Raw genomic sequence first — 71180 nt, 5'->3', positions numbered from 1 at the left:
CAGAGGTGTTCCAGTAAACAGATGGGAGTACTAAGAGAATAATACAGTGCTCCTGAACAAAAATGCTTCTAGAACTGTCAGAGGGCAGCAAGATTGCTTCCTCCAGGCTTGTAAACCCTCAGTCTGACAGTGCTGAGCCAAGGGTGGTGAGGAGGGTTATGCGATGGGCTTGGGAAGTGAGCCAGAATGCGGTGGCTGACTCAGGAATAAGGCAAGGCTCTCCAGTTTGGAAGTAACTGAAATCTAAGAAACAGCTATGAAAGCACAAAACTTGTGGGAATGCATAACCAGTGTTAATATTTGCACTCAGGTTTTTTTAGTGTTTCCTAGGGAATCAGTTTCTGTGTTAGTTGACACATACTTGTTTTAACTCAAGTCTTTATATTAAAAGATACTGTGTTTAGGTACATGAATATCATCAAATCTTTATTGTTCTTCGTAACAGCCCTTCTAGGAGTACAATTTTAGGGAGTAGTTTACCTCATTTTTTTAGCTTTTGAGTGTAGGCTATCCAAAGAGGAAGTGCAGGCTTTTTGCAACAGTAAAAGGATTGTTGAGGTTTTAATGTCATGTTAAATGTTGTGAGGAATATGCTCATCTGTCTTAGCTCTGCTGTATTATAAAACATAGAGTATGATGCGTGCAGCTGAAATAAACATACCACAGCAGGATAGAGATGAGAGAGAACCTGGGAGTGAAGATAATGAATTCCTCACTCCAGAAGATACTATGCACTGAGCTTCTCTGTGAAAGTAACAAAATTTTCTCTGCTGTCTCAGGTTATTTAAATGTACCTGAGAGACTGGCTATATAGATTTTATACGCTGGTTACAGTAAAGAGTATATAATAGAATGTAGCTGACTGAGTTTTTGTGAATTACTGAAGCTGTGGTCATGAAGATAGTTCTTAGTGTCCAGTAAACGTTTCCTGTCTTTGATAAATAAAGCTTAAGACTTCTGTACTCCATGTTTATTTGCTACAGAACATCTTAATTAAATGCAAAATACTTTGTTAAAGTTAACTCCAGTGCTCTGTTTTGGAGTGAGAGATTCATTTTAGTATGCCATCTACCCATTGTGTCTTAGGACTAAATGGTGTACATCAAGCTTGCTCTAAGAAAGCACTTTGGGAGAAGCAGGAAACTATGAAGAATAGAGAGCATGTGTGTATCTTCAAAACCATAACCTTGTGACACGGTGCTGGCTTCAGAACTCTAGTTGATTTCTAAGGCAGCTAAAGCAAAGAAAGTTGGGGGGGGGAGTTACATTTCAATTTATCCATGTGTTTAACTCCTGTTTCCACTGTTACTAGCTTCTTATATTTCAATTTACAGTGGTTTTGGATTGCATTTGCAACTGTGATTAGGGAAATAAAATAAACCCCTAACTTTTAGGGGGGTTTATTTAGGAATTCATTTATGAAAGTGTCCCTTCCTCTCGTTGCATGAACGCACACTGAGTATTGGAGTGTTATTCACCTTTTGTCATAAAGTAGGGGAATGATAAAGGTAGGAGTTCAAACAGAAGGCTCAGCCACATCACCGCACATTTCTGTTGGATGTCCTACAAGAGTCTGGTTTTGCTTGTCAGTGGCCTTCTTGCTAACTTTCACTTGATATGAAAGAATTAGTGATTGTAGAGGCAAAGTTATTATGTTCTTTTATATCAGCATCCCCATGGCATAAGTTCCTGCTTAAATTTCAATGCACATTTAATGAAAACTGTTTCGTCATTCCCTGCTATCTAGGGGAAAAAAAAAACAAAACAACAAACCCAAACCCTCAGTCAGGCAGAAGCAACTGTTCCAAACCTGTTTGTTGTTTATACATACAACTGCTAGTTCATGTGGTAGACAAATGAGCAACCTAACATAAACCAAACACCAAAACCTAGTATTCTGGGTTATTGCGGTGGTGAAAAGTCATGTTATAAATGCAGTTGAGTTCTCTGTACAAGAGAAAACAAAGGAGGTTTTACTTTGTAGCTTCTTAAAAAAATAAAAAGTCATCTGCAAGCACAGATAGAATAGGCAGAAAATACGCAGTCTTTTGTATCACAACGTTTTGCTACTGTTCAGCTAGCTTGGAAGAGATTTCTTCCAGAACACAAGTTTGCAGAAGTCTTTCCTGGTTGATGGTTCATACTATCTATTATTTTTTTATGCTGTTACGTTTCAGTTCTCTTTTGACTCTTATTTCTTAAAAATGCTTGAAAAATTAGAATGGATAGATGCAGTCTGATTGCAGTTGTCAAATGATCTCTGCTGTGAGATCGTTAACTATAAATGGTTGTGAGGATGGAGCCTGATTTATGAGTAACAGCAGACAGACCGCAGACTGGACCTGCTACCTTCCAGGTTGCTGAGCTGTGGCACGTCTGCGGTGGGTTGGTGGTAAGTTGGCTCAAAAACGTGTGGTGCAAGACAAGAACGTGGAAGTGCTGCTGTGGTGTGGCATGAAATCCTCTGACAAAATGGGTGTTGAAGGGGGAGAAGGAACTTGCTTGAAATGGTGAAGCTGTAGGGGGGGGGAAGAAGGAGAGGAATAGATTTACTGTTCAAGAGTGCTTGGTTTTGCTCCAAGACCTGAGCAGATTTACTTTCGATGGGGAAGGCGTTTCCTGCTTCGAAACGTGACATCTTCAGGAGCCTATATTTAAAGGCAAATGGAACAAGGTAATTTAAGGTTGTGTTTGAAAAAGCAGCAATTTCTTAGAGGAACTAGTATTACTTGGATTTTATTAAAAAAAAAAAAAAGACACCCAAACGCCACCCCAAAGCTACTCAGCGTAGATTAGCATAATTCAGTTATTTTAAAATGTCATTTCATTACAGTTTGTACCAGAGAATGCCATGAAATAGCCTTCCTTTACCTGCCCTGGTTGTTCAGGGCAAACTTGAAGTGGCTTCACTACTCAGCAGTGTGTAGATCACCTGCTTTTGTCATGGTTGCTTGAGCTCACCAGTGGTATTTAATATCCTTGTTAGGCCGTGGTTGAACTTTGAGCACTGTTCTCAATATTTGATAACAGATTGCTGATTATCACAAGACAGTAATCAAGAAGCAGTTGTAGTGATTCATGCTCCGGTGTAATTAAGTTACTGCAGTGCAAATGATCATCCTGAGAAGTGCCTCGAAGTTGCTTCCACTTGATCTATTTATTTCTGTGAAAAGAAGAGCTCGTGCATCACTGGATTAATGCTACAGGCACATAGTCCAGCAAACCTGTAGTAGAGTGATATTTGCAATTAATGATCTTCCAAAATAGCCTTTAAGAGGGCATTTTCAAGAGTCATAAGTTCATTCTATAACTAGAATATTAGTTAGCCTATATTGATTAGCTATAGTTTCTCCATAGCGTAACCAAATGACTATCTGGTGTGGTCAAATAATAGTGATATAAAACTGTGGCAGATCCCTTGATTAAATTTCTCTGGCAGCCATTGAAATTATTTTGAGTGTGAACACATTTGTGGAATTACTTGTCTGCTCCTGTGACAGTGTGCTGGGATATATGCCAAAAAAATTAGTCTCTTTTTTGCAGCTTCCTAAGCCAGAATACTATGCAAACCGTTTTGGCTTTTGCTACAATGAAAATGTGAAGTCAAAGGGAGTCTGCTGTACCTGAACTTGAATCACATAGTACTTGTAGGCTCAGACAGGAAGGAGGTAGAGGAGGAAGAAGACGTCGCATAGTTTAAAGAATCAGTGTCTGTTGTGCTCAGTAAAACAGTGAAGAATTTTAGACCTATGTTTATGTGAAATCAAGGGAAGTAGAGTGAGAAACTGGCACAGGGACTATTGCTGTGTGGCAGGGTTTCCTGAGAATCTTAAAATAATTCTGATTTTTCTCATTTGACAGTTGTTATGGTTAACACCAAAAATCCTTAATGTAGTGCCTTGCTCTCAGCATAGTGTTGGCATTTAGGCTGAAAATCTTAGGCTGTAATTTCTGTGGTATCTTGGCTGACGTGCTGGAGTGGTACTTGCTGAAGCACAATTTGAAATTCAGTGTTTTATTCTGACACTGTAAGTTACTTGCAATAATATTTACTGACCAAACTTCTTATGTTGAGTTTTTTTTAACATAAAGGTCCTGCAACATAAACTCTTATTCAAGATATGCAATCTACATGTGGGGTTTTTACTTGATTGAGGATTTTTGTTTTTCCTTTCTAACCACAAAATTAGATTTTTAGATTCAGACTGGATTAAATAACCACTTATTTCTGAAAACGTAGATGCCTGTCTTATGGAAGAGTATAATGATGCTATAGAAAAACCTATCTGTGTTTCTTAACAAGCGATCTAAATTTCTCTGGATCATACAGTTCAGAGATAAAGCATTTTGAAAAGGAAACAAGTAGTATGTTGGATAAATGGGTTGCAAACAGGAAGAAACAGACTTGAATAACCTATGAAGATCTTATTATAACTGAGCACATGTATGTTCTAGTAAAAATACTCCAGAAGTCACTGTTTCCTCCAAATGTGGCATGATTTTTGTCGTTCCTGGTGTATGCTGGATTTTCTTTGTGTCTCGAAAACGAATTATTTCATTGGTGTTTCCCTTAAGCAGGGAGGGCACAGTTTCAATCTCGGTCTCCTTGCAAGAACGCACGAGCTAGTCACCTTGTTTTCCTGGCCTGTTATCTTTATATACTGTGTTGTAAGGAAGAACTTAACCACCAGTAGCTGCTTTAGTTTATTAGCATTATGAAATGGGGTTTGTGTAGTCATACTGCTCTGCCTAGATAGTTACTGTGACTGTTTTTGAAAACTGATTTGTTGCTGTTGCTATATCCATGCTGTTCTCATGTGCTTTCCAGTTTAGGTAAGGGATATCGGGACAGCAAATGCCATAAAATTTCAGAGCTGAAAATATAAGGTGTGGTTAACTTCACTGATTCAGTAAGCCTGAAAAAAGAACTGGCCTCATTAATGAATATGTATTTAGCACCTTTGAGGATTGGCACAGATGCCGTAACTTTGGCTGTGAACATGGCAGGGCTTCAGCTATGTGACACGTCTGTATCCCTGAAGCAGCATTCCAGTAGTGCTTTCAACTGAGTATGGAGAGAGTAAAAATAGCAATGGTAAACTTTCCATCTGTATTGCTCAAAGCTGAAGTCCAGGGCGGGGCGGGGGGTGGAATCAGTACCTTATGCTCATAATTAAAGATGTTTTATGATAATACATAGTTTGTACATAGTGCTGTCAGCCAGAAAGCATTAAGTACTTTACAGAGGCAATTGATACCATCATCTGTGTTGTATGAGGAAACTGAGGAGGGACATGGCCTAAGCCACAACTGTGCAGCTAAGCAGACTGAACTGGGAACAATTGTGTCCCATCCTCCTTCGATATACTCACCACAGTGATATTCCCCATCTCTCCTGTCCCACTGACCTGTTGGTGTGACTGAGGTCTCTTGTTACTCTGTGCAGGAGTAAGTAGAAGAGTCTGGGATATGGATTGTTAATAGCCAGCTTCTGTGCACGTAGTTCATGCCGACATAAGGAGACCAGAATTGCTGGTAAACCTAATTTGTATAAATTGATCCAGTAACACAGGGAGGAAAAACCCCATTGTGTTACTGTTAACTTTGGAGTGTGTTGGTGCCTTAGCTAGACCTGGCTTGAGTTGGCAAGTTGGAGGTGCAGATAGCTGTACTGCTTGTGGAGATAGCTGGGGGTTTTTTTCTGCACACATAAAAAATGTAATCTGTAATCCGGATAATCTGCTCATGGGTTATTAAGAGTAGACTAGGCTGGAGAACTTTGCCACCTGATTGTTTCTGGGTAGGGGGTAGTAGAAATGCTTGCATCGTTTTAAATGGCACTAGCTTTGCACTTCTCAGTAATTGACTTCCCTTGGGGGAAAAAAGCATGCCTGCCTTTTTCTCTTTTATTTTTTTTCCCCCATGTCAAATCAGTGTTTTACATATGCCTACAGTAGCTATTGGAATTGCTTCCTACTTTGCTTTTGCTGAAGGCTGGTTTCCACACTGCAGTGTTGCCCTGCTCGTTTTGAACTCTGATGGGCTCCCCAGGAGAAGTGCAGGAGCATGCCCATAAATTTAACTTGGGTCTCCTGCTCTGTCGGATGGAGCTCCGTTTCCACAGAGACCAAAGCTCGTGTGTTTCAAGGAAGATATTTTTAGGAGCTGCTGTTTAGCTGGTGGAAGGACTTTCTTCCTTAATAGGAGAGCAGATTGTATCTGGAGAGGTTAGATAGATGGGCTGAGATGAACAGCATGAGGTTCAACAAGAACAAGTGCCGGGTCTTACACTTCAGCCACAACAACCCCATGCAGCGCTACAGGCTGGGGGAAGAGTAGCTAGCGAGCGGCCCGGTGGAAAGAGACCTGGGGGTGCTGATCGACAGCAGGCTAAACATGAGCCAGCAGTGTGCCCAGGTGGCCAAGGCAGCCAACGGCACCCTGGCCTCCATTGGGAATAGTGTAGCCAGCCAGTCTAGGGAAGTGATCGTCCCTCTGTACTCAGCACTGGTGAGGCTGCACCTTGAATACTGTGTCCAGTTCTGGGTCCCGCACTTCAAGAAAGATGTTGAGGTGTTGGAGCGAGTCCAGAGGAGGGCAACCAAGCTGGTGAAGGCTCTGGAGGGTCTGACCTACAAGGAACGGCTGAGGGAGCTGGGGTTGTTTAGCCTGGAGAAGAGGAGGCTCCGAGGTGACCTTATTGCAGTCTACAACTACCTGAAGGGAGGTTGTAGTGGCGTGGGAGTCGGCCTCTTCTCCCAGGCAACTAGCGCTAGGACAAGAGGACACAGCCTCAAGCTTCGCCAGGGGAGGTTGAGGTTGGACATTAGGAAGCATTTCTTCTCAGAAAGGGTCATTAGACATTGGAACGGGCTGCCCAGGGAGGTGGTGGAGTCACCACCTCTGGATGTGTTTAAGAAAAGACTGGACATGGCACTTAGTGCCATGGTCTAGTTGACATGGTGGTGTCAGGGCAATGGTTGGACTCAATGATCCCAGAGGTCTCTTCCAACCTGATTGATTCTGTGATTCTGTAACAGGATTCCTCTTTTCTCAGAATGTCTCTTGCTTTTTTCTATCACATTCTTTCCTTTTTTCTGTGTCACTTAGTTTCCCTTTCATGCTGCTTTCTTATCCATGTCTGCTCTTTCTCTCTTCTGTTTCACTTTCTGTATCGCTATTCCTGTTGCACAAAAATTTAATACCACAAGGGAGTTTGCAGAGAGTGGGGAAGGGGCTCAGCCTTTGCTTAAATCATACTGTATTTTAAAGATAAAATCCCTGGGGCATTTTGTACTTCACTTGAAAGGTGCTTGCTGAGTCACCAGCTGGGCAGCGTTTGTGAAGACGCGGAGTGTCAGGAGCCAAGCCCTGGCTTTCGGCTCCAAGAACCTCGCATGCGTCAATTATTCATGGCCCTTGCTTATGAGTTGTCATATGTCCTTTGGCCTTGCAGTGAATAAATTTTACATGTAGCTGTTTCTGCTGATGTTTGCGGTAAGCTTGAAGTCTCACCTTCTGATTGATGGCCTAATGGTAAAGGGCTTAAAAAGATAAATCTGTCACAGTAACTCTTCTGTCTTGGAAAGTTGGACTGTCCCTAACTAAAACAGTCTCAGAGGTTCTTTTAGTTGTTGGTCAGTAGGAATACAAAGTAGGAAAGACATTTGACCTAATGACAGGCTACAAGTGCACTAACTCAGTGTCCTAATACCCTTTTATGATTTTCTTTTTTTGTCAAAATTGTTACGTTGCCTTTCTGCGGAGCTAGATACTGAATAGTTGTAACACTTATTTAGCAATGAAGGGCTACTTTAAATGTAGAGATCTCTGTGTTTTTTTTTTAACAATGCTATGGGCTGTATCTGACTTTAACTGGCATACTATGAAACTGAAATTTTTTTTCTAGGGTATCTGTTACCACAGCAGCAAGGTGCTCCGCTTACAATATGAGCTGTTTTCAGAAACAAAATAACATCAAAAGATGTGAATCCAAAGCAGATCAATGTTGAAGAAACTTGCTGTACTAAGGCAACTGTATGTGTTGAAGGAATTCTCTTGCTACCCTGTGCTGTCCTGTTATCCTGTGATTCTCATTCAAACATCTGTTTCCATATTCTGCTTAGATTGTAAACCTTTTAGAAAGGGCACTTTACATTTATCATAATACTGGAATTCAGGATGGCATTGCAAAACCTACCAGCATTAGTATCATTCCATCCCTACTTAAGTGCCACGGAGAGGATCTTGTTCCAGTCCAGTTTTCCTGCATTCCCTGATGTTGATGCATTTCTGCCTGTCTTTAATACGATGCCACAGCTGGTAGATCAGCAGATTGGATGCACGTGCAGCCCTCCCCACCCAAAAGCCAGAATGAAGTCCATGAGGACAAGACTTTGCTCCAAGATCCTGTTAACACGCATACCAGAATCGACTAGGCTTTACTGTGTGCTGGACTATTTCTAACAGTAAGGGAGAAAAAAATCTCCTCAAAGAGCTTCACAACATCTCTTTAAAAACATCAGGCCATGGCTGTGGTGCTAGACCACCAACGTGAGCTGCTGCTTGGTTACCAAGAGGATAAAATTTTCCTCTAGGGAGATATTTTTATACAGTTGCTTATTCATATCATAGTAGATGCCAAAAGCACCCTTATGCTCAGCAGTATAGAAATATTAAGAAAATTCCAGTGTCACAGAGGCTGCAATCCAGTCTAGTTTTACTTCATTGTAAAACCAGGCAACTCTGACAGCCTGTAGTTGGATGATTAGTACTGGATTATTCTTCTATTGTAGTTTTAATTATTAATTGATTATTCTTCCATTGTAATTTTCTCTTTTGCACATACCCAATCATTTAGCTGCTTGAAAGTCAAGTACTATCCAGGCCTGTCATATACCTCGCTATCAGCTTGGCAAGGAAGTTGAAGCCTTCCAGGTGTACATTGGGTATAGCTTAAACTATAGGGTTTTATTTTCATTGTCATAGCAGCGACAGCAGGACTGTAAATAGTGTAGACTGGCAAAAAGACATGTTCTGCACAAATTATTTTCTACTAGAAATGTGTTCTCTTCTGCACTCGGTTGTTCTTTGTACAGCTTGCAATAGGAAGTGGAATTATACATAGAAATCTTCTGGGTAATTATTTTATAATTAACTGAATAACAGCTTTGATTTGCAGCTTTCTTAACAAGTTGTGGTGGCCAAATGCTATTGTACTCTTCGCTTCTTCCTAGTCACCGTTGTCTCCTCCTGTGCCCATTCCAAATTCCTATATTTTTTGTAAACTTTAAACTGAATTAGTATCATCCTCGACTTTTTTGCAGCTGTGAAACGGCATACAAGCTAGGACAGTTTTATAGACTGGATGGGAATACTGAGGAGCCATCCAGGACTCCCTATGAACCATGAATTTTATGGAATGGTGGTGTATCTTTATAGTTCCAAAATAAGCTTAACATATTTTAAACTGGAAAAGAAAAATCAGGAATGATTTACACTGATCAGAAATTGAAAAAATTAACTGTCCTCTCAAATTTTTATCCTCTGGTGTCTTCAGCTACACTAACAAGGCAATTCGGTCTTTTTGTTCCAGTTGCGTGGAAAGAAAGGTGGGCAGAGGAGTAACTAACTTGTTTAATAGTGGAAAGGTTGTCAGCCTCCGAAATGTCTAATTGAAATTCCTGAGAGTGACTCTGGGTAGGGGGAACGTCTAATTTGTAATTTGCTGTGCTGTGACGTGAATGATAAGAGGTGTTCATGAAGATGGTGAAGATCAACAAACAAACTGACATTCCTTCTTTGAGGATAGCTCTCTTCAGCCTGTGTAATATTTTGATTATTTACTTCATTGGACTGCTTTAAAGTTTGGACTTGTAAAATCATGTCTCCTAGGAGTAGATTTTAAAGAGCTACAATGGGTAGGAGGGATGCTTTGGTTTTTATCCCCCTCTCCTTTTGTTTGTTTTGGTTTGTTTGTTTTTTACTCTTGTGATGTGAAATGTGTTATGTGGGTGGTTTCTTTTTTTTTTTTCTAAAGGGATGTTTCTTTTTTCTCTACAGGTATGGTGTTAGTCCTGAGAACATTATTCTGTATGGTCAGAGTATTGGTACTGTCCCTACAGTAGACCTGGCATCTCGGTACGAGTGTGCAGCAGTAATCCTTCATTCTCCCTTGATGTCTGGATTACGGGTAGCTTTTCCTGACACTAGGAAAACCTATTGCTTTGATGCTTTCCCAAGGTACGTATAAACACTGCAAAGAGGGTTGTTCTATACTCAACATGCTCTTTAGGTGTTTAAAAGAGGGACTAGTTGTGTAACTTACGAGGGAACTTGGAAATGCACACCTTCTAAATCCAAGCAGAGATTCACCATGTAAGAAGCAGGCTGATGTCAGTCTCAGACTGACATGACTCAGTGAATACTGTCTTAGTGTTTACAACAACTGAAATGTCTTAGTGTTTACAACTAATTTTTCACCTGTTTTTTGTGTTATGGGTTGTTAATATCAGAATTTTTGTGTTGTCAAGCTTGGAGTAGTAGCTTAACAACTGATAATACACTATTAAGTCCTTCAGGCTAATGACTAACTAGTAATTGTATACTCATGACATATCAGTCAACTTTGATTTAGAAGGTAATATGATACCATGAAATGGATGTGCTCTTTTCAAGCTGCGTGTTAAAATATTGCTATAGTTTTACAAGATCAGCAGAGAAGAAGGTATAAATAATTACTGCTTTTAAAGGGAGAAAACAAGAGAGGGTCAGAGGCTAGAGTGTTAGACTGGTGTGGTTCGCTTTTCAGCTTGGTTCTGCATTGCATGTATAATCTCAAGGGAATGCATTTAGTGTTTCTTAGCCTTTGGTCCCTGTAAGTAAAAGCACTTCTGCATCTTTGGTATGCTGTCCATATAAAATCAATAAAGATCCAGAGACTTGCATTTGTTCCTCCCTGATGGAGATCGTTTAAGATCCTAATGTCTGCGACCAAAATAAAGTAAGTTACTGTCCCTCTCTTGGAAGATTTTGAGCTTGTTTTAAGAAACTCTAGAATATTTTACATGCAGAAAGCTATATACAACTGGCTTCAAGATAAAACAGTTGCCTTTATAGCCTAGTGTTTCATTTGGAAAGCAATTCCAACAGACCCAAATTAGAGTGTCCAAATATCTGGGAATAGTAGAGGTCCTGGGAATGGCAGATGTTCTAGGAACCCTTCAAAACTTCCCATTTGACCCAGTTTAAATTATGGAAGAATATGGAAGAGGAAGGCAGTCTCTTTATAGCAGTGTATGCAGACCTGGGGGAGGGTGAGGGAAGGCACAGATAAATAGCTGAGTGGTCCATGGAAGGGAGATGACAAAGCAGAGACTCACTAAAGTCTTGTGCAGAGCTTGGCTTTGCTTCAGAAGGTCATGTTTGCAATAAGTGCAGTAGGGGATATTCATAGCATTTGTTATGATTGTTATATTTTGGTTACAACAGATTAAAATTAGAAGGTGGGGGAGGCTATAGATATAAATCTGTACGCCAAAACAGCTAGAAGTCATAGTGACCAAGTGACTAAGTAATAGTGGCTCTCACAGTATCTGTGTTTGGTCCCCATGTTTAGAATTCTTCCAAATAGGTTATTAATTAAATGATTAATTAAATTGTTGAAGGTGCAGTCAGAATTTGAAACACACATACTCCAACTCATTCATCATCCTCAAACCTGAAATCCAATATTTACAAATGCTTCTGTGAGAGGGGAAAAAACAAAGCCTTAAAAATAGCTCTGATTACAAAAGTAACAGCGATTACCTGATATCGGCCAAATCAAATAACAGTTTAAAAAAGAAAAAAGTGGGAGGGGGGAACAGTGACAACAGATGTCCCGTAGCACTTGAGCATTTTGTTCTTACCCTACTGAGCTGTTCATTGCTGTCGGTCTGACTTCACTTACACTGTGAGCAGTGAAAATAAACAGCAGTGCACTTCTGTGAATGTGTGCAGCTCAACTGTCTGTCTTCACAGCGGGAAACAGAATAGTTCTGTGTGCACCTACAGTGAATTGCTATTATGTGCATTTTATGTTGGGACTCTGTGAGAATTTGGCCCCTGTAGATTTTTCTAGCTGCAGAGCGGTATGGCTAAGAATACTAAGTAAGTCTCATGTGCAGTTTAAATACTGCCTTATGAGTTGCTGAGTTGGCAATGGGACACTTTCCAGTTTTCTGCAAAATACAAATATCTAGCTTAATGCTCTGTGAATATATGTGAAAAAAATAGTTTCATTATCTGAATACTGAAGTGAAAGGGGTTTCCTGGTTTCCTACGATAAATGAGACCTTAGTGTATAACCCCTAAAATTATGCATAAACATCTCTGTAGCTGTATGTAGCTGACATGTCTGTCACATCGTGGAACTCAGGGACAGACCCTTCATGGGCTGCAGAGTTCAGTTTATATTGCATGTTGATTATAAAGTATTTACATTTGGCTATGATATTAATTTGGGCATGAAAATTAGGGAAAAAAAAAAATCTATTATTCTGATGTCTCTTGGGATATTTTTCTATATTCAGCATGATTGCACACAACTCAAGTTCCAAACAGAAAAAGTGAAATAGGCTGCATTTTAATTTTAAATAACACTTTTCCTCTTTAAATGACATGAAGCCTGGTTTTGGTTTTTTTTGAGAAGTATTGAGACAGAGACAGAAATGTGTTTACACTCAGGTGTTTACTGGAATACCAATGATATTTCTCTAGAATACTAAATGCTGAGACTTACATGTGTGAGGTTTAGTGCTTCAGTCTGCATCTTAATTTTTAATTAACTTTATATTTTCATAAAGCTTATTTAAACCTGTTTTTAAGTCAGTATATGTTGGCATCTGTATTTTTAAATCATTTTGAGCAGTCTTGATCACTTTGTAAAATCTCTAGCCTTACCAAAATTGCATGCTTTCTTGTTCTTCAGGAGCAGGAAAATCCAAACACCTTTTATTAGATAGATAAAGAAATAGACTTGTCCTTCTGTCAATTTGAATATTACTAATTTTTCCACCCACTTCATCCCATGATATCCTGAGCCAATTCCTGTTTGTTGATGTAAGTAGAGCTGATAGGAAGCTGAGAGTTCATTAGCACTTGGTGTCTGTATACTGATTTGGAGTTGTTGGTAACTACCAACATGAAATGGCTGTCTGGAAATAAAAGCTGCTGCCTGCATGCAGACAGTCAGAGCAAGCTGCCGTTTACCACTTTGGAGTTCGTGTGCTACCAGTATGCTTCATAATTGGGGTTTTCTGGCCTGAACTCCTAGGTGTGAAGGTGCCGTTGTCACTCTTCAACCTGCTTTTCCTGCGAGAGGTAGTCACTAGCTATATGGGTCTGCTAAGTGTAGCTAGAACAAAAGGAAAATTTTACTTTAAGGCCACTTTGCAGAAGTGTTTGGTTGCGTGACATAAAATCCTGTGTGTTTCTTCTGGCTTGTGGTTAAATATCCTTCTGTAACGCTCTTCTCCCACAGTTTTGTTTCCTGCCATTTGAACACAGACAATCAGTACAAAGAAGAGTGTTTTTCTGTAGCTGAATCTGCTTTAATTTGAGGGTTTAAAGGCAGGTTCAAAACTCCTGAGCTGAGGCTTTTTTTTTTTTTTTTTTTGCATGAACCTTATGACTGGAATGTAGTTAATTAGTTCCTAATCTGTTAAATTGGAAGGTGATAATGTGTAATGTGAAGAGTCCACACTGGCAGCACGTCCCATGGAATCTTACTTGCCTCTCAATGGTTTTTGTGATAGATGTACTCACTGTTTTGAGGGGGGGTTTTGTGCCAAACTTTATTTGCATGCTGCCCATTCAAGCTTCTTGTTAGAACTGGTGGGATGATGGTGATGGCAGTGCAGACTCCTGTTTACACGTGCGTTTTGGGAGTGAGCCTTGTTCCCTATCACTTGGGCACAATTCCCATGTTTTGCAGCCATTTAAAAACACGCAATGCTAAGTGGATCATGTATGGATAGTTGAGCTTGCTTTCTTTAGTGGTATGAAAGTTAAAGCCCCAAACTGAGCTATGTTTTTCTTTTCCATCCCCCAGCATTGACAAGATATCTAAAGTAACCTCTCCTGTGTTGGTAATCCATGGTACCGAAGATGAGGTAATTGATTTCTCCCACGGCCTGGCTATGTACGAGCGATGTCCACGAGCGGTGGAGCCCCTCTGGGTGGAAGGGGCTGGGCATAATGACATAGAGCTTTATGCACAGTACTTAGAGAGACTAAAACAGTTCATATCTCATGAACTTCCCAACTCCTGAAGAAGCCTACCTGATTTTACCTCAGTTACTGTGAACGGAAGAAATTACCTGGTTTTGCACATGCTTTAACTGGATAGCTGTAATAGCTTTATACTATGAAGAAATATCCTGTCTTCAGGGTGTTCTAATCAAACATCTGATGAAATTTGTCTTTTATATCTGGAAATTATTCTACTAATGCACACAAATATGGTCAACTACTGTAATTCCAACAATTTTTAGCTTCGTTGCCCTGAAGGAAGTGGGGATACTAGCTGCGTACGGGGACACTTTTTACCTAGTGCTGTATTAATCGAAGATCAGTTTTCTCTGTCTCACTTCAGATCGTTTATAATTCTGTCCTACAAAGACTTTTTTTTCCCAGTGTTCTCAGTGTGGAGAACGCAACTGTTATGAGCTACAGCTTGTTCTGAATCGGTCATGGGTTCAGTCGAAGGGAGTACTTTCTCTGTAAAGTTTCTAGCTGTGGTATTGTAACTGGAAAGTTATTGTGATGAAGTTCCCCCTCCTCCCTTTTAGTGTTCTTTTGTTGACTTACTGATCTTCCCAAGTAAATTATTTAAATACACTTTCTCCTGAAAATAAACAAAGTACTATATGGGGCTAAACTCTGTAACGACCTCTCCATTACCTGTATAGACATAACTGGAATATTCTTAAAGAAACTAGGGACAAAATTGCTTTTGTTTAAAAATAAATGTGTAAATTTACTACTAGAAAACTCATTTTAATATTCAGATGGTCTGAAGAATAGCCATAACAGACATTTCCTTCTGTAAAGCATTCCTGTAGACTTTTTAAAAGTACTGTACATATTTGAATTTACATTGTGCATAGATTCTTAATTGGTAGTTTTAATTTAAGTCTAGTTATAATAAACTGCAAAATTCTGGTTTGTATATGATTGAATACATTTTGTTAAAATATGTTTTTATCCCTATATTATTTTGCTATTAAAGTTTTATAAAGTTTCCAGGATGAAAAAAAATTTACACATTTATGTTTTGATGAATTTATGTAACTAAATTTTCATTGAGCTGATCTTTTTAGTTTAGAAGTAATTTGATTCTTTGACACTGGAATCGCACAGATTATGCATCAGAAATGCAAGACACTTAAAAATTGTTACACTACTAGCATAGGTCTAATTTTTCCAAATTTAAAGGCCTTAAATGTACTGTAAGCCTCAGATTGTTGTACAAATTGATCACGATTGATTGCAGTTTGTGTCCTGTTGCTAGAATGCAACACAGTGATTGTAATGGAATAAAGGATGCATGGATTAGAGCTTGCTGAATTTTTGAATCTTATTTGGTGCATAATTTTCATACACAAGGAAATTGTAAAGTACAGATTACTTGATAGAGTAACTTGAATTTCATTATTTAATTCCTTCCTTTCAAGGCAAACTCTCCTAAAGTACAAAGCCGCATTTCCGTGAAGCTTGGTATGTAAATCCAGTGTAAAAGAGACTGCTTTTAAATGGTGTTCAGCTGGTTTTAATAACGAACAATGATTCATTGCCTAGAAGAAATGTTTGAAGATGGTTGTCATGAGTCCTTATAACAGGCCTGCAGTTGATTTTCAGCACTGCAAGCGTGTCTGTTGTCTCTGATTATTCACTTGGCGCTATTACTGTAAAAGGAGAACAACTGGTATTGTCACTTACCACGGGGGGAAATGGGGACACCTGTCCTGCCCCACATCATCTGGATCCTCAGAATTTGGATCTGTGCATCTCTGTTGTCCAGTTGTTTTAAACGCCCCAGGCAAAGGGCCCGCAGCTGTTCTCTTGGTGACTATTCCAGCCCAAATTGGCGGGTTTTGCCTAATCATCACCTCAAGCTTGCTGCTTCCCTTCTGTATGTTAAATAAATGTTCAGATACATGTCTCTCTCTTTTTTCTTATTTTTTTTTTATTTTGCACCTTCATAAATCCACACTGGCTTTTCTCCCGTTTCTACATGTGTTCTTCCTGAGACTGTAGCCCTGCTGAAACAAAGCTGATGTCTATGGTATAGGTATTCAACATAACCTTTGGAAGTGTAAGCCTGTCCATGTAGTGACTTGAGGAATTTTTACTTAATGAGGCAATGGGTTTTGATCCCCACATTGAAATTTGTGTTGCTCTGAAAACTTCAGCCTACAACATTTTTTCTCCTCATGACCCCTTGTAGCTACCCTTTTACTTCAACAAACTGGTACTTTTAACCTTTTCCCTATAATTTTTTTAATTGCTACTTTTCTAACTTTTGCACATGCAGCCCGAGTTCGGTGTTCTGGCTGAACATTAATTTCCACTTGTACTGTCTTTTATTTGTCCAAATTCCAACCTAGCTAATTCTCAGAGGTGCCTTGCTGTTTCTCTGGTTTCTGGGTTGTTTGTTTTGCTTTGCAAAAATTTGACACAAATATTTTGCTCGTAAGTAAAATGTTAATTAATGACCTATTGGTGATCGACTGGTATGGATCTTCTTCCCTGTCTCTTAATTCAACAATTTGTTTACCTGTTTGGTCCCTTAAATAATTTTCCTTGCACCCCTATTCCCATCCAGTAGTTCTTTACTGAATTCTGAAATTTTTATAATTTTCTGACGTATCCTTTAGACAAAAAATAAAATAAATAGTAGCAGTGAACTTCTTTATATGGTAAACTTGTATCAAAGCATCACTGTTTCAGGCATTTCAAATCACTGCTGCTGGTCAACATTAGAATTACTAGTTGAAAAAATCCCTGGCCAGTTCATGAAACTACTTATAAGACAGAGGATTTCAGGTCCCAATTTCTTCAAAGAAAAAAAGTTAGAATAGTTTTGTTGTTGTTTTTTTTTTTTTAAATGGTGGAAAAGGGGATGAGGTGAGGTTATGAAAGAGAAACTTTGGATGGGGCTAAAAAATAGTCTGTTCCAGCAAACTGGTAACATTCCCTCATTTAAATATATAATATGGGCCTGTGCAAGAACTCGTTATGCATATTTTAGAGCTACCAGGGTGTTGGTGTAAAAATGGCTGGCTGTGCCTGGATAAATTATGTAACGGGTCTTCCAAGGGTATAAATGATCACTAACATTTTTTTCTTGACGTGGATGCTCTATCCGTCTTCCCTGTGTGACTGACCATCTTTGTTCATACAGTACAGCTGTGTATGATGGAACAGCGTTTTTTTCAGGAAGGTAAGATGTGGCACATCTGGTTTTCTGTTAATAGTTGTCTAATGTTTGTACTTTGAAAAATCCAGAGGAAAATATTTGTTACGACTTTAAGGTAGCATTTTCCAAGGAGTTTGATATGCTGATATGCATCCTTTTTTTAAATTTATGTGTTACAAATTTAACTTGTTTTCACACAGAGACCTGTTACCCTTGTTGCCTCTGCTGCACTTTTCTTCCCTGTTCTTCCATGTTATTCATGTAATTTGTGGCAACTCTGCTCTGGGTGCTGACTCTTTAGCTTTCTAAATGCCCAAACCTGTATTTACACTTAGTATTGTACACATCTTTTATAAACTCTGCATCATATTTGCTTTTTCTAAGTGATGCTAAACATAGAAGTAGAGAACCAATGCACTTTCTTCCTCTGGTTATTCATTCAGCCGTAGACCTTGATTGTTCTCATTTGGAAAATGTTTTCTTCCCTAGGTCTGTTCTCGTGAATGTAAATTAATGATCTCATTTAAGTCCATTTAACTTGTTTCTCTGTATTCTTCTTTGTGGAATTCACCAGCCATTTTAGCTCTGAAATTTCTTGTGTTGCAAGCACAGTTGTGTTGTACTTCTAGCACTGGATAAGGGGAGGGTGGCTCTGTGGTGGTGGCCACTCCACTATTGGGAATGAGCTCAAGCATAGAAACTACCAGCTTAGTATTTATTGCTTTCAAAGTCCAGCAGCGATTCTTAGATTGGTGCGAATTTCAAAGAGAGAGGTTGTATTTCAGCTGTACAATATTTGGGTCTCATAACTTTGTTTCAGCAGTAAAAAGAACAAGCTGGTCCTTACAGCAGGAGGGTGAGCACCACTCCTTTGACACTTTGCCTCTGGCAACATCTGTTTTTGTAGCTGTGTTCCTGCAGTAACCAAGCTGATTTTGCAGAAAGCATTGGAGTAACATGCCCGAAAACCCAAACAAAAAGGAGAAAAACCCTGCACCTTCCGCATCTTAATTGTAAATTGTCTTCTGGTTCCTGTGGAGGTAAACATGCTTGGTTCTGGATTTCCTTATGACCCAGCGGTGTAGTAGGCTGTGAGCAGACAGTGCGTTGATTTCTAAAGTAAAACTCGGGGTCCTGCAGGTTTGCCGGGGAGCAGGCAAGTGCCCTGTGCTTGTAGCTTTACCTGGGAGCTGCTGAACGCAAAGGGGTGCCCGCTTTTCTGCTCTGCGTGGGACGTGCCTGAAGTTTTTCCATCCGGCAGAGCCCGGAGCATCTCCGCTCCCCCCCGTGCCACGGGGCAGCGCTGGGAAGTGCCGGCGGGCGGCAGCTCTCGACAGAACCAGCCCTTGTGTCCGGCCGGGGGGAATCCCTCCTGCCGCAGCCCGGGCAGCCTCCCAGCCGCCTGGGCTCCGCGCCGAGGGGCAGCCGGGCTTGCAGCGGGGCCGGGCTGCGCTCCGCCGGGCACGGCCGGGCCGGCAGCCGAGGGAGCACCGCCGGGGATGCCGCTCCGCCGGGCGCGGCCAGGTGAGGAGCCGCCGCAAGCGGGGGTGCGGCCGGGGGGAGCCGGGCGAGGGCGGTCTGCGGGGCCAACGCCCGTGTCTGTGTTGCAGGTGCCCCCCCCGGGTGGGGTCCCCCCAGGAGCCCCCCCGCCGCCCGGCTGCTGCTGCTGGTGCTGGCGGCGGGCGCCCGGCCCGGGGCGCAGGCGACGAGCGTCAAGAGCGAGGAGCGACACGGCGACGGCGTCCCCGCGGTGCCCGGCGGTGGGTGGGCAGCGCTGGCGCGGAGGAGGAAGAGGAGGAGGAGGAGGAGGAAGGCGATGCTGCAGCCTCGGCCGCTGCTGTTTATGCCCCAGCGTGGGCTGACGCGGCTCCGGCGGGGCTGGGGCTGGGGCCCGGGGCGGCCAGCGAGGGCTGCGCGGGCGGGGGCTGTCCCGGGGGAGGAGGAGGAGGAGCGTGGCTGCGAGGGCTGACCCTGACTTTTATCTGGTTAAAAAAAAAATGGAAGGGAAACACGCCTCTGGTTTCCAGTTTAACTTCAAGACACACAGATGATCCGAGGGCTGGAGCACCTCTGCTATGGGGACAGGCTGAGAGAGTTGGGGCTCTTCAGCCTGGAGAAGAGAAGGCTCCGGGGAGACCTTCTAGCACCTTCCAGTGCCTGAAAGGGGCTACAGGAAAGTGGGAGAGGGGCTTTTTACAAGGGCATGTAGTGATAGGACAAGGGGTAATGGTTTTAAACTGGAAGAGGGGAGATTTAGATTAGATATTAGGAAGAAATTCTTTCCTGTGAGGGTGGTGAGACACAGGCCCAGGTTGCCCAGAGAAGCTGTGGCTGCCCGCTCCCTGGCAGTGTTCAAGGCCAGGTTGGATGGGGCTTGGAGCAACCTGGTCTAGAGGAAGGTGTCCCTGCCCATGGCAGGGGGGTTGGAACTAGATGATCTTTAAGGTCCCTTCCAACCAAAACCATTCTGTGATAAATGGAATGATTTGACTGTGGCTTTGGGGTGACTGCATGCAATGGCCCTCAATTTGTTTTCTCCTTTAGTTCCTGAGGCCTTTTTTAGATTAAGGGCTGCCTTTGAAGACCAGATGTTGATCCAAAGTTTTGTTTATTCTAAATAATGTTTTACACAGCAGTTTATTCTAGAAAGATTTAACGTTGCTTACATTTCAAGTCACTCTGCTGCAGCGGAGCCATCAGGTGCACTTCGGGACGCTTTGGGTCTGCCCTAAGCCCTTGCCATTCTGCTCAGACCAGCACCAGTCGGATGGCAGTGGTGTGTGCAGTCCTCCTCTGCATGGACCATCCACCCCCCAACACATTGAGGGGGTAACATGGACCCCATATTATTGGGGTCCTCCTAGAGCTGGGTCCTCCCTTCTCTTTCCTTGTTCCTGCCGGGGATCTCGCACAAGTGGTTTGCTCCCCTCCGCATCAGCCCATCAGTAAACTAGTGGAAGAGCTTGTTGGTCTCTCAGGGGTCTTACGAACAGGGTTCTTGCAATGGCTGTGGATTGCTCTGAATGAAAGATGCAGTAAAGATGCAAAATGCTGCTTCTGTTATGACATATTCCTGAGTTATCCGCTGTCATCTAGTCCTAGCAGTCATATTTTGCAGTTTCGAAGTAATACTGGGTTATATTTCAGGGATTAATTATAGCCATAAGTGTGCATTTTGATATGTAAAATTCCAACATAATAGTAGAATACTTACCTAATACAATTGCAATACACAAGCAATCCCCTGGACCGTAAGTCACGACTACTTGAAGCTGATAACCTTAATCTTTAAAGCAAATTAAAAAAAATACCTGAAGCTTCTCAAACATGCTGGACTGGGATTCACCTCTAGGAAATAGAACAACATTCTTAAAAATCTTGTCCTCTGCTTAGAAATGAAAGAGAAGGCTGCAGGCACATTCCAGGGCTCCCAGGACGTGACCTCCAGCCTTTAGCAGTATGCCGTTATGCGAAAACATTAACTATTTCAAACACTGTTGGCAAGATGCAATTAAGTTTTGGGTTCCTTGTCCTTTTTAATTATTAGAGCTTTCTTGTGTGTTTGCAGCCCTGCTTATCATGAAGTCCCAGCCTGCTTATGTTGCCTTTAATTGTTTTATTGATCAATGCTCAGGGTGTAAATTAAACCTTCAGGCTCAGCCTAAATGAAGGAGAAGCAAATTTAAGCTCCAGAGAGCCCGGATTCTCCCCTACTGGTCCCTTCTTGTCTGCAGGATGAAGTTACTGTGGCCTTTGAGGAGCTGCAGCTTAACCCTGGTACACCAGGCTAATGGCCTTAATCAGCAGGAGGAGACCAGAGATATCACCCAGAAAGTAAAACAGCCTTTTTAAATTCCAACCTATATCTGCTGGAAACCTAGAGGCTGTGCTGCGCCCTGGGGCTGGACCCAACATGTGAACAGCCCAGCAGGAGTGGAGAATTTCCCCTTTTTAGTCATGTATGAAAAAGGCATTTATAGTCCTTCACAGGAATCATTATTTGTCTTAAAGTTTTTCAGAAAATTTATCTGGAATAGTACATACTCTTTTGGTGATTGGGTTTTTTTTTTAGAAATCTGTGTACTCTGGAGTGTATGTACGTATAACAATATAGTTTTCCTGAGCATTACAGAAAACATCAGCTTAAATAAACTACAAATAATCATTATTACATTACCTAAAAACCTATCTATTGCAAATCTATTGATTTGGCCTGTTGAAACATTCAGTAAGTTTGTCAGAGTAGTGTACAAATCTGCACTGTATCCAGGGCTACAGCAGAACATTGATAAGTGTAGATATACATATGTATATATTTTTTAAAGAAACAAACCCACTGGGATTTTTGCCTGTTTATGTTTAATAAGTTTTACTGTATTTACAATTATTTCAGAACGTAGCCTGAATCCCAACAGCTCTTTGTGGGATATGGATTATGAAGGACTCTTGCACAGTAAGAAAACCCTTCCTGGGACCGTGGGCTTGTACAAACCCTCCAGCCTGTTCAGGAGCAGCTCTCTCCTGAGTCACCCGGGAAGGAGAAGTTTGCTAAGTCAGAACCTGGGACAGAAACCACAAGAAAGGCAGTTGTCCTGTGACATGCTCCTTAAACTTTCCAGATATATTTTAATGGATACCTTTGGACCTGGCTTGGCTTGGGATCTCTTTCGGTTTTATAACTGTGATCGAGAAGTCAACTTGCCCAAAATTCATGTCAGTCCTCTCAAGGTGGCCCAGCACAAGGTGAAGCTGTTCTTGCTACGCAGGGTGCTTCAGCTCCTCAGGAATATGGGAGTGTTGTCCGAAGCTCAGCAGTCCAAGGCCTTCCTTCTGCTCAAGAAGCAAATGCTTGAACTGAGGAAGACGCTGTTAAAGCCCGAAGTGGAACAAACTAGTAAGTATACAAGGAGGAGATGGGGCTTTGGTATCTCAAATGCTTTCTGATGCTGGCTGAGCAAAGGCGTGGGGCTGGGCTCTGTGCTGCCAGGCTCTGTGCTGCCAGGGTGGGGGGTGGACATCACTGGGTGCAATCTGGTACATGGTGGTCCTGTGTCGTGCTGGGAGCGTTCAGGCTGAGCTAGAGCCAGGGCTCAGAGGGCTCAGCCCTAAGCAGGAGGTCTGTGATGAGGTGGGGAGGAAGCAGTTGCTGTCTGCAGAAGAGAAGATGCTAGGTGAAGGCTGGTACGGTGTGCAGAGGGCAGTTGCCGCAGATGGGCCATTATAAGGAGACAGTCTGTGGGAGCCAATGCAGGCAGTAAAAGCCACGTTATGGTAACACAGTGCCTGGCTCCATGGGGCTGCCAGGCCCACGGGGGGCCCTGAGTGCAGCTCTAATGCGAGCATTAGCCGTGTGTCACTCATGGCTCCCCAGGGCTGATGAGCTCCACTCGCACGCTCCGAGCTGGGGGTTGCCTGTGGAAATGGAGCTGCACTCTGCTGAAAACGTGAGATGGATCTGAGTGGAGAATTAACAGGGTCTGCGGCTGGGAAGAGCAGAAAATTATTATTATTATTATTAATAATAATAATAAATATAATCTTATTTGTTAATTAGTGTAACGTAGGCTAACGGCCCGCGCCCAGGGCTTCCCGGGGCGGAGGGGGGAGCAGGGGCGGGCAGCGGCTGTGCAAGGGCGCCGCCTGCCGGCCGCCCGCGGCGCCACAGGGGCAGCGCGCACCCCGCCGGTCGCTGCCCGTTGTCCCCGCAGGGGACAGGACCCCGGGGGAGTCCGGACACGGAGGTGTGGGGCAGCCCGGTGTGAGCTGGCGCTGGCCCTGCTGCGGGAGCGCCGGGCCCCGCAGAGCCGGAGTCATCCCGTGATGCCGCCGGTTCCCTGCTCCGTGGGAACAGGGTGTTGCTCAGGGGACGCCGACTCCGCTTCTCCTTCCCTCCTCTCAGTAGTAAGAAGGAAACAGGAAAGCGTCCAGCGAGGGAGCGTGCCCGGAAAAATCGCTTACAGAGGAGGCACCGTCCTCTCTGCGTTCATCCGCGTGCGAGATCTGGCGCTGGGCTGAGGGGTTTGGGCTCTGGGAGCCGATGAACCCACCGCTGGCTCATTCAGAGCAGCTTTGTTTCCTGCCGTTGCCTTAAAATGAAACCTCGCCAGTCACCGGTATTTGTTGTTGCCTGTTACGGTCGTGTTTGTAGGCAACGCGTTACAGTTGTTGCATCACGCCGAGACATAAGAGGGTCGAGGTTGCCTCATACCTGGTAGCCCATTACAGAAAATGACCCATCTTTGTTAGAACGCTAAATTTTAGTTTATAACCAACAATAACACTCAAAAGAGGATTTGGTTGCTTTTCTTTTTTTGGCGAGGAAGAGTTACACCAGCCGTATGTTTGAGGCAGTGAACGTTAGTCATGATTTCCTACTTGCAGGCGTGAGGATGTTTGAGAATGTTCTTGCCCTGAGGATGCGTCCTGTAACCGAGCGCTGGAGTGTAAGCTTCAAACCGGTGCTGCTGTGAAGCAGAAACCAGCTCGAAAAATGAAATTTGGGAAAGAGTGAAAGGAAAAGAGTTTATCTTCCGAGCACCATGCTACAGATAACAATAGGCGCATCTTTGTTTTTCTTAAAATGAGATGGGAATCCTTAGAAAAACAGGATGGTATGTCCAGGCCCATTTACTCTGAAATTTTCTTTCTCAGGCCACTGAAAACTGAATGTTGTGGGGAAATGGCACTGAAATCATGCACCTGAAAGTAGTTGTTTCAGAAAAAGAATCACACCATTGTATTTATGTGGATTTTGTGGCTACAGAGAGAAAATAGCTTTGAAGCATTTAAACAGTGCTCGCACCTTAAAAATATTGGGTTCTTGTTCAGGAAAAGTCCCATGTAAACCGGAGTGACTTTGGATTTGCTGATCGTTTCGTAAGGCCCACACAAAGCTTAGCGTGAACCAAAGCTTATGCTACATCTATTTCCACTATTGCGATGTTGGATTAATCGTTGTTGCCTTTTATTTAGATTGCAAGTCTATGAAATCCTTTGCACAGAGTAGATATTTTAAACAAAGATCTATGAGATTTCTAGGGCCCTGACAGGTGTAAATTAAAGGTTCAAGTCCTCTTCTACCTCAAAGTTTGCACTTCTAGAACTGCTGAATTCAGAGAATTTAGTTAGTGTGTTTTAAGGCAAAATACTCCTATTTGTCTTGTCTTGCCTGAAACTTCCACTGGTAGATAAATGTTTCTCCAGAACATTTGAGCCCAGCCTCCTATACCTCTGATAACAGCTCCGCTTTCCCATGACCTGCATTCATATGTGTCATATTCAGATAAGACAGAAGCACAACGCTGACTAATGCTGCTTTTTTGGAAGGAAAATGACAAAAGCAATGTGAGACAGGAATAGAAGTGGCAGCACTGAATGATGGATGAACAGCCAGTAGCAAAGGTGGCAGCTCTAACGTTTCCCTGTATTTATGGAGCATTGAAATGAGGGAGTGTGATCTGGATTTGTTTCTCTAGGCTGGATGCTTCAGATTCAGCAATACTCTGGGTCCCAGGACAGGGTGTAAGAGAGTGGATGGGTTTTGTTTAGCTCAAGTTGAGTGTTGCTCCTGTTCCAGAGCTGTTGTCTGGAGCGTTGGGCATGGCCATGCCCCTCGCCCACCCCCCTGCTTCCAGTCTGTTCCCATATTTTGTCTGACAGCACTTGCTCCTTATTAACATGACTATAGCCTCTTTGTGCCCTCTGTCAGAAGAAATCCTGCACCAGAATAAATTTCTGGGGTGACAGATTGGAGCAGTTTGACCAGATGACGGCACACAAATGTCTCTGAGATCGGCAGCACCTGTGGCTTTGCAGCCCTTTGGGGGGGGGGCCACCACTTTGGCCCTGGGCAGCAGCAGTGGTTGGCACTGTTGCCTGCCTGCTTCTGGCTTGTCCTCTCTGGATGTTGGGCTCTGGAGCGGGGATGAGGGATTAGGTGTAGACTCTGGGAGGGAGAAGGCAGTGGCTGCACAGTTCCCTTTTTTGTGTGACCCCAGGAAGCTCAGGTATGCTATATTTTAGGGCCTATAAAATATGTGATATTCTGGTTCACAGAAAACAAACGAGTGTGTGGTGGTCCTTTGCAGGCAGTGCCACATCCACTGAGACTGGAGTCCAGGCGGGAACCTGCAAAAGCAAGGAACGCAGTCCCAGGCCATGGGGGTTAAAAGCACCTTGAGGCTGTGTCTTGTCAGAGCACCTTCTAAGGCTTTTCCTCTCTTTCACCACAGGCTCTGACTACAGGTTGATTTGGTCAGGTGATGGGAGGTGAAGTGGCAGATACCCCTCTGCTCACCCACTGCCAGGGGAACTTTTGCAGCTGCTGGGTTACAGCGTTCTCCATAGATCTGCCAGATGCAGGAACAGCACAGGGCAAAACACGCCCGCGGGAAGGGGTCAGCTGCCTCCCAAGCAGGACCAAGGCATGCCAAGCCCCGGTGGTAGCATCAGGGTCTGGGGGCTGGGGTGCCTCAGCCCCCTGCCCTCGTTGGGGAGGCAGCTGGCCCCCAGCCGCACACTTTGTGTGGGGCTTTTGAGCCCAGCCGGGTGCTGTGCGAGTCTGCACAGACCACCCCGGGCTGAGACTCGCCCCACTCCCCATGATCCCGGGGAGCCCGGCGGGGAGTCCGCAGTCCGCAGGGGCTCGGAGCCGGGGAAGACCTTTGCGTGCGGGCAGCGGGACTCCCCCCGGTGCCGGGCATCTGGGCGCCGGTCGCAGATATACGTCCAGGCTGGAGGGATCGTCCCCGGCTGGGAGGAGCCAGCAGCTCCGCTGCTGTAAACAGTGCGGGCAGCGCCAGCGGTTGGAAGATGGATATAAATAGGGAGGCGGAGGGGAGGCAGCCGGAGCGGAGGAGCGGGAGCTGCCGGCGCCTGCCTGCCTCTGCCGCCTGCAGCGGGGGTGCCGGGCAGCCCGGGCCGGGAGCTCCCGAGAGGCGGCGTACCAAGTGCGCGGCTCGGCGCTGCCGGGGTAGGTAAGCGGGCTTTGCAGCCCAAGTTTGAAACCCGCCGGTGCTTCTCGTCGATCTGCCGCTGGGGTTTTCTCCTCGCCGGCTTTCCGTTCGTACTGCTGTTGTAGTTGCCTCGCCGTGTCCGGGATTGTGTGGAGCCGGGGCGCGGGGGATTTCTGGTTTCGGTCTTGATACGTTGAGGGGAAAAAAAAAAACCTAAACCGCATCAAAAGCACAATGTGCCTTTGCGCCGGCTCCCTGCAAAGCGGCGGCGAAGGAGCCGGCGCGGCGCACGTGTTGCGGGCGGGGGCAGCCCCGCGGCTGCGGGCAGCAGGTAGCGGCTGCGGGGGCGCCCGGGACGCGCCGACCGCGGGGAGCCCCGGGGAGCCGCGGGTCCTCCTGCCCTTCACGCCGGAGCCGGTCCCGGCCCCGGCGCCCGCCGCGGGGACGCGTCGGGGAGCAGCGAGCGGCGGCAGCGCATCAGGTCGGTACCGCGCCCCCTCCGCGCCCTTCCGCCGCTTCTCCGTGTCCCGCCGCCGCTGCTGCCGCCGTCCGTCTCTTGTAGGGCCCTGCCCGGAGGCCGCCCCGCACCTCGCCCCGTGGCGACCCGGCTCCGACACCCGCCGCGCCGCCGTGGTGGGCCGGGGGGCGGCCCTGCGCCTCGAGAGCTCCGCCGCCTTCCACTCCCTCGTCATCCGCGACGGAGGTAAGCGGGGCCGCCGGCTGCTCCGGGAGCCCGGGCGCTGCGGGGCGGCGGCCCGGCTGTGCCCGCCGGCGGGTGGCACCTCCCGGCCCCGGCGGTGCGCGCCCCCAGCCACGCTCCTCTCTCTCCCCTCGCCCTCCAGGGAGGCTGGTGTTCGCCGACCGCCCCCACGGGCCGCCCATCACCCTGCGGGCCCGGTACATCCTCATCCACGACGGCGGGGAGCTGCACATCGGCTCGGAGCGCTGCCCCTACGGCTCGCGAGCCACCATCTCGCTGTATGGGCGAGCCACCGAGGGGGTGGCCGTGGAGGGCTTCGGGCAGAAGTTCGTGGGCGTGGGTCGCGGTGGCGTCCTGGAACTGCACGGCCGGCGGCCCCGCTCCTGGACCCTCCTGGACAAAACCCTGCACCCCGGCGGGCTCCGCCACGGCCCCTACTCCTCTGAGAAGCGGTGGGGCAGCCGCGGGCTCAACCTCCGCATCCTGGACGGCGGCACGGCGCGGGTGCTGGCGGCGGGGCGCTTCGACACCCACCTGCAGCCCGGCGAGTGCCGGCGGCTGCGCGCCTTCCTGGCCCTCCAGGCCCCCGGCAGGGTGGTGGCGGCCGCCGTGGGGGACTCGGCCGCCCGCAGCCTCACGCTGGAGACGCGGCTGCTGCTGCGGGACCGCCTGGGCAGCAGGTACATCGCCCGCCTGGGCTACAGGTGAGGCGCGGGGCGGGGAGGGGGCGGAGGGGGGCCGGGCCCGCGGCGCCACCATGGACAGCTCCGCGCCGGGGCCGCCGCGCCCGCCAGCGGCTCGCCCCGACGGAGGGGCGCGATCGGAGGGGGGGGGGGCTCGGCCGGGCCCGGCGGGCACCCCGGGCCGGGGGAGGGGGGTAGAGGGAGGGGAGGCATGCCACGCTGCACCCTCGCCTCCTGCCCAAGCTCTTTGGGGGGTGGAGGGCTTGGGGTGTCACTAGTTTGCTCCTTCTCTGTCTCCTTCAGGCAGCCCTGGGCGCTGGTGGGCATCCTCGGAGGGGATCAGCTTTCCACGGCAGAAGATAAGCGGGAGTATCATGGGAATGGAACAACAGGGTTAGCCGTAGCCCAAAGAGATTTCCTCACCTACGATGGCACCCGTTTTACCGTTACTGCTTTCAGTGGATGGATAAAAGGTTTACTCTTCCCTGAAAATTGCTCGTCTTTTGTTGCTTTGCTCTGATTTTTTTCTGGCTCCTGTGTATCCGAACAGTGCAATGATAATAATACCATGGTCTTTTGCTCGCATGGATGGTGACCAAACTAACAGCAGTACTCTCACAAAGTAACGTTTTAGCTGCCTACAGAGAGATGACACTGAGATATTTAATGGCTAGAGCACTTCTATCACACACAGAGTTATCTAGAGAAAAATTAAATTGGTATGCACTTCAGCTAATTGCATGATTCTGTCATCCGCAACTGTAAAAATAATTGATTGCTTCATTTTTCAGGGGTGCCTCATAATGGATTTAAAGTGGAAGTGTCCAAAGGAATAATTCTTCATTTGGTAGATGAGGTTACAAGTTGGTTACCTGGTGACCGGATCGTTGTTGCCAGTACAGATTATTCTATGCATCAGGCCGAAGAATTTAACCTCCTTCCTTGCCCTGAATGTAAAAGTAATCAAGTGAAAATTGATGGTATGAAATATTTTTATCAAGCTACTCATTTGTGGTAAATATTTACATTGTTTTGCCTTTAATGTTCTATGTTTATGTTTACTAGACTTTTTAACTAGTTTTTGTCCCATAAACACATGGGCACTTTTCATATGAAAGCTGAAGGCCCCGATATTGGGACTTTAAAGTTTGACCAGGGGCAGCAGTCCCCTGTAGAAGTCAGGGGAAGTGCTGATCTCCTCTGGGATCAAATCCTAACAACTGGGCACGTCCCTAGACTTGGTGATTGCTTAAACGAAAGGCACGTGCTTGCTTAGAACAATGTGATAACGAAGATGCTCTGCTCACCCTAAATGAAATGGTTTCTGATTTTCACAGGCAGCCCACTTTATCTTCACATTGGAGAAGTCATCGATGGCGTCGATATGAGGGCAGAGGTTGGTCTTCTGACTAGAAATATACTTATTCAAGGAGAAATGGAAGACTCCTGTTATGGACAAAATCAATGCCAGTTTTTCTCCTTTGACACGTTTGGAGGACATATTAAAGTAAGTCATTTTTAGTGCATATCCCTGTAGGTGGTTTCAGATCGTTCCTTTCTGGGTTTATAAATAAGCAATATAACACATGAAATGACCATTGCGTCTGGGGAAAAACATATACTTGCCCATGAGGAAGGGGAAAATTTGTTGGCCTGTTTTGCAAAACTAGCCTTGCCATGAGGCTGTGCTGTTTTCTTCACCGCATATGCAAAAATGTACCCTTCCCGGGGCTAGAGGGGATTCTGAAGAAATTGCGTTTCCTGCAGAGCAAACCTGCTCCCTTCATGACTCAGAGAAGTGCTGGGTCTCACCCGGCTGTGCTTTGCCTCCTCTCGTTGTCCTATGTGATCTTGGTGGCTGTGCAAATTTTTGCTGTTGCAGGGGCTTTGTGTAAAATTACTCCTCTACTACTTGGTGGAAACTGGGGAGCTGTGCAGGTTTCACCTAAAATGACTTGACGGAGATAAAGTTGCTAGGAAATAGAGCCTGGTGGTAACTGCTACCCCTTTCTGTAGCTGGCAGGAGCACCTTGCCCGTAGCCGTGGCACACACAGCTATTGCTAAATACCGCACAAGGTGTTGAGCAGCTGGTGCTTGGCAGCCCCGTGCCCGTAGGTGTGCAGCTGCCAGCACGCTGCTCTGCACGTGCTGCGCTGCTGCGAGTCGGAGCAGGGAGCTGACAGCTCCTTCTGGGATCAGGCCCTGTTCTGCTCTGCAAACAGATTGCCTAACAAGAGGAAAAAAAGAAAGTGTTTTTCTTTTTGCATGTGTTTATATTGTAATGCCTTACTTGCATCTACGTTTGTCTCAACAGATCCTGAGGAATTTTAGCTCTGTTCACATGTCAGGAGTGGAATTAAAAAACATGGGGCAGCAAATCCTGGGCAGTTACCCTGTGCATTTTCACTTGGCTGAGGATGTGGATGAGAGAGGAGGATACGAACACCCAACGTACCTTGATAACCTGTCTATCCACCACTGCTTCTCTAGGTGTGTTGCCATACATGGAACTCATGGCCTGCTGGTAGGAGACATATTTTATTAGTTCCAAGTTCCTTTCTTTGCTTAGGCACTGCTAAACAGTAAGAGCCATTTGTGATGCAAAGAGAAATACAAATATTAAAACAAGGCATTTTTTTCCCCAAGAAATGTCCCGACTTGTCAACTTCATTTGACTGGTGTTCAGGTTAAGACAGTTGCACTTGCAGTGCAGCTCTTTGAAATGAAATTCAGATTCTTAGTATTGCCTAATTAATATCATTACAGGTGTGATCAGATATAGTGAAATCTTTGCCATGGTTATTCTGGATAGTTTGTGGTAATAGGAACTTTCATTTAAAATTAAAGCAATGGACTTCAAATGGACCTGACTAAAACAACTGACCTTTAATTTGCAAAGGAGATAAAAAAGGCAGGGGTTGTTCAAGTCAGGGCAATGTGAAATATATCCAAAAATATTCACATGACAAAAGGAATGAAATACGAGAGGGACAGACCCAAATGGCTGCTTCAGTGCCAGAAAAGCCCTCAGGAACTTGGCTTTGACCTAGATCCTCACAAGGGCATTGTGGAGAGGAACTTAAAAAAACCCACAAAAAAGCCATACATGTCTCAGCTGGCAAAGACAGATTCCTGCTCCAGTCCTGACATGTCCAATTGCTGGGTGCTCTGTGGGACCCCGGATGGTGTTGTGGTGTCTGTGGGCATTTCCTCATTCACCTGATGTGTGCTCAGGCAGAGACACTCCCTGAACTATCCATGACCTCCTGTGTTTTTCCTGACAACTTTTCCTCAACCCTGGACATAAAGCTGTGTAAGACACGACATAAATGCATTCTGGTGGGACCCTTGTGTGAAAGGGTCCCCGCCAAAAGGATGTATGCATGAAAATGTGATGCTGGACTTGTACAACCAGGAGCACTTTTCATGTACCCAGGACTGGATTTATATTGTCCAGATCACTCAAAATTATTGATTGCCTTCTCATGTATGTGATTTGCTCTGGCTGTAGAACCTGCTTTTGTGTACAGCCCTTAGGTGGCAAGAGACTTGCCCGGTATATGTGGATATATTTTAACTCCCTTTCTCTTCCCATTGGCATTAAACCTCTGGAATTCAAGGAACCTGCCAGGGATGAAAAATTAAGCCTTATGTTAATAATGATCCTGAGAAGAATGGTGTATGCTCTTGCTCTTTATCAGAAGTGAGGTTGTCAAGGGTTTATCTGAATACTTGGGATGCAGTAGTTGTGAAATCAAGAATCCAAGCATGAGATCCAGCCCACCCCCGGATCTGACTGCTGAGGGCTTTGAGTTCATGAATCGGTGAATAGATTTTATAGCAAAGGTTAAATATGTGATTCTGTGGAAGAATCATGTGGTTTCAATACAGTCATTGAGATAAAGAGTCATTAAAATGTAATAAAAAGCCTTGCTTTAATATAAATTAAAATAATTTGCAGTTCCAGAGAAGAGGATGTATATCAGAGCAAGGCAGTTAAATAACATAGGTGGGTACACGTTTTAGCGTCAGATTATGAAACTTTAGCCCTTGAGGCAGAATAAAGCAGACAGGTGGTTTTTCCCTCTTCTGTTTTGAGGTTTAGAGGATGTAACTGTAGAAGTACATCGCAGGAGTGCTGTGGTTTGTGTTTTGCTATGTACGGGTCATGCAGTGCCGTCTGTAAGGCCCTTCTCCCATCTGCTGCTCCCCTGTGCCGGGCTCGTGCTGCTTCGCGAGCCGGCGGCAGCGATGCGCACAGCCTGGGTTGCTCACCGTGGCTGGGAAGCGGGCTGCGACATGCCTCTCGCTGCCCTGGCACACGTCAGGCGTGCACAGATGACTGTAAGCTTTCATGTCTAACGTTGCAGTGCAAAAAGGTCACTTATATTGTGTTGCTGAACTATATATAATTCAGTGTTTAGAGGCATCTTAGTCATCTGGTGTTGGACACACCAGCGGGGCTGTAGCCTGCGTTGTGGACGGTGTTTCATGCTGCCACATACAGTAATATCTACTGTCAGTGCCCCAGGTAGGCTCTTGTTTCCAAGCGTCTAGTTTCTGTCTGTGATACGCCAGAATTGATCAGTTATTGGGGTTTTGATCTAATGGCATGTGCCCTTATCTTTCAGTGCAAACGAAAGTGATCTTTAAATTACATTATTTCTGGTTAGGAGAGTAATCAGTATAGTTTTATGTATGTAAGTCTGCAGGGCTGCCATGCATTTCTGAAGCTGTGACAAATCTTATTAATTGAAGCTAAAATCTGGTTTCGGATCCAAGGCTGGTTTTTAATGCAGCTGTCTGAAGGACAGATTAGCCCAACTTCAGAAGAATGAAACTCTACAATTGAAAAGCTGTATAAAACAGCAGGCAGTTTGCTGTTACAGTTTCTTTCCAAAAATAGTCTTCCATGGCCTCCTTAGTGCAGCTTCTGCCCATCATTTGAAAGAGCAGAAGTAGCCAGGCTTACTGTTCTTAGCAGGCTGGCAAGGAGACTTGTATTTTTATCTAAATACATTTCCTATCTGTATTTCCCAGGCTCAGCTGGTAGGGACACGTTCAGTGCCGCTGCATGTAGGTTCTCTGTTACCCTCCTCGTAGCTTACTCCGAGCTACTCCACCTGTGTGCAGGGTCTCAGTGGATTTCCAAAACACTGTCAGTTAGGAGCTGGGTACCTGGTTGTGTTGTGCCTTATTTTTAACTTTCTGTTGAACACCTCATTAGGGCAGAAACAAGAGCAGCAGATGACAAGTTTGAGGGGTGACTGTGGGGAAAGCAATGAAATCCAGTAGAGCTATACCTATGGGGGCTATACTGTTTGTGACTCCAGATGTTATGTATGGTTCCAGCCCATTAAGGGGAAACCACAGGATATGAATCTGAAATGGATTTCGTTCAAGTATCCCTCTGTATACAGAAATAACCAAGTAGGATAACATTAGTTAATCTTGCAGTCTTACATAGACATAACTCTGATGTCAACAGGAATTTTGTATGCCTGAAGAGTGAATAAATACACTGACAGGGATCATTTGAGTACAAAGTTAGGTTTCAATAAGATTTAGTAACAAATAGCTGGCATTTTAACTAGCCTGATTTAGTATTTACATTTAAAAGAAGGATTTCTCAATTTGTCTTCATAAGACTGTACATCAAAGGAGGCTTGTGCTAAGTCCTCTTGGTCAAATTAGGGTTTAATGCAATACCCCTGTGCATGTCAGTTAATCTTAAATAGGCTGAAACAGTAAAATACCATCTCTGCCCAGGCTGATCATTACAGGAATGACATGGCCCTGCACTTTCTGAGAGCAGAGGAGAAAGAACAGAAACTATGTTAATATAAATTACTTCATGTGGTGCATTTTAAAGAATTTCTTATTTTATTTGGGAAGTGTTGCAGTCATGAAAATTTAACCAGGCTAACTTGTTGGTTTCTCATGCAAGACATGCGTATCTTTATACAGTTATTTACTCCATGGCACTGAATCGAATATTCTCTCCTAGAGCTGAGGGCAGTTTTAAATCCAGTATTTTGCAATTTTTCTTTAATTATGCATGTGATCTTCCTCGGAGCAATTTTAATAGCTGTTTTGCTGTATAAGATCAGTCCACAGTTAAGCAAACTGCATGTAGTTTGAGTTAGCTCCGGGACAGAAGCCTGTGGAGGCACTGCTGGGCAGAGGGGTGGCAAAACCACTCTGGGAGTGTTTCGGGAATTTATTGATAAGGAAAGCACATCAGTTATGGTTCCTACTGCTGTTGGCATTGCAATCTATGGCCTCTATACTTTTTTCCAGGTAAAAGACACCATTGGCTATGACACTTTGGGGCACTGTTTCTTCCTCGAAGATGGGACGGAGCAACGCAATACATTCTATCACAACTTGGGCCTCCTCACGAGGTCAGGGACGATCTTGCCTTCGGATCGCAATGAGGCTATGTGCCTCGCCATCCGCAGCCACGTCTATGGGGATTACGTTCCTGTGCCGAGCACCGACTGCATGTAAGTGCTCCGGGAGCTGTAGTGAGGTTTTGCACTTACGTTGTGTTTTATAGCTGTGTTCCAAGGAATGCTGTGGTGAAACTTTTGAAAGGTGTTATTTCATAGACTCATAGAATCGTTTTGGTTGGAAAAGACCTTTAAGATCATCGAGTCCAACCATTACCCTAACACTACCAAGTACACCACTAAACAATATCCCTAAGCACGACATCTACATGTCTTTTAAATACCTCGAGGGATGGTGACTCCACCACTTCCCTGGGCAGCCTGTTCCAATGCTTGACAACCCTTTCAGTGAAGAAATTTTTCCTCATATCCAATCTAGAACTCCCCTCGCACAACTTGAGGCCGTTTCCTCTCGTCCTATCATTTGTTAACTGGGAAAAGAGACTAACATCCACCTCACTACAACCTCCTTTCAGGTAGTTGTAGACAGCAATAAGGTCTCCCCTCAGCCTCCTTTTCTCCAGACTAAACAACCCCAGGTCCCTCAGCTGCTCCTCATAAGACTTGTTCTCCAGACCCTTCACCAGCTTTGCTGCCCTTCATAGGACTCACTCCAGCGATATTAAATGATATTAAATGAAAAATTGTAGCTTTTTCTATCACTTCTCATTTGAAAATAATTTAGCTGCTTGACCCTGTTTTGCTTGTGAAGACATCTGTTAACACCTGCATGAATCCTAAGCAAGGAATATTTGCTGCTTGTTATCCCTGTCACCGTTTCCTGAGAATCGTAAATATATTAGAGCACTTTGCTCATTTCTGAACCCCTTTCAATTCTCTTTAAGTAGGATGTTGAAGGCTCCATGAACTCCGTCTGATAAATGCAAGTCGCTTCAGCGCTGGTATAGGCTGGCAAAAATATCACTTACTACAAAGGGCGTTTTTGCCTTTTTCACCAAGGCTGAATTGGGGCTGGAGCATCTGAAGTAAATTGGTCAATAGTACATGAGTGCATGAATATCTAGAGTACATCAGGAGACTTAGTGAGAATGTAGAGATTAGCATAAACTACAGTGAGCATCATTTAACAATAAACAGTATCCAGATATAGCTGACCAAAGTTAGCTTCTATTTTGGAGACCAATGAGCTGTAACATGGGCACTCAGTGGACCCAGGTATGGGCCTGGCTAGTGTTTGCGAGTAACAATGTAGTTTAGCAAAGGAAATTTGTATTTTCATGTTTTCTGGAAAAGGATGCAGTGGCCAAACCCGACTTATTTTAATTTGCATAAATAAATTATTGTTGAAGTGCTAATGTTGATTGTATGGTTAATACAGATTTATTTTGCACCTATTTAGTGCCTCTGTTAATCCAAAGGATTATGGATTCTTGACTATATAGTAGCTAAGGTGGATAAAATTAACTGAGATTTTCTGCTTAGAATGATCAAATTAATTGGTATGGTCATGAGAAAAGATTTACAGTGTTTTTACATGTGATCTTCATTACTGCAAAAGATGTTATCAAATGAACTAAGAAAACAAATAATAAGATTTTAATAGCTATTATCTGGCGTCTGTTTGTGCCACTATTGATCTTCCCTCCCAAGCAAAAACTCCTTATTTGAACAAATGTCAAAAGAATATCTCCTTAATCTCCTACTTAACGAGCCACTTGCGGCTTGCAAGGACATTTGTTTTGTTTTCCATGTAGAAGCTTCATAAATCCATAGAGAATCCCTTACCTCCTGCCATTGCCCTCAGACTCCCCAAAACAAACCAGAAGTTCACTTTTCAGACACTTTCCAAAGCTGCTTAACTTTAAAAAAAAAAAAAGACATTGTGTTTCCTTAAGCTGCATTTAACAGAGCATGGATTTTGTGTTAACGGCCTCATATAATTTACAATAGGTTCAGCATGTGGCTCCAAAAATGAACATGTCTGACATCACTAGATGGTTTCTTTTCCTTAAAGAGTATCATTAAAAAGGTTGTGTGGAGTTTTAAAGTCAACAGGAGAGTTGTGGCTCAAGTCCAGTGCAGTGCTATGAAAATGTATCCCTTCCTGTTCAGTAACTGCTTGGGATCATTTTGATTTTGATTTTTTCAGGGCTGTCAGCACATTCTGGATTGCAAATCCGAACAACAACTTAATACAGAATGCAGCAGCTGGTGCTCAGGTAAAATCATTTAACAGCAAGAGCTATATTTTTCCTCCAGTTTCCATATATTCTACTGTTATTGATGTCATTAGTGTGAAGGCAATGAATTTTTAGTTAGTCATCGTAAAATTAGGTTATATATTTCTGCAACCTTTGTCTCCCTTAAGAACAAGTGTTTGCCTACAGTTCTCACACTGATTTCTCTCACAACTGTGGCTGGAAATGGTGCACGGTGTCTCTTAGCAAATGTTGATTTTTATTAGTAGTTAATAGTTAAATGCCCAATAAAATTTTATATTCATATATAGAAATATATACGCTCTCCTTGTTATTATCTCTGATGTTTACCCAAATCACGTTTGTGTTTAATGTGCCTGTAGAGAGAAGGCTATGTTTTCTAATAAACCACCTGAATTTCACCCACAATAGATGCATTTTTAAAACCCATGTGTGTGTGCCTGGGGGCCCACTGTCGATGCCGAAGGATCAGTCAGGAGGTGTAAGAGCATGGGCTGATGCATGTCCCTCGGGACTCACACATGTTTAGCAGGCTCACGTTAGAAATCTGGCCAGCACAGTGGGAAACCCTAAGTCCCCAGGATAACTTGCATCATTAATGGTAGCGTTCCGTTTCTCAGACCTCCCTTTGTATTTTAGGATGTTGGGATATGGTACATCTTCCACCGGGTTCCAACTGGACAGTCCGAGGGGCAATATCCAGAGGGACAGGCTGAACATACCCCCTTGGGAGTATTTTACAACAACAGAGTCCACTCCAATTTCAAGGCACGTGGATGATTTTTATATGTTACTATCAATAAAATAGTATGGCATAGGGCTGACTATGTGTGGTGCTCTGAAATCAGATGATCACGGATATCTTACATTTTGATAGTGGTCTTTTAACGCTATATCAAGAGACAATTGGCTTTTTGGGATGATGCTCTTTCTAATGATCAAAGAGGGAGATGAGCAGAATGGGCCTCCCATTTCAGGTGCTTCAGTTGGGTGCCTGAGTCAGAGGGAATGTGCCCAAGCCATAGGTACACCTACTACTAAGTGACATTAAAGGAATGACAGGCAGGACACTGAGCATTGCTGTTGGCCATAGTTGTGCAAGGTTACAGGGGGATGAGCAAAAGTCGTTTGTGCCAGGGCCTGCTCATCACCTTTGAAAAATGAGACCAAAAATTCAAGGGTAATTCCAAGAAAAACCCTTTCCCCCAAACATGCTGTTGAGATGAAAACGTAGCCTGTAAGCAGCAGAAAGCATTTTTAACGTATTTCTCAGGATTCTAGATTAAAATCAGTGCTGTTCTCTGTGCCTTGTATATTTTACATCTTGGTCCATGACAGCTGCTGCTCTAGCCCAAAGTCTTTAACAGAATCACAGAATAACTTAGCTACAGCGGCTCATGTTCTCTTTGGACTGTCAGGGGACTCGTCACTCTTTATTTAAAGCCTTACTTCTTAATAACACTCTTTTTCCAAAAAGTTATCAAGAGCTTGGCAGAGTCCCTTATTGCTTTCTGCGAGGGAGGGAGAGAGAGAGTGGGAGTTCAGTGCCTTGCTTTGGGTCAGAAGGCGGCCCAAGATGCTGATGCATAACACATGGCACCGCAGGCTCTGTCCTGACTTCAGCGAGCTGCATCCTGTGCTAATGTCATGCTGAGTGGTACCAAGTGATATCGAGAGGGAGGAGAAAGTCCAGGCTGCAGCTGCTCGCTGTGCCTGCACGCACTGGCTACCCACGGTCATTGATAAAAATCTGGGATCTCTGGTCTCTGTTGGGCAGTTTGTTAAATAATTGGAATTTCGTGCATTTTCAGGCTGGTTTGTTTATTGGAAAAGGAGTAAAGACAACGAGAGCCAGCGCTGAAGATCCCAGAGAGTATCTCACTGTGGATAATGCCAGGTAAGCACATGCTGTCTGGCTGAGTATTTTGGATAGTTGTATTGCTTCTTGGCTTCTGCATTGTATTTAGCAGACCATTAATGCCTCATTATGGCTGGAGCATCTGAAAAAAACACACAAGCTATCTCTGATGTGCAGAGGCAAATACTTCATAGCTATGCACTGAATTGTTTGTGTTATTGCTGACCAAAAACGAGACATGCACTTGGGGTTATGAGGACTAAGCAGTGAAGCATGTGAAAGAGGATCCACATCCCATTAGTCCGTTAGCGGGTTTGTAAACTCCAACATTTCTTATTAATTACTTAGAAGAACTTACATCTGAAGGATGATGTAGGAGCATGCTGAGACTGGTCTAGGATTAATGAGGAAAATAAAGTAGTCTCAAAGCTTTTCGTCAACTGCTTTAAAATCTGTGAGCTTCCTTTTGTAGAGTGTAAGCAGATAAATTAAGGCCACTTTCTCGCTCGCTGTAGCCCTACAGGTCTATGTGTGGAGAATGTGGCAGAAATCAGCCACTGCTCCTGGTCAAGCCTTGGCTTTTTTCCTCCTCCACCACACCCTATCAGTGCCACATATGATGCTCCCATATGGCTGAAAGGAAAGGGTGACTCTGTGTCCCTTTGAGACTTCTTTGCCAAGGTCATCCCCTTGGGCACTATGGAGGCACGTCCCTTAGTACATAAGCTGGAAGAAGTTGAGGTGAGGGTAGACTCAGAAAAAGCATTGGTGATTTTTTTCCAAACATGGCACAAATCTACCATTAACAGCCAGTGTGACAAGAAATAGCCTGCAAGTAATTGAGAAGCACCCAGTTCCCAGGGTGAATCCTTTTTTCATATGACAGCTTCTCTTTTAGCAGAGACAGAGGCATATGGAGGTCTGATCTATATACGCAAGGAAAGCAGCCCCAGTTACGCCGTTATCTTTGCTGAATGGGATTCTTGAAAACACCTAATTGATTTTCTAGCGTCAATCCAGGGATTCTCAATGGGCCTTGTAAGGACAATTACGAAAGGACCCAAGTGACTTGGGAAAAATGGTTTCTATGTCTCTAAATCACATTGAATCAAATTAAGGAGTAGCTGTGGGCCCATTAAAGTCTAGCGAGAAATCTCCTGTTGATGTCACTGGGGCCAGAATTTCACCCTTATGAATGTTTCTGGTCTTCTGCTTTGTACCAAAGCACAGAGATGAAATCAAGCTGACAGCCTGACTCTGATCCAGGGCATATCACCTCTTTAGACCGATCATGCCGATATTTGGAAGCCAAACGAGGTCTGCCAGGCACGACCTCCTCTGTCTGAGGTCAGTTCCTATGTCTCCTGTGCTGTGTTGACTAAGCTCCTTGCTTCAGGTTTCGCCCACATCAAGATGCTGATCCTGAGAAGCCGCGAGTTCCTGCCGTGATCGATGGTCTTATTGCTTTCAAAAATAATGACCACGGGGCCTGGGCCAGGGGCGGCGACATTATTTTCCGCAACTCGGGGTAGGTTGCTGTAATTATGTGTTATATCATTCCCCTCGCAGCAGACATAAAGAGGTTTGTAGGCCAAATTCACCACAGACATTCCTCATCATTTACACTGTTGTGTTTCTTCTGTCTCAGGTTCTCAGACAATGGAATTGGACTCACTCTGGCAAGGTGATTTCTTAAAGTGGACCTTCTTCCCATTTTTTTTGCCACTATAACAGGCTCAAAAATGGAAGCTGAGACACTCCCCTGGTAATTCCTGTAAGGCACGAGAAAACCTCACATTTCCCTCCTAGACCACATCAAGTCTTCCCTGTGCAGCCGTTAATACAAGGGGCAATTCAGCCTTTCATTCTCTTTGCCTCAGCATGTCTGGGGAATACATCGTAATTGCTGAATATTTCCTGTTGGACGGTAGGTCCTGAACCAGTAGACTAAACATCTGGCTCTGCATTCGCTGAGACTTTTCTTCTGCTCTGGCCCGGTGGAGCAGCGTTGCCCATAGCTGGTCCGCTTCCAGGGCAGTGTGGCTGGGATGCTCCCACGCGGTGGCACACCAGGTCTCCTGCCTCTTCTGCTGGTGTGTACCATGCTCCTGCTGCTCTCGTCTCAACCCCTCTTGCAAAAATAAGCCATATCCAAAGCCCACTGCAGGCAATGAGGATCAGTGATATTTGGCTCTTTCTTCAGGGATGTAGTTGAAAATTTATAAAGCAACTTGGTATAAAGCCATGTTATATATATGTATATATATATATATATATATATATATATATATATATATAGGGTAGAGCTGGTTTTACCCAGATTATTACCTGTTTTACTGATGCCCGAGCACTAAGCTACCTGGACACTAACTTGCTGGTTTCTAAAGAAATTTTAACGCAAGTTGTTATACTGGTGCATGCACTTTTTTCCAAATTAAGAAAGAAATTCTGCTGTGTCTGTGGTGTAATTAAAAGCGTTAATTATTTGGTTGCGCTGTGCTGCATAGTTACCTGGTGTTTCTTTGCTTGTAGTGATGGGACTTTCCCAACAGACGAAGGCTCCAGCCTGGAGGTTACGCGCTCCATTTTTATTGGAGAAAGCAGCAACTTTGGCTCCCAGGGAGGCCAAAACAGCTACTGGGGAAAAGGGGCAAATGGAGAATACAGAACACTGCCCAGAAACAAGTGAGTTATTCTTCTGCCATTTCTTCTTGATGTTAACATAAGCTAGAAGAAAAGTCTCAGGAATGAATGTGACTACCAATGAGTAATTTATACCGGGTGTTTAAATTATTGTACAGGCCAGAAATAATAAGCATCTGAATAAACTCACTCTTCAGGCCAACAGCTTGAGAGCATTCTTGACTGAATATGTTTGATTTAATTTTCTGCTTAATTTGTCAGTCACTGGAGAATGGATTAGAGAATCTGAAAGATACCAAATTGCTTTTGTGTAGCACAGCGTCGAGCTGGTGGCGCAGCCCCCATACACCATGCCACTGTCCCTCCTGCCAGCGAGGCTGGGCAAACATGACCAGTTTGACAAAGGAGAAACCATTTTTCATTATTGCATCTTATTTCTCTTTTAACTGCTGTATGTTGTTTTCTATTTTGATAGCAGCGCAGCCCCCTGTCTAGCAACCGTGCTGCCTACCCACATCCCCATAGCAAGGCGTGCTTCCCCAAGCCTAAATTCTACCCTAATGTATGTTTTGGTGATGCTCCCGAATCATTAATCCCTCTACGAGGAATATGGAATTAAGGAATAAGCAGTACTCAGCAGTCATGCCATGCACACAGCCCTGACCATACATGTCTCAGCCATAAGTGACAGAGGAATGGGATCTGTGCAGGACAGCAAGATTAATCAGAGCTATCCTCAGTTATTATCGGTGGTGGTGTTTTAATTGCAATTGAAAAAAAATTCCTTTGCAGTTCAAAAAAGGTCTAATCATCTGTGATGTTGTTAAGCAGTGTACTCTTGGAAAGGAGTATGCCAAAACGTCTGGAATCTGTCCTTTCATTACGCCATAGTGCAAAATGGGATGTGGGGGTTGTACCAGACCCAGCTACTGGGCTAACAGCTCTGGAAATTGAAGAAGAATTGTTTGGTCAAGAGACACTGTTTGTGCCTGGTGTTTCCAATTGGCAAAGCATTTCTGGATCTCTGGAGCCAACCAGTAAGAAAAAACCTCAGGGCTGGGGAGTAATCTGGCCTTCAGTGACCCCCAGGCTGGAGAGAGCCTGTGTGCCCACATGATGTCCACTTTGTGGCTCTCATGTCTGAACAACTCTTTCTAGACTCGGTAGGCATTGACCTACCCTTCCACACCACTACTAGCCAGCTTCATTACCGTCTGTGAAGCTGATGCAGGCCACCCTTTAATCAAACCGAGGCCAAGCAAAACTTGGCGCCTTCTCAAAACAAATTGTGGAAGGGGCAGGTCCTTACCTGTGACTCCAGTGGCGTCTCCTTCGACTCTGATGTCTTGACAACATGTCCGTGGACCAATGCTGCAAAAATCACTTTTCTGTATGAAATGCTGTGGACTAGTTCCTAGGGATCTCATGTGAAATGGCTTGTAGGGAGAGGAGAAACTGTGCTGCACTACTTGGTACTTGCTTCCAAGGAGACACTTGCCTCCAGGGAGTCTGACTGACATAATTTTTTCAATCATGCTGATGTTTTCCTGAGAAACCTGTCTACCCTGAAACAGAAAACCTGATGGCAATGCTGCCACACAGCCCTTTGGGTCTTCCTTGTGGTGATGAACACCTGGGTGGCTGGGGACAAGGGTTTTGAACTGCTTTACCCCAGCTTACAAGCCTTAGGCAAGGTTATGAGTCTTTTTTTTTTTTTTTTTTTTGCTCTTGAGCCTTATCCTATAGAGGATGTTCAGCAGAGTTTCATCTTTCATTAACTGTGTAATAAGCATCCAGATCCCAGTTTTGGGAAAGGAAAGGTGGTTTAGCTACTTGCTAATATCTTTCTGGGCCTTCAGGAGAAGATTCAGAGTTTACCCCAGCTTTTAACACAAGATTGTGTTTGTTTTTAATTCTCACAGGACATTCCCTATTCGTGGATTCCAGATTTATGATGGTCCTGTCAGGATGGCAAAATGCACTTTCAAGAAGTTCACCCCGACTGTTGACAGATACACAAGTGCCATCGGGTTCTTCATGAAAAACTCCTGGCAGATAAGCCCCCAGAACAACGTGTCGCAGATCCTGATGGAGAAAAGTGTACGTAAGAAAAGCAGGAATGCATGCTGTTAGATGTGCAAGTTTTTGAAGATTTTAGAAGCGATGACAGATTTATCCTAGAGCAGGAACTTCCAGGCAGTGGTGCATGTTACATTGGTGCATACGATCGATTCTTTTTGCAACACTTCTTTATAAGCCAGTAAAATGTGAAGGTGTCCTATGCCTGAGCAGACATACATTAAAAAATCTTCATTAGGGGAAGATTTTGCTTTGTAAGAAAAAAATCCAGCACATCACTTTTAGCTGCTGCAGCATTACCAGATTATATATGCTGAGAACCTGGTGAGGACCTGGCCTCAGAGGTTGAGGGAAACACAAATGAGAAGTCAGGAGGCAGTAAGTTGCAATACAATTCTTATACAGAAATAAGCAAATGCACTTAGAAGCAAAGGCATGGCCCAGTTTCTGGGGTCAGCAGTGAAATTCCTGTTGAGCACAACAGGGACTTCCCTTGAGCAGTGACAGCAGAATGGGGCTCTGTATCTCTGCCTTGGCAGGAGCCGTAGGATGCTGAGCAATTCCAGTCCTTGTCCTGGATTCCCGCAGGGATCGTGGCCCTGCACCTTGGCTTGGGAAATGATAGATTCCACCTGGCTCGCTCCCAGGGATCATAACCTCTCCTTAGCTCTTTTCAAACAAGGTCCATGCTTGTTAGGATGTCCATGAACTGTAGTAACTTTGGCTTGAGGTTTGGCTTTATCTTGAGGAAAATTTCCATTGCTCTGGGATTGACCAATATCGCTCCTTCTGGCAAGCAGTTAGTTTGTCTGTCCCCTCTCTGGTACACTTTAGACCAACAACAGGAGGGTATTTCATGAAAGGGTGATGTTGATTGCAGTCACTTGACTGCTCCTCTAAAGAAAACACAGTTCCTGTGCATTGCCATAAAGTCATTTTAGTTACCCTAGATGCTTTAGGGAGCTTTGGGACAAGAATAACAGCTAATTCGCCATACCTTCTTTATGTTCTCCCTTGGGGAGGTGGTTATAAGATGATTGTGAGGAACATGAATGAGAAAATCAACCTGGAACCGGGGAGCGAGCTTAGAGAAAAATGTATGATGAAAAAATTCGATCAGTGGATTGGAAAAGAGTGGAATTTTTCCTCTAGTAATGGATGTAGGACTCTGTCCAACAGAATGGCTTCACAAAGATGATACCTGTGCACATTAGCAAAGGGGATGATTACCCCTTGAATGGCTGAAAATGCAGCTCTTTAATACAGTTGCACCGTTTGAGGCCAATGAGCCTGTTAAATATCCCAGCATTTTTTTTGTATGAGAGACAGTTTAGTACTGCAGCACCTTTAAAATCTGAGGTTTTCAAGGTAAAAACGGTCAGAAGACTTACTAAATACTTCTGCAAAGCAAAGTAAAATAATACACTGCCAGTCTATTACAAAAAAACTAATGACATTATCCCAATAATTATTTCTTGTATGTACATTTCCAGAAATATCAATTTCTGAAGTTGGTATTTTGCCAACTTAAAAATCATTTATGTTTGTAACCACCTGCATCCCAGCGCTTTTCCCTTTGATTCTATTTCATCTGGATTGAACCCAGATGTGCTAAATCTGATTTCAGACTTGAAGGACCTCGGTTATTTTATTGTTTTGTTGCTAATTGCTGTATGGGACAGTATGTCTTTGACTAGTTAAGATACAGGCTGTAGACTGTTTTAATTAATTTTCCATCTTTAGGCTTCATTTTATTACTTTTTAAAGGGTAGCTAAGTAGTAATTCCCTAAAGGACAATCATTTTACACTTGTTTTTTAAAGAAGAAATTAAACATTACTGCAAGTTGTATAGTGATGACAAAACTATTATGCTGAAGGAATAATTGTATAATTAATCAGACTAATCAGCAGATTGGTTAGACAACAAAATAATAAAGCCAGTCGGGTCTTGTTTAATTCCAGTATAAAAAACCTGGTCAAGTAGAACAGAAGACCTAAACATTACGCTCTACAAAAAGTATTCTAGTTACCTTTCCATTGACAAACGTAAATCTCACATATTAAGATATCTGTGCATTTATCAATAGCAACATTATTACTAGGCTGGTTGGTTGGTTTGTTTTTAAAAGGGTGCTTTTTAAAAGTTATTTCAAAGCAGTGGAAGCTGTAGTTGGTCTTAACCCAGCTGAGGGCATGACTGATGGTTGTGGTCTCCCATAGATCTGGTTATTGTCAGTCAGTAGGACTTGGAGAGCCCAAAGGAGACAGCTCCAGTCCAGAACAGAGCCATGCCCAAGCAGGACACTTGTGCATAATTTCTTAAGAAGACCTGACATATCTCGTCTTAGTCATTAAATAGCAACCCATTCAGACCTCTGCTTTTTTGGTGCACGGCTCCTGTAGAGTGAGGTGAGGAGCAGGAGGTTGTACGTCACCTTTTGGACTCTCATGAACAAGGCCACCTCCAGCAGGTACAAAAGGCTCACAAACTGTCCCAATTCACATCCATTGCTAATAGTCCCTCGGGTTATTTTTTCCCTGCAGCCAGGAGCTTAGGGTGGATTCAAGCCTGTTCTACTCCTAGCTGTGCCAACACTACGGCATCTCTGAAATTACTTGTGCCAAAGAAATCCCAGCGGTCTGTGTTGGGTGGATTTGTGGTCCTCAGAAGAGCTCAGAGGGGCCAGAACTGGCTCCTGGCTGTGGTCTAGTAACTCCCATGGGATTGCAGTTCTGCCTAGCTAAGATGGGTGCTTCCTAATGTTGCCTTTACTATGTTTAGCCTGTGTTATCTTACCTCTGGGTTTTTCCATCAAAGCAGAAGTTTGCAAACAGTTCATGATGAGAAAAAGAAAAGTAGGCACTGAGGTAAAGTGCAAGTCTGTTATCTTCTGAAAAAGAGGACAGCAAAAAAAAACCCCAAACCCTAAAAAGACTCCTGACCAAAGGGAACTTCCAGGGTGAGGGCTTGCATCACTCCAGCAGAGTAAAAGCTAACGAGGGCAGAGTCGCTGGGTGGTAAAATAGAGGAAGATTCACGCTGGTTGAAAGTGATTTCCTTGAAATGATAACAGTGATACAATGATACGGCTTTTGTTGGCAGCTTGTGCCAACACTTGAATTTTAGAAGTTGCAAGTTATTATGATGCTTTCCAGTACATTATTAATTTTTAATATAAAAAGCGTTTTCTACTGCAGTCCTCAGGACTTGTCTGCAACTGTGTTAGGTGGGCTGCCTTTGGACAGGTTAGCATATTCCTAAGGGATTACATACTCGCATAACCATCATCTGTCAGGTCTCCCTGTCAGGCTTCAGACTCGTAATTCAGGTAACCTTTATACCGTATGACGCCCAGGTAGTCCACACCTAATGAAAATCAGGTGTCTGAATAGTAGTGTGGTAGTTAGACATGACCTGTCTGTACACTCTCTTCTAGCTTATTCCTAGCTGCACATGGACATACCTGACGAGCTGAGTCTTGTCTCTGTTCATGCATGTTCACTTATAAAAAAATATATATTTTGCTGTAGCTGTAACCACAAACTCAGTGCATCCCTATCCCTCAGCATAGAAAAATAAGGTAACCTTGAGACTTATAAAAGAAGTGACACTGCTCATTAACATTTGCATTTTGTTTCTGACTTTCAGACTTTTTAGAGGAGACTGTTAGAAATCAGATTAACGTTAGCACCAAAACTGTCTGCTGCTGGATGGAAACACTGAGAGTGTTAATCAAATGTAAGATGTGCTGGCTGTGCCTCAGTTTGTTTTGAAGTACAGCTGACTTTGTTCTTCTCCCCAGTGAAGTGCCCGTTTTCATATTCAACTCCAGAAGTGCACTGTCACTAAGTATTTATAACAGAGCTTTGAGCTGCAGCACTGTGTTTACATTTTTTTAATATCTTCTCTTTTATAAATTGAAATGAAAGAAAAAAACCCAACTTTTGGGATCCTCCTACTTTGCCAAATAGTCCTTTGGGCAAAAATTTCCTGTGGTGCAGTAAGAAAAGGTTTTAAAACACTCAAAAATACACATTAAATTTCCATATGTTTGAGCCTCTTTTAAGTGAGATTACTTCAGGTGTTCGTTTATGAGACTCATACTTAGACAAGAAGGTGGCAGAAAAATGGTTCTAGGCTCTAATTTAATATTAATGGAATAAAGACTTTTATTCTGCAAGTAGTTCTTGCTGCAGAAGAAGCCAGTGGGACTTTCCATCTAACTCAGAATCACAATGACCCTCCTATTCTCCTAAGCTGTTCTGTTTATTATTGTTAAAATAAAGCCTTTAAAGCCCTGAGTAAACTTGCAGCCTCATCCTGCTGACCCTAATTCTTACTCATATGCACAGTCCAATTAAAAGTAGTTGGGCTAAATGGAACAAATTACAGTCCTGTGGGTCGGCGTGATCCAGTCGCTATTAATGCCGTCTGCTTTTATACACACTGCTGCAGGATTCACTCGGAGTGCTTGACCCGGAGTAATTATTTTCTCAATTACTTCAGAACTTAATCGTCACACACTGTAATAATTTTTTCTGCAGACAATAAAATATTCCATGGCTTTTTGCTGAACATCTGCAGGTTCCTTGTTTTGCTCGATTTTCATATCAGGACAGATTCTTTTAATTAGCTACTGAAAAATCTTGAAAACAGAGCTATGCATAATGAGGATAATGCTGCTTCCTGTTATTTCTCTTTCCTAAAAAAAAAAAAATACTTCAGGGGATATATTAGAATGTGCACAAGAGCCAAATTCTGAGAACTGCTGTAACTTCTATGACTTTTATAACGTTTTAGGGGAAGAATTAGAAAAAAATGACACTCACAGAACTGCTTAGATCAGCCATTGAAAATATATGGGAAAATTCACCAAATATCTAGTAATTTTTGTTTCTTTGATCACAGCTGTTATATTCCTCAGTAAATTTCATAATCTTCCAGTACTTCCCTACCCTTTGAGTAATCCCCTTCCTTTTGCCACCACACAATTTATTGCTGTGTGATTTCAAGGAATACATGGTTGTGTGGGTCCATTTCAAAGAACCATAAGCCTAAATTTTGAGAAAATATGTCCTGAGATTAAGAAATGAGGGGGAAAACCAATACAGTCAGAAATTTTTCTAAATAGAAGAGGCAAAACAAAATACCTACTCAAACAATAGAGCTTTCTAGTTCTAGCTGTTTTGGCTGTTAAAACACTGCAAACCCAAGTCCTTACTTAGACCTAACCAGTAATTTTTCTTCTTGTTTTCTCCTGCTAGGTTGGACTGAAAGTGTTTTTTGGCAAATCAGGCCAGTGGTTTGGAACCAACGATAATGACGGTGACAAAATGTCTATCTTCCATGATCTGGACGGCTCGGTGACAGGGTACCCGGACACTTTCATAGGCAGAGCAGACAACTACTTGCTGCGTCATCCCGGGTGTCTCACTGTCCCACGCTGGAACGGGATGATGTGTACCGGGAAATTCGCACAGGTAACGGGGGGCTCTGGTGGATAAGTCTAGTGAATCAAGTTTCAATAATGGAAGATGTTACTCCTCTGATACATCCCTCTGTGTTCAGGATGGTGAAACGGGTGCTTGAGACACAAACTCACACTTATTACTTCCCGTTACTGAGGGATGGTCAGTCTTAGGTGAGGGTGGTCATAAACCTTCGCAGCAGTTTTCTTCAGCACACTTGAGTTAGAGACCTTAGCTTAGATGTCAACACCTTGGTAGAAAGGGCTGCAAATCCCAGGTAACCTTTCAGTAGGGAAAGAAAGAAAGAGGAGAATGGTAAATGGAGGGAAAATGTGACCTCAAAATCAAATTGTAGTTCATTGTATGTTGCTCAAATTTTGACAAGACCTTTGTCTGTGGATAGAGCATACTGTAAATACGTGACTCACCACAGCTTTCAGTCACCTGCAAGATCACAGATGGCTCTCCTTGCTCCTCTACTTCTAAAGGATGTTAATGTATTTACAAAATAAGTATCCAGGCCTGTTTTAAAACTCCAGTTACTTGGACATCTTGCCAGGTCTCCTCTGTCCTTGTGTTGAACAGGCCAAATATTAAGACTGTGTGTGGAGTGCGCACACAGCACCGCGTGGTTTGAGGTTGGAGAGTGGGTACTGGGAGCCGTCACACAAGATGTGGCTTTTGGAAGGACCATTATGTTCTCCTGACCCCTGAGAACAGCCCTGCACTGTCAAATAAAGACTGCAGTGGGGTGTGCTGCTGGATGTGAAAGGCAAGAAAGGAATATGAAGTGATCTTAAAATAAGATCAGAGTTCATGAGATACAGCAGGTGCTATTTATTTATTTATTTTATATTATTTTATTGTAAGAATCTTCTGTGCACTTGGGACCATGCTGCAAACTCTTGTCTCCTTGGGAGTCAGTAGACATTGCCCAGATGTGGCACAGGATGAAACTCTGCCTGAAGGCACTGAAGACCAGGCAGCATTAAAATTGCCTCGAGAGGAGCAGGCTGTCAGGTTCCTCTTTGCAACATGCAGTTTTGTGAGTGTGGGGATTAGCAGAACCTGATTTCCTACAGTTGCACCTCAGGGTGTGTTTCAAACTAGACTCATAGATTTTCCACATTGGGAGGTTTCTGAAGGTACTTTCTCTGTGGATTCTCTGATGTGTGGTAATGTGTGGGCTCACACTTCAGGTAGTCAGACACAGCATGCTGCTCCCCTTTCTCCAACAAACTTTCTGCATGAAACTTTATGAATGCAATTGTCTTTGAGATCTGCATGTGCACAGTCATATCCAGATTATGCATATCTCCTTCAGCTAAAAAAAATGTATATGCCTTTGCTTTAGTTGCACAGCAGGGAGCAGGAATTGCTATTTAAGTGTCTAGACACTGGACTTATATCCCCTGGTTTGCTATTGACTAGGCAGAAACAGGATTGGGCTCCTATGAAACACTCTCATTGAATTAGGGGTTTGTGCTTGGCACTTATATTTTGCTGTGTGTCTCTAGAGAAATTATATTCTCTGCTCTGGCAACCTAACAGTTAAATTCAGAATTGTAAACAAGCAGGCATTTATATTTTTATTTCTATTAATACACTCCCAGTTATGGCTTTCTACGTGGTGAGGCAGTTTTTCCACCATAGAAAATTTCCTTGGCTAGGTTTAGGCAAGCATAAACATTTGCTTCTCTGGGATCCGTTACCAGCATTTTTCAACTAATCAGCATCCAGCAGGATGAGTAAAGCTCATATTAAATGCTTTACTTTATGGGTTTTGGGTAGGGAAATATATATGTGTGCAGGGTAGAAGAAATTGGTCCTGTGCAGCAGGGTTTGATTTAATTTGGAGGGTATATATGTTGGAGTATTTCAGCTTAACCCTGGTTCTCAGCACCTTGACAAACTGATGATTTGTTTGTGTGCTAAATTCTGAGTGTTGTATTTTAGATCAAAAGCCTAAAAGAGTGAATCCAATTATGGAGAAAAATGGTTTGCTTTGATCTTAGCAACTCTATTACAAAATCTGTTTTCTTTTCGTGTAGCTCTGGTAGACAAGAACTTTTATTCTTTCCTAGTGCAAACAGGTGAAAATGTCCTTTCAGTTCAAGGAAATGATGACTCTTATATTACTGCTGAATGGGGCCCAAGATAGTCAGCCTAGGGATGGGCTACTTGGCATGGAAAAATGAGATCCAAGTCCTTCAGCTAACGTTGCAGCCAGATCCTTTCTGAGCAAAGTGCCTAGAGTTCAGTTAATTCCTTTCTGCTTGGTTTCTTTCATGCACTTTTCATGCTTTTCTTCTCCTGGATGTAATTTGCCCAGGAAAGGAAAACCTGTTCCTCTGGCAGCATTTCTAGCTCCATAAATCCTGGGGACAGACTTCCCTGAGGGCATTTTAATCTGGCAATTCAGGCTGACATTCCCACCTTCCTATGGCTGGTTCATGGCCCTTTCTCCTCACCATTCCCAGGAAGCATCATGCCACCTTCCCCACGTGGTGTCCAACACAGCAGGGAGCACTAAGAAATGCCTCATGCTTTGGCTCCCATGTTGCCTTTCGCTACCAAAAAAAGGGTTCTGGGACCAGCTTAAAATCTCAAAATTTACACAAACAAGAACTATCAGGTCTTTTTGTCCTCCGCTTTTGATTCTGGAGCCTGTAGGGATGGTGTTGTCCAAACAAGACCAACCCCTTTGCTTTTTAATGACAGCTGAAAATCTCATGTTGTAATGTAAATAAAACGAGGCTTTGAGGAGGAACATCAAATAGAGGGAGACTCACAGGGAAATCACAAGAGTCTGGCCATCTCTGTGAGTCACTCAGACTCCACCAGCAGGGCGCTGAGGTCCTCGGTGTCCTGTCAACCTGACTTTCAGCTGTTGCAAAGGCCAGTAATAAAAGAAAAATGTAGAGAGAGGCTCATGCCATAGTTCTCTCCATGTAGGTGGGTGAGATTTCCAATGGCACTGAACTGGGGACTCCTCAACACCTGTGTTACTTGTTAAAATGTAAATGAGATTCCTGAACCATTTCTGATTTTTATATAAATAGTAAGACAAGTGCCTTGGCTCCCACTGGGCAGTTGAAGCTGTGCACTTACTGCTTCCTTGCAGACTTCACAGCAACTCATCAAGAGAGGCAGTGAAAGTTCTCTTTTTTGGTGTTAGTCTTTATTAAAATAAGCAGAGTTTTTGGCAGTAAGTGCTATTTTCTTTTATAAGCTTAAAAAGGTGTTAGACAGTCATAAGAGACTCACACATAGCTGAACTAGTGTCAGTTTTGAATTAACGAAAATTGATGCCTTGCTATTATAAAATACTTTAGGTGATGCTGTTGATTTTTCACCAGTTCACTTAGTCACTACCTGATTGCGGGCTGCTGAAATAGAAATTCTTCCACTTCTGTTGATGCTTCTTGCAGTGAATGTTTGCAGTTGCACTGGTCCTGATTATCCAAGTTAGATACCTTCAGCTGGTATCCGCTTGTGCATTCAGTGCCTGTGTAGCTGGTTTTGGTACTGATGCTTCTAAACGTAAAGCAAGAGATGTATTAGGTAGTGAATGGTGCTTTTCTAAGCAGAGGCAAAACCACACAATCCCAGGGTACCTGTGATGCTTGAGGATTGTCAGCGCCTCACAGACTGGGAAGAAGGAAAAGCCTGCAAGATACTTTGCAGATAATGGTGTCTGTATTTGGACAAAGAGGTCCAATTTTGATCTTTGATGTACACCAATGGAAAATCAAAGTAGTTTTGTTGATGTCAGTGAGATCCTAGCATGTCTTAGAGAAAGAAATTTTTTTCTTTCCTAAAGAATCTTAAAGTCTTCACTTGGAAATTTCATAGAGAAAATGTTTTGCCCTGGGAAATTAACGTTTTTTGAACAGTCAAACAACCAGAAGGGGAGAAGGTATGTTTTGAACTTCTAATTTTTAAGGTATTTTGCCCCAGCTTGACAGCTGACAGCAGGACAAAAGCAATGTTAAAGAAACTAGAAAGCAATCAAACCTTTTCTCAGAAACCAAGATTTTCTGTTCCAATACTTTGCATGTTGCTTATCTTCATACTCGCTATCCAGCTGAATAGCAGATACGCCATGAATTGTAAAAGAACTTATCTTCTCAGTTTCACAATCTACTTGGGAAAATTGCCATGTAAGCACAGGGAAATCTGACACATCTTTTTAACATGAAGTGTTAAGCAGCTAAAATGACAACTATGTCCATTAAACCATCCAGGCAACTGGAAGGCTCACATTTTATAACATTTTAACTAGCTGCTCTTCTCCTACTACATTAAGCTGTCACCACTTCTCATAGTTTAAAGTATCTTTATGACCTACTTTCTTCTCTTAAATACTTCAATAGAGCTAATCAAAAATTATGGAGGTGTTGCTAAGGAAGATGGATTTTTCATTCTAGAAAAAAATTCTCTTGTTACTCTACTTTCCACTTCTATTCACAAGTGTTTTGCCCCTGTAAACGTAGATGCAAGGAAGAAAAGTGATAAAGTTTTCCGAGTTCAGTTCAAGTGAGTAAAGGTGTCACAGAGTACAGGCTGAGGAAGAAAGAGGCCACATTGTGACATCCCAAGAGCACTATGCTGGGACAGTGGCTGATGTTTCACCTACCTGGGGCTGGTGGAGCTCAAAGGGTTCTTTTTACTTCATTCATCTCATTGGGAATGAAAAGCAGCCTTTTGGTGGATGGCTCTTCTGGGATTTTTCTGAAGTAATCTGTTGGTCTTGATTGCAGTCCTGAAGGGGTAACAATAAACAAGTCCTAGAACTGACATGAGTCAGTGTCACAGAAGGGAGCTCAGGGATTTCATGGACGGGGATCGGGTTCCCCTCTTGTCCCTTGTTCCCTCGAATGAGGGGGGAGGTCCAGAGAAAGGGATGAATGGGAAAATGTGGCGTGCTGCTTTCTCTGAAGCTTTGTGTGTTCAGGAAGGACCAAGCCACCAAGACTGTTGTTTCAGAGCTGAGTTCAATTGCTGCAGGAAACTTCTCAGCCAGTCCCAGTTCCCTGTCAGAGTCCTGTTGACTTAGTAATGCTCCACCTGGGCAAAAGAGTCTCTTCATGTAGGATCTGGGTTGCTTGATCAGGGCATTTACCTACTGTGACCTCCTTTAGTAATAAACATTTTGCAAAATCCACCAGATACACTACTGTATTTCTGTAGGACTGAAAATCACATCCTTGGTGGCTTGCAGTTCTGGAAGGCATTCACTCAGTGGCCACTGTTGGTCATTGCAGGAGACAAAGTCAGTTTACAAATTTTTCTGTCAACACAGATGTGGCATTTTTACTTGTTCTAGTAATTACTGTTTCATTCTCAAAACAGCTGTCACCCCTATCCTTAATGTCAGACCTATGACTTGGTCCCTAGGCACTTGGGAGAAAATGTTACTAACAAATCTCTGACACGCTTTCCCCATTATCTTATTGAAGCATACTACAAACTCTTCCAGCTCTTCCTTGAACTCATTAACAATCGTTGTAGTGAGCAGCTTAGGCTATGCATAGCGGTCTCTCTCTCTCTCTTTTCCTTCTTACACAAATACCTTAAAGTATATACGAATCTCTTGTTCTTGGTAGTGTGTAATTTAGGAACTCTTGGGGCTCACTGAATGCATTTCCTTCCTTTCTTGGCTTATTTTATCCATGGTGCATTTAATGTTGTAGTAAGTGCACAGCAGCTACCACCTTAATATTCTGTGCTTGCTGGAGACACATATTAGAAGGAAATAATATCAAAGTTTACAGTGATAGGACAGAAACTCTTGCCTCTGACCCAGAAAGACACAAGTGGGCTATTACTTTGCAGTCTCGGAGTTCATTCCAACCGTTCTTTGTCAGGAAATGCTCTTTTGATTGAGAACAACTAATACATTGATGGGATTTCAGGTCCAAAGGGACCTTACTGGTCACCTGCTCTGGCCTCAGCACTTACACATCCAGGTGGGGACAAATGAGATTGAAATGTGGTTTATTGCATCGCGTGTTACTGACTTTCCAATCATGGTTTGAATGTGAAGGGAAAATAAGTTTTCCTCCTTGGTTTCATAGATAAAAACCATCTTTTATCAGACTGTAAAAATAATTTATTCTTCCTTGATCTATCAAGAATGAGCAAATGGGCTGCTGCTCAGATATTGTTGGGGTGAATTACTTGATCAATAGTTTCAGCCATCAAGAAAAGCTTGTGTTTAATGCAATTCTGGGGTCCACTTTCATCTCCAAGGGTCTGCAGATACCACTCAGGATAGGCTCTCATCGTTGAAGTTCAATGGTGTGAAAGGAGGAATGAACTGAATATCCAAGAAATATTTACAACCACTTTTGGATTACTTTTTTGACATGAGACCCAAATTTTTAACTGGAGCATTCAGCATGAGGCTGCTGAATTCAGGGCTGAGGTGGGGAGTAGGCAGAGATGGCCTGTCTTTTGGAGGTGCTGAGGAGCTCAAACTCAACACCAGGAGCAGGCGCAAGCACAAAGTCCTTCTCAGAATGAAACTGGAACTGCGAGCTGAATTGGTTAGAAACCCCAACTAAAATAAGCCCACATGTAAACCAGTGAGAGACAGTCTGTTTTTGCAGAGCTTTCAATCTGCGTAGACAAGAGGAAGAGAAGCAGATATGGAGATGTGAGGGGCCAAGGTCTCACAGCCCTACATTAGAAGGCAGATATCCTGATAGATGGAGTCTCGCCCTCTCTGCTGGTCTTGGCTGTGTTTGTATCCTTGCCTAATGTATTAAAATCTGTTAAGAGACTACTGGCTCCATTTTGATCTACCTCAAAGACAGAAATCAAGTTTAAAAATAATTTTGCTGGATGGGTGCTCATGTAGAAGCTTAAGACTTTTCTGAGCTAAAATGGATCTTTATGTTGGGTCTTTTAAGATCTTGATGCAAAGAGTGCTATTTTACATTGCAGGAGAGCGAAAGCAGCAGGGTTATAGGTGTCCTCACCAGCCCTTGGTGCATTTGAAACCCTTCAGGGAATATGACAAGCTGCCTGCCACGGCCCTGTGTACCGAGACAGATTTATATGACTAGCTGTGCATCCTCCTTTTGCACTGGAATTTCACATGGGAGGAAGCAGGTGAACACCTTACGTTCAGCCTTAAAACTAATGTTTGCAACATGAATCGGCCTTCATTTGAGTGATGGCAGGACAGAACAAGCATACAACTGGGGTGTAGTTTTGTAATTGGTCTGTAGAGTTGAACTACAAGCCAAGGGCATCTGTTGGTCCCTGCACAACAGAGCTCTCTGTTCAAGCCTGTGGAACAAGGGGTATTTAGTCTATCACATCATAGAGTCAGGCCATTGAGTTTTAGCCCCCAAAATTTAGGCCTAGTCTGCTACTTGAGAGTGAGATGTGGATTCCATTAGATAGCTGGACCTGATCCAAAGCCTGTTGAAATAACTTAAGAGTTTTCTGTATTTTCAATGGAATACGCCTGTTTTTAAAGTGCAGCTATTTGAGTTCATAAAAAAAGAGTTACTTTGCAATATTTTCTTGATGACCCTTCTCCCTTAAGATTTTGAATAGTGAACGTTTTTATGGCGCTGTACAATTCATATCCCACTTCATGGTGTCCCCACGAATGGCTGCAGATGCTATTTCTGTTTTACCTTTTTATTTGAACTGGAAATGTTTCAGTGACTTTCCAAATGTTCTGAGCTCTTCATTGGCAAAAACCATTTACAGGCAACGATGATCAAATGCACATGTTATGGCTGAGCCTGGCTGGTTTGATGGATACGTTTGTCATTTTCCTTTCACCCTCAGCTTTATATTCAGGCCAGACGCCCTGAGAACCTGACCTTATCCATTGCCAGAGCAGCATACCATTCCCATCCCTTGCGGTTACAAGGTGTGAACAGAGGAGCACCATACCAGCAGTACCAGCCTGTCGTCATGCTCGAGCAGGCTTATATCATCCAGTGGGACGGCAGAGCACCTGAGGATATTATCCTGTACCCAATCAACTTCAACAGGTACTGCCCTATGTTGTTAGAAAATGTTCTGTTTTCAAAAGGCCTGGAGCTTTAACAATTTCCCGGGTTATTCACAAGTGACCTTTCAAATGTCTCGGCAATTTCTGAAGGTGTGGAAGCAAGGTGTTAATGGCTGGCACTTACTGATGCAAAGAGATGCCTCTGCTTTCACTTTATTCCAGCTTTTTTTTTGATGTGCAGAGGCGTTTCTCTTTCCAGAAAGTTTTGAGACAGAATCCAAGTTAAGTCCTGGCCTGCTGTACCTGAAATCCCTCCAGAAGAGCTCTGGCTCTTATTTGTTTGTTTGTACTAGTTGCTGCACACATAATTTATCTCCCATATATATAAAGTGCAGAAATACATCAGAATGTGCACAGAGCTTTTGCATCTTCTGTAATCCAAACAGCACTGCAATCCCTGTTTCTTTTTACATAAAGTTTTAAAACGTTAGGACTCAGTACAGCAAAATTGTAGGCTGTGCTGTGTTTATTTTCCATGTTTTCTTCTAGCATTGTATAAGAGCAGGGTATATCCATTTTAGATATTACTTTTTTCCCTTGAAATCCGTTTCATTTTGCATAATTTCATTTATGGTTTTTAGTACCCGTTCTTCTTACTCTTCATACATGCCCATTATAGTGAGTGACATATACCTGATCCTCTTGATTTAAAGATGTAGTAACTGTAGGGCCATGGCCGAATCGCTGGAGGATCAGAGTTTGGACCCGCCTGTCACAAAGGAAATATTAGAATTAAATCACTGTTTTCCATATTAATATATTTTTGTGCACTTTAAGGAAGAGGGAAACCCATTAGTCACTCATGGAGAAGGTGAGCTTTGTAATTATTGTCTGTCTTAGAATGATTAGCTGTTTCCTTGCAATTGCAGAGCTAAGTCTTCTGCTGGGCAACTGGTGGTTACTCTGTCACTGTCAATTAATACTTGTCGAAGCTTTGGCCCGCGTCCTTCAAGCACAGATTCAAATTTGAGGGCAGCACTGGGTCTTTGGTAAAACTCAGCTTGAAGTTTAGCTCTTGTTCAAGCAGCAACTTTAACTGCATTTTACTGTTGAAAACCACAATGTGGTTGTGGTTCTCTTTGTCTTGTGTGAAACCAGTTATTTGAACAGGGCAAAGGTTTGTAGATTTTTCTGATCCAGAAATGGTTGGCAAGGTGTGTGTTTTGAAGAACTATAAACAAGAAATTTGTGTGGAAAACCACAATTTTACTCCGTTTTATTTAGAGCATCTTGCTGAGAAATAATTGGGAATGAAATGTGTGGCTGCTCTGTGTATGCCTCAAGTATGCTGGATGGTAACAACTTAGGGCTGATGCAGTGGTGAAATGTCCAGACTACATGCAAAAACGCAGAGAAACAAGATTCCCATGGAAGGGTAAAGCAATTGAGGTGAAAAAGAGGGTTTACAGGTTGGAAGGAAAACAAGTGCCTGCCTAAGCAGTTCCATGTATTACCTTTATTAAACATTGTTTTCTAACTCTTTCTGGAATGGAAGAAATCTCAGATTGTGGAGCCCAGAGTAATCAGAGTTAGAAAATCAGGGAAGACTTTTTACCTGTCTCAAGTGGCTTTATGTTTTGTTTGTTCTTTTAAAATCAAAATACTGAATAATCTGCCAAAAAATGAATTCTTAAGATAGTAACATCTGTGCAGCATACGTGATGCAAACAAAAAACTGTTTGATGAGCTTTAGTTGCAGTATTCTAGGATTAATAATTTCATACATAACAGAGTGAACGACTGAACTATTTTTAGTCTTGTCATTGTAAAATCATGGATAGATATATCTGGGATGCTGCCTTGCAGCTGGACAGCCCTCATCCTTCTGTAGTGATTTGCTCTACGCTGGCTAAAGGAAGGTCAGAGGGGAAATAAGGAATTTGACAGGGGGATGTGTACCAGGATTTGGAGTTCTGTGGAGGTCAGGCATAGCACTGATGTTGAATACTTGCAGGGTTAACACTTTCCCTGCCTCCGAAGCACTGTAGAAAGGCCCAGTAGAAGTCAGGCCAGTTCAGACGTCTATTAAAAGACTGGAACGTCTGGATTCCTGGGGTGGGCAGGAGCCAGTCGGGATGAATTCACATGGCTCAGCTGCAATTGGCAGCGCTGCTTTTGGTGAGCTGCGCATCTTGTCCAGTGAGTTCAGAGGCGCGGCTGGGGTGGATTTACTCAGCGGAGGAGGACACCCGTTAGAGCACAGCCACCGAGCAGATCTTTTTCTTTCTCTCGTGGGCGCCTGAAGGGTTGCTGCAGTACTTGCGTCTTCCTCGCTCTGATTCAAACCATGTTTAGGGTAATTCTTCAGTTTCTTCACTTCCATCAAAATATGTAGCTAAACCAAAGGAAATTGCTGTGTCTCCACGTGCTGCCATCTGCGGCCACATGGTGCAAACGAGCTCTGTAACACATGCCAACTTCCCTTCCAGTGAGAGGTACGCTTGTTTGCATTCGTCACTACCTGACTGATAGGCAAATATAAAGCCATGGCAGAGACCCACAGGCTGTGTGTTCAGACTGCTGGGGAACATCGCTGTCTCAGCAGAAATGCCCTTATTAAGCTATAGATAGGGTTGTGTGTCCAATGGCTGGGAGTTTCCCTGTGAGCATGAGAAGACAGCTGGATATTGATGCTTCTGGAAGGAGGTAACGCAGGACAAGTAGCTTCTGAATGTTTTGGCAAGTGAACAGGAGAGCGCCGGCTGGAATTTTAATGACCAGGAATGAAGTGTGCTCCAGAACCAGTCCAGATCTGCTGAGGATTACTCTCATTGAGTATAAAGCGTTGTGCGAAACCGTCATGGATGGGGACCTCAGACCCCTTCTCCACGGCCCTTGTCTCTTTGTTGGAGCAGTTTCCACCCCCTCAGAGCTGTTCATATGTTTTCTTCTGCTTCACGGAAGAATGAGAATTATCTGTAAGACTGAGTTAAGGGCTTTGCTCAAAATTACTATCCTGGAGCACAAAGGCCTGCAAAAAGCATCAAACTTGTTACAAGAACAGGGAAAGGCTGGTAAGCCAGGAGGAGAGGATGGAAAACATTATTTGGCTGCAAGTAAGTGCCTCCTTTCAGGTGCTGGAAAACAGTACAAAGATTGGCACTTCATACAGTAAGCAAAGTCAGAAATGTAGTCCTTCAGTTTAATGACCCAGGCTTTGTGTGTGTGCAAACACTCTAATTGCAGAAGCAGCTAAGGCAAATACTATTATCAAAGGCACAGTGCTGTTCAGTAAATCAGCCAGGCTTCTTCGTGCTATCAGCAAATCTACAGATAAGAATTAAATCTCCTCAAAGCACATATCTGAAGTATAGTGTAATAAGTTGTGTTGTTGAAGCAGCCTGAAAAGCAGTGGCAATTAGATGAAACATTCCTTGTTTTTAATGAGCACAGGCAAATATCTCTATACTTGGTCTGTTCAGGCTCAGAGGGAAGGGTTTTCCCTTGTTAGGGTTCTCTGCTGTGGCTCAACAGAGAGTTCAGGGAAATGTGAGCAGCTAATAGTATAAAGAGTGTATTTTTTTAGGTAGATTGCCACAGTCCTGCAAGCAGGGGCTTTCCTTTGTACTGCACCTCTCCTGACAGATGCTGGCTCCAAGGACAGCGCAGGGCAGCCTTCCCCAGGCTCTCTTCATCGGCACCCTCTTAGCTTCACCTGGAGAGGTACAGCGTGGCTCACAATATTGATGTTCTTTAGTGCCTTGTTGCAGGAGCTGGATCCTCAGGAGAGCTTTTTAAAAAAAAAAAAAAAAAATTGGCAGGGGAGGACCAGATTTCTTGTCAACAGCAAGCAAAAGGGCAGGTGTCCGTGTGTGTGCTTGGGCATGTGTTCAGCCTTTCCCCCTGTGTTTGTGCAGGGATGGGCGCAGGTGCACGGCTCGACTCCTGTATTTGCTAGGCTGGGGTCCTGTGCTAGGGCTTGTTATCGTATTCACCAGTGTGAATTATTATTTCAGTAATCTTAATTACCTGAAAATTCAAGAGCCTGGAATGAGCTTGCGTCTAAATTCTTGATTGAAAACAGCGGAGCCTTTGGACGCTGGGTGATGTGAAGCCTTCAGGATGCTGCAACCCATCCAAAGGTGGAGATTTCAGCACAGGCAAACTTATGCATCTTGTGTCTGCAGTGAGACTCTGGGGGACTCGTTATATTTGCATTTGTCAGGGTTGTGTAGGCAGGTGTTTTTCCTATGGCTTCTTAGTCAATGCCAGTCTGATTCATACTTTCAGCTACTTGTCATTTTTGCGATTAAATTCCTTAGTGGTGATAAGGCCTGGAGGAAAACAAAGATAACGAGACAAGGCTAGAACGTGCTTGTTGCAGACTTGCCCAGTTTATGGATATTTCCTAAATTGTTTCTTTTTCAGATTAGTTCTAAATGAGCTTTTCCTCTTGCTTCCCAGATTGATAAATGCACAGGAAGGCAAAATTAGTATTTCAAATTGGAGTTAATAGTTTAAGTCTGTGACTGCTTTCTTGTTCTTCTATGTACATGAGTTCTGACCTCGATCCCCCCAAATCTGGATACAATACAAGTAAGACCAGCACTATTTCCAATAATAATAAGTAAAGTGCTACTTGGGTTTCATAGCCCTGCCCCTCCTGATAACATCTGTAATTCAGAGTTAGTCAGCCACACAACACAGAAGTCAGCAGATATATTTGAATTCCCTTCTGTCTATTTAAAACCCTTAAATTACCCACAGGTCAACCCATGGCTGAAAGCCACAAGATATTTTTTAAAAAATTGGAAAGAAGCTGTAACATTTGCCAGAACACCAGGTTGGAGATAGCACCATTTTAATACAGCTGGGCCAAAGCGGGTGCTGACATCGTCGTGTTCAAGTGATCCTAAAGCCCCTTCTTTGCCTCCTCACCTGCAGCCCTTGTGCTCTCTGTCCTCCATGGTTTCTGCTTGCAGCTGCCCGGTGGCAGTGGGCTGGATTAACAAGGTGACTCTGAGGAGAGATGTCCTTTCTGAGCAGATCATTTTACAGCATGAATTAGAGCAACCTGAGCATGAGATGATCCCCAGATGGCCATGGCAAACCAGGCTGCTTGTCACTTTGAAGCCTGGCACATGAAACCCGACGGTTTTTCTTTGCTTTCCACCCTTCTCCTGGCCTGTGGAGTGGGGCTTGGGGCTCCTCAGGGCCACCAACCTCTCTTGACCTGATGTGCATCCGAGGCGCCCGTAGCGGGAAAATACAGAATACACAATAGTCAGCAATAGAGTACTTGGGAACGCATTAAAAAGATACAAACTGAACTGGGATGTGATTCCTCCATGAAAGCATGTAGGGTGGGAAAAAAGATAAGATGATGTACTGTATTTAAATGCAGGAAGTTCTTATTTTTGCTTGAATACAATTGTCTGCGAGCCAAATGCTGTCTGAGTCAGACCCTGGTTTCATAACTATCAGCAGAAGTGTACCTCAGGGCAGGATCCCTTCAATAATTTGTTGAGCTTCGCAAAAGCAAAAATCAGAGGAGTGAGCGACAGCTGCAGGGAGCTGGTGGGAAACAGTGGGGTTCAAGGGAAAGAGATTGAACTGGGGAGGAAGTGATGAGGAAATGACCAGGTTCCTTGCAACCCTTTCTTCACTCTGCTCATCACTTGAGATGTGTGCGTATTTCTCACTCTGTTTTCCCCACCAGTGAAGCTGGTTGGAGAGGAAGTGGCTTGTTGTGAAAGTGGGTTTTGTGTCGGAGGAGATTCAGCCTGGTGCTGGGCAGGTTGTTCTGAGGTTGGGAGACATTTTTGGAGAGAAAAACAGCTGTATCCTGAATGAGAGCAAGGAACATTGACCTCCTGTGATTTGTTCTTGGGATGGGTTGGAGGCTGAATGGTGGCTTTGCTTTTTTTGTCTTTTGAAGTTCAAAATTCAGCCTGTGAGAGACAAACTTACCAAAGCAGCATGTGGGAATTTCTGCTTGGTTCTCATATTATGAACAGGGAAGTTTCAAATTCCCAGTTGTCTCACTCCCTTTGAAATTTCAGCTCACGTAGATGTTGACCAAAATGTCAGAGGTGGGTGTTTTTAAATAGGTAGTAATAACAGTTGGGGGATACTGCTCATTGGATGAAAGTCTCTCGGTTTTTTGAGCCAAGAAAAAAATAAGTAATTTTTAGTTGTACTCTATGGCACTCCCTCATTAGCTTACCCCAGATTTTTGTCAGTGAGATCAGGATTTGGACTGTGCACTTCCATGGTCATCAGCTACGTGACACACCATGTCAATAAATATGGTGGAGCACAACAAGCAACCCCAGCACTAGATCATTACCCGTTTGCCCAGGACTGATACTCTATCCTATGTAGTCAAGGGGCATGTTCACAATATTGAACAAGTGTTATTTGTCCTCTCCCAGGCAGTGCGAGTCCCAGACATGTACTCTCTTTCTATGTTTACGCCAGCTAAATCTCATCTCCAAGTTACATGACTCACTGTCCTGGTTTGGCTCAAACCAGGCCAAATAGTCTTAGAGAACCCAAGGTCACTGCTTACATGTAAAGAGCCAAAGGGGGTTGTACCTGCAGGGAGGAGTGGACGGGGCAGGTGACCCAGGATTGACCAGCAAGGTATTCCATCCCATACATGTCATTCTCACTTTCCTGTTTATCACTAACCCACTGCCTCCTGGAGGTGGGGCCCAGGAGGGAGGGGCCCTCGTGTCTCCCACTGATTGGTACCAGCTTTGCCAAATCTCCAGTTAAAAGCCTGCAGGTGTGATGGCAGTGGAGCTATTGCATTTTCCCCTCTGCCCATGCTGGGGGGAGGGACTGCATTTTCCCCTCTGCCTGTGCTGGGGGGAGGTACTGCCTTTTCCCCTCTGCCTGTACTGGGGGGAGCAACTCTGCCTGAGGAGGATTTCCAAGCTCTTGATCTTGGTTTTGTACATATTTGTATATATTTGGTTATTTCTATTATTATTGTTATTATATTCTTTTTCATTATTATAGTTTATTAAAACTGTTTTAACTTCCAACCATAAGTCTCTCTCCCTTTTCCCTTTCCCTTTCCCTTGCGGGGGGGGGGAGAGGGGTTAACAGAGAGCATCTGCCACCTGGTTAATAGCTGGGCCCAGCTTTAAACCGTGACACTCACTAAATCCCCCCCACTCGCAAAAGTTTCCCCTCCTTTGCTGCTTGATCACGTTTCACCGAGTGGCTTTGCCTTTGGGAGTTTGGGGTTGAGCTTGGGGTATTGTTCTGAGGGCTGTAAATGAGGTATGTCCACATGTACGTGCGGATCTGTATCTACCTCATGTCCAAGAACAGGAAACCTCTTGCCTGCTTTTTTTGCCTTTCCCTCATCCTTCTTTTTGCTTTTGCTTATCCCAGGAAGCCTGCTCGTTGCCAAAACATAAGAATAGTTTTTTAACACTTTGCTTGATATTTTTGCTTCACCTGAAAGAGCCAGAACTGCAAATGCCAATGTCCTGGTGAAAAAAGAAAAGCCTCTTGGGTTTGTTTCATCCAGCCGTTTCCAAAAGGAAATAAACAGGCTAAACACATTCATAAAAATGCATGAAACACACTGTCAGGATTGATGAATGACAGTAACAGAGGGACAGAAGTGTCAGGTTTTATACATGGTGGTGTCAGCAGACTCAAAAATTTCCAAGTGGTTGAAACTGTTAGGACTCGTTTTTGCTAGGGCATACTTAGCTTTTCTCCTTCAAATGCCATGTTTTTTATAGGAAAATGTTGGCCTGATTAAGAACAAGAATGAAAAAAAGAAAGAAGAATGTTCCTTACTTTTAAAATGAACTGAACTTTATCACTAGAAAAGGTTGTGAACATGGTCACTTAGTTTTGGGGTGAAAACATCTTAAATAGCTCAAGTTAGTTTCCTGCACTTGTTAGTATGGCTTTCACTTAAACTGACAGCTAATTCCAAAATCGTTTTTTTCACCTGAGAATATTTTTGTTTCTCTTGCAAGAAACTCCTAAGAATGAAAGTTTTTTTTTAAAAAAGTGCCATATATTGCTGCGTTGGGCAGCATTTTCTGTATCAAGTCTGACTTTTACCCCTTGTGTTTTAAACGATTTTTTCCCTTTCTTTATGCTGGTCTTTAAGCATAAGAGCATCTAAAGCTACAGATGTTCCCACAGCATTCAGGCAGGGGTCTGAAATTACTCTGAATTCATAATTTGGGATCTACTATGAATTCAGTGTTTTCTTTTCTTCCTAGTGCTGTGTGTGTCCCCAAGGCTCTGGGGCATCTGCAAAGATCCCAACTGATATGCTGGTAAGGACAGCAGCAGAATAAGGACTTATTTTTCTTACTCTGTCTGCAAATATTCACCTCAGACTAGCAGCTGGTAAATAAGACAGAATGGAGAGGTTTAAGCAGCAAAATAAAGCAGAAGCCACAGTTTATTGACCACCCTGAAAAAGATGAAGGCTTCCTGCACTTGAGACCCAGCCAGGAGGTCCTTGGTGGCCAGCGCAGGGGCTGAGGAAGGCACACGCGCATCTGTTTTACTTTGAACGCAATGTCCAAGATGTCCCATGCCTGATTACCGCTTGTTGCCTGCGGTTGCATTTCTCCCTTGATTTTGGCAATGGCTGGAGAACAGGCATCTGACCCCCATCCGCCGGCCAGCTGCAAGGCAGGGTCCTGTGGCCGTCCCGCAGTAGCACTGATGGTTCTTGCTTTGCTTTTCCTGGAGATGGTGGAGCCCAGTTCAACCCCACAGCCAGGTATATGGGAAGGTTTACAGCGGATTTTGTACAAGCTGAAGAAACAGAACCGAAGTAAAGAACTGAATAGGAAGCTGTTAAAATACCACTAAATTAAAGAGAAAATAACCACCTTATTCTTTCCTATATTTACATAAAGGATAACTTCTACTGCCTTCCCTTCTCACGTCTCTTCCCAAGCCCTTTGTTGTGGGAATGCACTTATTTCCATCTCTTCCTCCACAGACTCCAAAGTAGGTGCTTTTCATTTGATCCTTTCCATCCTGATATAATTTATTACAGCGTTTCACTCAGCCTCCTCACGTGCACACTGAGCCCTAGCACTCATATTCCCAAATGCCCCAGCAACTCAAGACAGTCGCAGCTGTGTTTTTTTTCACACCCTTTTTTACCCTTTTTTTTTTTTTTATTTCACCCTCCAATTGCCTTTTCTGGTGCCTTTCTTGTTCCCCAGGGAGGTGGCAGTCAATGTAGCACGGCACCAAAGCCAGTTCCCAGCATCTGAGGGAGATGACAAGCCCTTCTTTTGATGGTGTCTTCAGGCGATGAAATGTGCTAACGCAATGCAAATCACCCTTATGAAACAGCCAAATGTCTTGGGACTCTGTCCTAAAAATATTCCACAAACATGGCTCTGGTGCATTTCTTTCATTTCCTCTAGTCGGAGGCCAAATCATCTGAAAATATCACCGTTTTCTAGCTGTCCTGTGCTATGACACAGCTGGAGTTGGTTAAGATCTAGAGGGCAGTATCTGGCTTAAGCTGATGGGTCTTTGTGCAGCTTTGATTTATTATTCTAGAACAGCCTGTCCCCTCTTCCATCCTGTAGATAGTTTTGTTTTGTTTTAATGAGAAAACCAGAAAAAGACTGAAACAGCTTTGTGTTTGTGCTCATGTGTAATGTAAAGCAGAGGTCTAGGCATGCAGATTCCCAGATTCCTCCAAATCGAAGCGGTTTCCCCCCATTTATAGCTCTGCAGGCAGGGATGGGTGGTGGGTCATTTCAGGGGAGCTTTTGGAGAAACTTTGTCTCCCTCAGCTTTTTAAGGCCCAGAAAGACAGCCGATGAAGGTGGCATTTGTCTTTCTCTAAGTCACATTTATATTCTCACATTTTAACCAGGAAGCCAGGCAATTAAAAGAATCCATTTAAAGCCTGGATGGTTTTGGTAGTATAAGGAAAGCTAACCACAGTACTGGTTCAGGCACCTTGGTGTGGCACATTGAGCCACTTCAGAGGCTAGAAAGGAAAAAAAAATTAAGCTAATTATCCTGGTATTCAGTTTTTCTTTCCAAGTGTAAACTTCTTGTGGTTTTCTGCTTTGCACAGCACAAGTGCATCCTGCAGACAGGAAAGGGTGTTGCGTTTTGTGGAAGATCCTTCCCATCAGCATCCGAAGTGCACCGTAACTGCTTCTTTTGGCTCTCAGTCGTGTAACGAAGGTTTCAAGTTCGGAGTCAGGTTTTTCTCTCCAGGAGGGTGGCAATGTGAATTACAAGACAAAGGAAAGCCGTGAGGACGATTTTTTTGTAAATGTGTGTGCCGAAATTGCGGTACACAAGAGTTAAAAAATGATTTAACTTTACTGTTAGTTAGTCTAAACTGACATTGAAGAAAGAACAGGGGAGAGGGAGATTTTAATGGAAACCATAACAATAAACTGTGCTGTAAAGTGGAGGAAGCAGGTCTCTTTAGACCGTGGCTCTGGTTCAAGTTAGAGATTACTTTCTAATTCCTGAATCTGTGCCCCCGGTGAAACGTCTGCTGGATGCCGGTTCCCTCTCCCGCAGCAGCTCCGGATGAACTGAAACAAGCCCCGGCTGCCTCAGGAGACGCGAGTGGGTATGTGACTGGTTGTACAGCAGCCTTATGAGGCAAGGAAGAGAAAATCTCTGATTTTAAGCCATTCTGGCACCTGTTTCAAAGTCCTCTGAGGTCAGCCAGGGTCCCTGGATCAGACCTTCGTAATAAGCAGCCGTTGATTCCAGACAAAGCAAAAAAATCTGATTTTCTTTGGCTTTGGGGATTTGTTGTGGTTTTTTTTAAAGGAGGAAGAGAACCTCAAAGGACATTTCTTTGTTTTCCTCTGCAGACTGTACTCTTGGCTGCAGACCATCTCTCCTGTACTCGAGCCCTTAAGTGCATTTTCTCTCTTTCCCCCTGCCTCCCCTCTTTGCCGACAGCGGAGACTGGCTGCAGGTTGCCCTCTGCTATCCCAGGGAAACCATTTTCCAGGTTGTGGCAGATATCTGCCAGCGACGGACAGGGACGGTGCACAGCGTGAAGCACTACCTCGCCGCTCCTTCCCTGGCCAGTGCTCTCAACCGGACCGGCGAGCGGCTCTTCTACTTCGACCGAGCATCAGGGTGAGCCCTGCATTGCCCCTGCATGGGCAGCAAACCCTTGGGGTCTTCCTCTTACCAGCCCCAGCACCTCCTTTCCTTTTCTCATAAATTTCAGGCCCATCCATCTTGCATGGTCTTTTCACTGATTTCAGGTCAAAATGGATTTACAAGCTGGAGTACCTGGGTTGGGTCTATTTCATAGAATCATAGAATGGTTTGTGTTGGAAGGGACCTTAAAGATCATCTAGTTCCAACCCCCCTGCCACAGGCAGGGACACCTTCCACTAGACCAGATTGCTCCAAGCCCCATCCAACCTGGCCTTGAACACTGCCAGGGAGGGGGCAGCCACAGCTTCTCTGGGCAACTTGTTCAACCTGATTTCTTTATCACTGAGCAGCGATTTGCATTGCCGTTAAGAAAATGGCTGATTTCTTGCCTGGCTTTATCTCCTTTGAGGCATCCCTGCTGCTCAGATTGCTGCGGGTGTGGGTGCAGTGTAAATATCTGTTAAAACCCAGTGGACCCCAAAGGGCCATGAAAAAGAAGCCCTCTCATGACTGCTGCAGCTTCAACACTGAGACAGTTTGGGAAGCTTCAGCTTCTTCATATTCTCATGAAGAGAGGTTTCTAAAATCATCGCATTCTAAAAAATAGGATTTTGTAAAAAAAAGGAGAGTACCATAGTACATCTCTTATTTTGAAGGCATGAAGCAAGTCCTAGAGATCTTACACTACCTTTGTAAGACTCTAGGACACCTTTGGTTAAAAAAACATATTACGAAACTGTGTTTCTCAGTCAGCTAAAATAGTTAGGGAGGAAAAAAGTGTTTTGTGGTCTAACCATGAGTCCCATGATGCTTCACCTGACTAAGTAGCTGCTTCAGGAATCAATCCACAAGTGCCAGATTTGAAAATAAGATGGGATATATTTATTTATTCATTCAACCATAACGCATGAGCAATCGAATCCCGGAATGCCTTCCCTGCTAACCACTCTCCTTGTTGATAGCCAGGTCTCTCTCATGATAGGAATTGTGAAATAACAATTTACCAATTAATCCTCCTTTTCTTGTTTTGTTTTGTTTTGTTTTGTTTTTTTTAAAAAAAGGCCCAAATTCTGTAAACAGGTTGTTTACTACTGAAGAGCAGGGAAAATGGTTACACATGTGGGTCTGTGGGGAAGAGCCATTAGCTGCCAGCAGCCTTCCGGACCTGGTACATGCAGATTGATGGGTCTAACCTAACTTAATTGTGGTAGTATCAGCCTTTTGGTTCTCTGTTTAATTCAGCAGTGATTTTTTTTTTTTAGTCTTTCAGAGCACAAAAGTCAGGGATTGGCTTTTTTCTTTTCCCGTTGTTGTTTTTTAGACTTTATTTAATAATGAGTGGGATGTTTCCCCTTCTTTTTTTAACCCCACATGCTGGATCCTTGGAGAAGAACCAAGCTTACTCATTCTTTCTTCCAGTCAAATAGGAAACAAATATTTAGTTTAAAAAGAAATAGAAAGAAAAATTCCTTTTAAAGCTCATGTATCTTTTTGATCCTGGAGAAGAACTGAGCTGTTTATATAATTTCCTCAGCCTGAATTGCAGAATGAACATGACTGAAAACATACTTAGAACAGCCAGGAAAAAAAAATTAACTCTAAAGGCCAGAAGACCTGGCTGCCTTCGAGCTTTTGTCATGCATGCCTAGGGCTAAGCTCTGCCTGGGTCAGGACAGTGCAACGAAGAGAGCCAAAGGGGAGATGCTGATATTTCCAGGCAAGCCTGTCTCCTTCTGCAGAACAGCCTGAGCACCGCTGCTGCTCTTCCTCTGGTGGGATGCCACCATGCCTGGGGACAGCACGGGCTGGAGGGGGTGTCTGCCCCACACGACGCTTGCCTGGTGAAGGCAGCTGGCTTGAGCGTACGGGCTGTGAGTGCTGCAGGTCTCATCATGCCGGGATGAGAGGGGAGCTCAACCTGCCTCCTTGCAGGACCCATTTTGCAGCCGGTGTGCCATGTTACACCAGCCTAAGACAGAGTTGGTCTGTGATGTTGGGCAATGGGAGGCATAATGCAATTTAGCAAGTGCAGACCCTGCTGCTGCTCGGCTTTTCTCTAAGCACACGGTGGCTCTGATCCCTCTGTTTGCTCTCATTTATAGGTACCTCTTTGTTCATCTGCAAGCCCATGAAGCTCGGAAAGGACACAGTTACTGCTCTCAGCAAGGCTGCGAACGTATTAAAATCATGGCGCACATGTACCCGGGGGACTCCTGGAGCATGTGACCCCAACCCCTTCCCGCAGAGGCCAGCGGCTGCCCAGCACCCCCGTGTCCCAGCACCCCGGCTGGGCCATGCAGGGCATGTGGGGCTCCGCAGGTACCCGCTGAGGTTACGCAGTGTATGTGCATCGACATGGGGTCAATTCGTTTTCACAGTGTGCAAGGAAAAGCCGTAGGGAATTCCCACTGGTGAATATGCCCAACATCATATAACCTGTGTAGAGGGAAGGGTTTTGCTCTGAATTTCTGCAGCTTTTTGTACTGTGCTTCAAAGATAGCCTCAAAGAAATTGCTCAACTGGAAGCATGTGAATGCACATTCATGGCATGTTTTTCCCCCATTTCTTTATTTTAAACAAGAAGAAAAGGACTCTCGAGAGGGCTCAGACTGGATTAGCTTTGAATTCCAAAGTACAGCATTGCTGCTGAATTTCAAACTGGGAAGTAATTCTAGTTAATAGGAATAACTGGAAAATTAGAGCCAAGTTCTCTTCTCATTTACTGTAAATTCACCCCACTCTAAATCCTGTAGAATTGTTTCAAGCTCATACAAATCTGAACTTGAGTTTATAGCCAGGCAAAACATATTACATTCATATTCAACTTTTAGACTTGCTTAGTGGACCATCAGAGGTGTCTTCCAATCAGCATTGCCATGATCCTTTGATAAATGGTGTCTTATAATGAGCACTTACTTGTGAACCGGGATCACAGTTTGAAAAAATAATTCTTCAAGTTTTGTGGTCATATACATGAGTGTTGGCACCTGGTGTCATTTTGCTGATGAAAGTCAGTTAGCAAGGCAGCTTTTAAGCTTATGTCTCTGGTGTAATTGCAGCTTGCTATCACCAGCACACCCTCCGTCCAGTATATAAGGATCCAGATCCAGTCTCTCAGCAGGGCAGACATACAAAACCACTTGACATCCGCGTTCATTAAGGTACATTTTGTTTTACGCATTTGAAATGGTGATTAAACAGGGGAAACTTTATCTCCGAGGAAAGTTACAGCAAAATCTCGCTGAGTCTTGGCGGAAGGAAATGGGAAGTTCCCCTGGAAGAGGCAAGTGCATTGGTTCCCCTTTACAATTAACTCTATTAAAGTCACTGGGAGTTCGTATTCTATTCAGATGAGGATTTGAGTCCTTAGGGGAAAAAAAGGCCTCTTATCACCTCAGAAGAAGAATTAACACCACCACTCTAATGTAGAGGAAGGGGGGGCGGGGAGCACACCAGAAGTCATTGTTTACAAAGGATGTGGGGAAAAAAACAAGTTTGTTTTTCTGATTTTCTCTGCTGGCTTTGCACTAAAAGATAAAAATAACTATATTT

General features: G+C 43.8%; 2 protein-coding genes across 2 annotated transcripts in view; both read left to right on the top strand.

The window, feature by feature from the left end:
• ABHD17C (abhydrolase domain containing 17C, depalmitoylase) overlaps window positions 1-15609 on the top strand; it is a 30664-nt gene extending 15055 nt beyond the window's left edge. The window contains exons 2-3 of the mRNA XM_068410301.1: window positions 10063-10242; window positions 14093-15609. Coding sequence (XP_068266402.1) covers window positions 10063-10242; window positions 14093-14312 — 400 coding nt within the window. The 3' untranslated portion in view covers window positions 14313-15609. The remainder of the gene's footprint in view (window positions 1-10062; window positions 10243-14092) is intronic.
• An 11040-nt stretch (window positions 15610-26649) lies between these two features.
• LOC137668947 (inactive cell surface hyaluronidase CEMIP2-like) lies at window positions 26650-69854 on the top strand. Its single transcript, XM_068410763.1, has 18 exons — window positions 26650-27118; window positions 27258-27819; window positions 28102-28271; window positions 28590-28778; window positions 29136-29305; window positions 30114-30323; window positions 34100-34305; window positions 36362-36431; window positions 37071-37199; window positions 38243-38328; window positions 39686-39817; window positions 39938-39973; window positions 40822-40974; window positions 42855-43032; window positions 48278-48493; window positions 56294-56502; window positions 67419-67601; window positions 69731-69854. The coding sequence occupies exons 1-18, from the start codon at window positions 26650-26652 to the stop codon at window positions 69852-69854; spliced, it is 3492 nt and encodes a 1163-aa protein (XP_068266864.1).
• The last annotated feature ends 1326 nt before the right edge of the window (window positions 69855-71180 follow it).

The sequence above is a fragment of the Nyctibius grandis genome, chromosome 11, assembly GCF_013368605.1.
Source record: "Nyctibius grandis isolate bNycGra1 chromosome 11, bNycGra1.pri, whole genome shotgun sequence".
In the NCBI taxonomy this organism is placed as follows: Eukaryota; Metazoa; Chordata; class Aves; order Nyctibiiformes; family Nyctibiidae; genus Nyctibius; species Nyctibius grandis.
Note: the sequence above shows the minus strand (reverse complement) of the source record. Positions and strands in the feature narration are given on the sequence as shown.

Coding starts and splice junctions, on each gene's coding strand:
- LOC137668947 (XM_068410763.1), top strand. CDS start 26,650: ATGTGCCTTTGCGCCGGCTCCCTGCAAAGCGGCGGCGAAGGAGCCGGC. Junction 28,779..29,135: donor TAATCAAGTGAAAATTGATG/GTATGAAATATT, acceptor TGATTTTCACAG/GCAGCCCACTTTATCTTCAC. Junction 40,975..42,854: donor AGAACACTGCCCAGAAACAA/GTGAGTTATTCT, acceptor TAATTCTCACAG/GACATTCCCTATTCGTGGAT.